Below are 57,034 nucleotides of genomic sequence, written 5' to 3' on the forward strand. Positions count from 1 at the left end.
CAGCAGCAAGCAAGCCTCCAGATGGCACATCCTGTGGCCAGTCCTCAGGGTCCAAAGGCCTTCAACAAATCACAATGTCAAGTCACCTGCTGCACTGTTTGTAAGTCAAGTCAAGTTAAGTTTATTATCATTTAACTACAAACCCCATTTCCAGAAAAGTTGGGATATTTTTCAAAATGCAATAGAAACAAAAATCTGTGATATGTTAATTCACGTGAACCTTTATTTAACTGACAAAAGTACAAAGAAAAGATTTTCAATAGTTTTACTGACCAACTTAATTGTATTTTGTAAACATACACAAATTTAGAATTTGATGGCTGCAACACACTCAACAAAAGTTGGGACAGAGGCATGTTTTAATAACACTTTTTAATTCTTTTGGAACTGAGGATACTAATTGTAGTAGATTTGCAATTGGAAATTTTGTTCATTCTTGCTTGATATAAGACTTCAGCTGCTCAACAGTCCGTGGTCTCCGTTGTCTGATTCTCCTCTTCAGGATGCGCCAGACACTTTCAATAGGAGATAGATCTGGACCGACAGCAGGCCAGTAAAGCACACGCACTCTGTGTCTACAAAGCCACGCTGTTGTAGCCCATGCAGAATGTGGTCTAGCATTGTCCTGCTGAAATAAGCATGGACGTCCCGGGAAGAGGCGTCACCTCGATGGCAACATATGTCTCTCTAAAATCCTAATATATGCCTCAGAGTCAATGGTACCTTCACATACATGCAACTCACCCACGCCATGGGCACTGATGCACCCCCATACCATCTCAGATGCTGGCTTTTGCACCTTTCGCTGATAACGATCTGGATGGTCATTTTCATCTTTGGCACGGAGAACTTGACGCCCATTTTTTCCGAAAACTAGCTGAAATGTGGACTCATCTGACCACAGCACACAGTTCCACAGTCTTTCGGTCCATCTGAGATGAGCTTGGGCCCAGAGAACTCACCGGCATTTCTGCATAGAGTTCACGTATGGCTTCCTCCTTGCGTAATACAGTTTCAAGTTGCATTTCTGGATACAGCGATGGACTGTGTTGAGTGACAATGGTTTTCCGAAGTACTCCTGAGCCCAGGTGGCTATAGTTGTCACAGTAGCATGACGGTTTCTTAGGCAGTGCCGCCTGAGGGCTCCAAGATCACGCACGTTCAACAGTGGTTTCTGACCTTGCCCTTTACGCACTGAGATGTCTCTGAATTCTCTGAATCTTTTCACAATATTATGTACTGTAGGTGTTGAAACACCTAAATTCTCTGCAATCTTGCATTGAGAAATGTTCCTTTTGAACTGACTAACAATTCTCTCTCGAATTTTGGCACAAAGGGGTGAGCCACGACCCATCCTTGCTTGCAAAGACTGAGCCTTTGATGGACACTACTTTTATACCCAGTCATGATACCTCACTTTCTACCAATTAGCCTGCTTAATGTAGAGTCTTCCAAACCGGTGTTACTTGAATATTCTGTGCACTTTTCAATCTTATTGTAACTCTGTCCCAACTTTTGTTGAGTGTGTTGCAGCCATCAAATTCTAAATTTGTGTATGTTTACAAAATACAATTAAGTTCGTCAATAAAACTATTGAAAATCTTTTCTTTGTACTTTTGTCAGTTAAATAAAGGTTCACGTGAATTAACATATCACAGATTTTTGTTTCTATTGCATTTTGAAAAATATCCCAACTTTTCTGGAAATGGGGTTTGTATACATGTATACCGTCAAATCAGACAATGTTTCTCCGAACCAGGGTGTAAAGCACAGTAGTACACATATCACACAATAACTTACAAAAGCAAGGATAAAACCTACAGATGAATCACACATAAATAACAAACCAAAAGGGAATAGGTTAAATACTGTAGGGTACAAAACAAATTAACCAGTGACACTTTGAATGCGATGCGGCAGGGAGTTCAGAAGCCTAACAGCCTTTGGGAAGAAACTGTTCCCCATCCTGACCGTTCTTGTCTTTATGCATCGGAGTCTCTTGCCTGATGGTAGAAAGTCAAAGAGGATGCTGGATGGATGGGTGGGATCCCTAATAATACTAAAGGCCCTGAACATGCAGCACTCCTGATAAATGTCCCTGATGGATGATAGGGAGACAGACCCCTACCTGGTTTTCAAAACTGATATTCAAAGGCTTTAAAAAACAGTTGAAATTTACTTAAAGAATCAATTAATGCATTTAAAAATAACATAAACTTAATTAATTTAAATCATTAATAAAGAAATAGAATGAAAAATAAATATTCTTTAAAAGTTGAATTTATCTTTCGAATTATAGTTGGCAATCCCACTCAAATGAATGGATCTGTATTCAAGGTTGGTTATAAAGCTGTGTAAACACGAGGAAATCTGCAGATGCTGGAAATTCAAGCAACACCCAAAATGCTGGTGGAACGCAGCATGCCAGGTAGCATCTATGGGAAGAGGTATGGTCAACATTTCGGGCCGAGACCCTTCATCAGCACTAACTGAAAGAAGAGATAGTAAGAGACTTGAAAGTGGGAGGGGGAGATCCAAAATGATAGGAGAAGACAGGAGGGGGAGGGATAGCGCTAAGGGCTAGACAGTTGATTGGCAAAAGGGATATGAGAGGACCATGGGACGGGAGGGCTAGGGAGAAAGAAAGGGGGAGGGGAGCATCAGAGGAAGATATAGTGAGAGGGACAGAGAAAAAAGAGAGAGAAAGAAAGAGGGAAAAATAATAAATAAATAAATAACCGATGGGGTACGAGGGGGAGATGGAGCATTAACTGAAGTTAGAGAAGTCAATGTTCATGCCATCAGGTTGGAGGCTACCCAGACGGAATATAAGATATTGTTCCTCCAACCTGAGTGTGGCTTCATCTTGACAGTAGGGGAGGCCATGGATGGACATATCAGAATGGGAATGGGATGTGGAATTAAAATGTGTGGCCGCTGGGAGATCCTGCTTTCTCTGGTGGATTTCTCTGGCAGAAGCTGTGGGCCAGATACAGCCAGGTGGCTGAGGAAGTCAGTGAAGATCCCTGCACTCCTGAGTGAACGTAGTAGATGTGGAGTGGGAGTTTAGCTGACCTCCAGCATGTTCAGTACTGTGACATATAGCCATTGCTGTCTAGAATGTGCTGATGTACGCAGCACTTCTCACTGGTGTTCTCTATGAACGCTGCTTGGCTATCGGTGTAACCTGGTTCAACAGATAATTGTGCTCCTGATAACATCTACTACATGCAAAATGAGCAACCATAGTTGGAAGAACAGAATTGAAAATGCTCATTTATTATCTGCATTTAGGTCCACTGTACAAGGTAGCTGTCTTTTGTCGTTGTCAGTTCTTGGAAAAAAATTTCCAATAAACTCTTGTGAAAAAAATTTCTGTAAGTATAAACTAGTGGCCATTTTTAAAGCAGAATCATAATATAATAGAAAGTGTGATAAGGTAAAACAATGAAATCACATATTAATTAACAATGACGGTGTTACACATTGAAGAATAAAATCCGTGCTTCAAGGTTTCCAGTTTCAGTCAGGAAACGATCTTTCCATTTTCATCGACTGTGTCAAATAGTTTCTTCATAAACTGAAATATTTAAACATAAATGAATTAACTGTGACTATTTTGTAGCACAAACTACAACAGTTAAATCAAAATGTCAAATCTGATAGACAATATATTTTATTCAAATCTGGCTGTCCCCTTGTCTGATCCCTTGTGGTGTTCAGATGAAGACAAACACCATTAATTATATATTACCTTCACTCAGAAAGTTACAAGATCTTGGCAATGATGCATTATCTTCCAAATGCCACCTAGTGCAACTGAAGATTGTCTTATTTTACTTAAAAAATAACCACTTATGTTGACGTGTCCATACTGAAGTATAATATTTAATATTTAAGGCCCAACTTGAACTGTGATTTCAAACTGTTAAACCTGGCTGTTGGCCTAGTTCTGGGATAGTTAGGCTGTGGCATGCACAAAACTTTTGTTGGAACGTGGTTTTCAATACTGATCCTCGATTCTTTAAATCACACCCGTAATAAAAAGATGCGTAAGTACATGTTCGGCACAGCATTGTGGGCTGAAGGGCCTGTATTGTGCTGTAGGTTTTTTATGTCTTTTTTCTGTGTCCTATAATGATTATCTACACTGCCAAAGAAACAGCAAATGATTCTTTACAACCCAAGAACAATGAAATGTTTCATAGGAAACATTTCACACCAGCTAGGTGCCAGCTAGACAATTCCAGGAACACGTGACATTGGATGATATGTACTGAAATCCTCACAGACCTGGTTATTTTTTCTTGTGCTACATTAGATTTGGAGTAGCAATTATTTTGTTCTCCTTTACACTTGTGTTCTGAAAATAACATAAGACAATCTTGTCTATGAAGGTTCTCAGTCGTCCAGGTCTTTGCATATCGGGCAGTAGTGAATAAAGGCAACTGGACTTGCTGTGTTGTCCAGAAGATGTTTCGCCACTCATCCGAGAGGCTTCTTCAGTTCTAATCCATGGTGGGTAGTTTTCCAGCTTATAAACTCTGTGAGTTGATAAACCATTAACCCATTAGAACATGGGGATTATTCAAACACTACATCACCATGCCAAGAATGTGCCCACCAACATTAGAGCTAAGGTCAAAGAGTGCAAGTATTTGAGAGGATCCTTGAACGCTTGCGGCTACTGTGACTGGGCCTTCATCAGGACAGCAGCAAAAACCAGCAGGGACATCAGCCCAACAGACAGCGGTAAGGAGCAAAGCAGACGGAAAAACATAGTCATCCCATATGTAGCTGGAGTTTCAGGGAAACTCAGAAGGATTTTAAACAAACACCAAACCCCTGTGTTTTTCAAACCTACAAACACACTCAGACAGAAACTGGTCCAACCCAAGGATCCTACACCCAAACACAAACAGAGCAAGACTGGATATGCTATCCAATGCAATGAGAACCGGCCACACAGTATATCGGCAAGACAAACCAACTATTTCATAAATGGATGGCGCAACATCGGAGGGCTAACACCTCAGGTCAAGACTCAGCTGTATATCTACACCTGAAGGACAAGGGACACTCCTTTGATGATAACAATGTGCACATTTTGGACAGGGAGGACAGGTGGTTTGAAAGAGAGGTTAAAGAAGTCATTTTTGTCAAACTGGAAAACCCATCCCTGAACAGAGGGGGTGGGCTATAATGCCATCTATCAGCAACTTACAATGTAGTCCTCATATCTCAACCGATATGCCTCCACAATTCACACCTCCATTCATGAAAAGATAACACTAATGACCCTCTCATTACCTCTATAACTCTTAACAACCCTCATGTAATTGCTATACTTTTAAACAACTCAGAGAGTTTATAAGCCGGAAAACAACCCACCATGGATCAGAACTGAAGAAGCCTCTCGGATGAGTGGTGAAATGTCTTCTAGACAACACAGCAAGTCCAGTTGCCTTAATTTGTAAATGAATCTTGAATCAGAAAGGATTTGGCAAGTGTGGATTGGGACAGATTGTTTTCTGTGCTTGATAAGTAGGAGGCCTTCAAAGTGAAATTTTGAGAGTACAGAGCTTATATGTTCATGTCACAATAAAAGGCAAAGGTAACAGGTTTAGAGGGTTTAGAGTTTTTTTTGAAAGATATTGAGGCTGTGGTTAAAAGGAAGTGCATAGATGTAGGCAGCAAGGAACAAATATACTTGAAGAATATAAGAAATGCAAGAGAACACTTCAGAGGGAAATCAGAAGGGCTAAAAGAAGGCATGAGGTTGCTTTAACAGACAAGGAGAAGGAGAATCCATGGGCTTCTACAGATACATTAGGAGCAAAAAGATAGCAAGGGACAAATAGGTTCTCTTGAAGATAAACGTGGTCATCATTGCATGGAGCTGAAAGAGATGGGGAGATCTTAAATGGATATTTTTTTCATCTGCATTTACTTAAAAGATGGACACAGTCAATTGAACTGAGGCACAATAACAGCGAGATCACTGGCTGTATACAGATTACAGAGGAGGAGATGTTTGCTGTCCTGAGGCAAATTAGGGTGGATAAATTCCTATGATCTGATAAGGTGTTCCCTCAGACCTTGTGGGAGACATGTGCAGAAACTGCAGAGGCCCTGACAGGGGTATTTAAAATGTCTTTAGCCACAGGTGAGATGCCAGAGGATTGGAAGATAATGTTGTTCTATTGTTTAAGAAAGGCCCTAAGAATAAGCCAGGAAATTTTAGGCTGGCTAGTCTGACGTCAGTAGTGGGTAAGTTATTGGAAGGTATTCTAAGGGAGTGGATATATAAGTATTTGGATAGTCAATTAATGATCAGGAATAGTCAACATGGTTTTGTGTATGGTAGGTCATGTCTAACCAAACTTATAGAGTTTTACAATGAAGTTACCAGGAAGGTTGATGAAGGAAGTAAAGTGGAGGTTGTGCAAGGCCTTTGACAATGGTTGCGCATGGGAAGTTGGTCAAGAATGTTCAGTCACTTGGCATTCAGGATGAAGTCGTAAATGAGATCTGGCATTGACTTCACAGGAGAAGCCAGAGAGTAGTAGTAGATGGTTGCCTCTCCTACTGGAGGCCTGTGACTAAGGGTGTGCCGCAGGGATCAGTGCTGGGTCATTGTTATTTGTCATCTATATCAACAATCTGGGTGACGATATGGTAAATTCGATCAGCAAATTTGCGAATGGCATCCAGATTAGAGTGTAGTGGACAGTGAGGAAGGCTATCAAAGCTTGCAGCAGGATCTGGACCAGCTGGGAGAAGGGGCTGGAAAGTGGCAGATGGAACTTAATGCAGACAAGTGTGAGGTTTTGCACTTTGGGAGGACAAACCAAGGTAGGAATTACACAGTGAACGGTAGGGCACTGAGGAGCGTGGTAGAACAGAGGGGTCTTGAAATACAGCCCCATAATTTCTTGAAAGCGGTGTCACAGGCAGATAGATTATTAAAAAATTTTTGCCTCTTTGGCCTTCATAAATCAAAGTATTGAGTACAGGAGTTGGGATGTTATGTTGAAGTTGTAGAAGACATTGTTGAAGCTTAATTTGGAGTATCGTGTGCAATTCTGGTCATAGACCCACAGGACAGATATGAATAAGATTGCAGAGAAAATTTAAAAGGATGCTGTCTGGACTTGAGGACTTAAGTTATAAGGAAAGGTTGAAAAGGTTAGGACTTAATTCCGTTAAGCGTAGGAAAATTAGGGGAGATCTAAAGGCATGGAAAATTTAAAGTAGTGGAGAATAAAGAGATTTGATAGAGGCATACAAAATTGAGGGGTATAGAAAGGGCAAGATTTGGCGAGACTAGAACTAGAAGTCATGGGTTAAGGGTCAAAGGTGAAATATTTAGGCAATCTGAGGGGAAACTTCTTCACCCAGAGGGTGGTGAGCATGTGGAACAAGTGGCCAGCAGAAGTGGTGGATGTGGGTTAGATTCCAACAGTTAAGAGAAATTTGGATAAGTACTTAGGTGGGAAGGGTATTGAGGGCTATGGTCCAGGACTAGGCAGAATAATAGTTTGGCACAGACTAGATGGGCCACAAGGCCTTTTTCTGTGCTACAGTGTTCTATGACATTGTGACTCTAAAATAATAATTTATGAACAGGTTTTTAAAAATATTCTATTTAATTCAATCTGTCCTTTTCTTTTATTAATAAAAAAAACAATAAATACGCGTACATAGTTAAGCAAAATTTTTCCTTAAAGTCCATAATTATTATTAGTAATTCATTAATTAATGATAATCTCAGCTCAAAATTACCATGCCATTTGAAATTTTTTTTAGATTATTGCCAATTTGGGCACACTGTCTCAAAAATGTTGGCCAACCCTGGTTGGTGCTCAGTGTTGGCCTATTCCTGACCTTGTATATCTACCTTCTGCATGAAACGGGGCTGTGATCTAGCACTAGATCAACTTTTATTTTATCCTTCTGTCTCTTTCAGAAACATGCTGTAATTCAGTAATGTTGCTGACCAAGGCTACAATGACAATCAGTGTCAAAGAGAAAATAAATACTGTAGAGTTATGGTCTATGTTGACATATTTGGAGTTGCTTCAGCCTGGGAGTTAATAATAGTGACAAGGGATACTTTCCCCAGCCGTGAAATGCTAACCAAACTTTACCAGAATAGAAATGCAACATGTCTCTTTGGCTCATTGATATTTATAACAATAATAATGTGAGGTGGCACTAAATTATGAGAGTCAATCAGAGACTCACTGAGGACATAACACAATATATTCAAACTAATATGTAACATCAGGCAGTGCTGCAGTAGCAACAGTTTTTAGCATGAGGACAAGAAAATACCTAAAACTTGACATAATTATCTCTGAAATCAATGGAAATATTGAGGAAGACCTTGGCAAGCAGATAGCAATCAGTCTTTGTTCCAAGCCTACACTGGTGTTACTCCCCAACTTTTCCTACATTACATCGATGACTGTATTGGTGCTCTGTCTGCACCCATGCTGAGTTCGTTGACTTCATTAACTTTGCCTCCAACATCCACCCTGTCCTCAAATTTAGCTGGTCCATTTCCGAAACCTCCCTCCCCTTTCTCGATCTCTCTGTCTCTATCTCTGGAAACAGCTCATCTACTGATGCCTATTATAAACCCACTGACTTTCACAGCTACCTGGACTATACCTTTTCTCACCCTTTTACTTGTCAAAATGCCAGCCCCTTCCCTCAACTCCTCCGTCTCCGCCGCATCTGCTCTTAGGATGAGGCTTTTCATTCCAGAACAAAGGAGATATCCTCCTTCAAAGAAAAGGGCTTCCCTTCTTCCACCATCAACGCTGCCCTCAACCACATCGCTTCCAGTATGCACATATCTGCTGTCACCCTATCCTCCTGTCACCTCACCAGGGACAGGGTTTCTTTTGTCCTCACCTACCACCCCACCAGTCTCCGTGTCCAACACATAATTCTCCATAACTTCCGCCATCTCCAGTAGGATCCCACCACCAAGCACACCTTCCAGACCCCATCCAACTTGCTGCTTTTAGCAGGGATTCCTGCCTATGTGACTCTCTTGTCCATTCGTCCCTTCCCTCTGATCTCCCTCCTGGCACTTATCTTTACAAGTGCAACGAGTGCTACACCTGCCCCTATACCTCCTCCCTCACTACCATACAGGGGCCCAAACAGTCCTTCCAGGTGAGATGACACTTCACCTGTGAGTCTGTTGGGGTCATATACTGTGATCGGTGCACCTGGAGTGGCCTCCTGTATATCGGTGAGACCCGAAATAGATTGGGAGACTGCTTTTCCGAGCACCTTCACTCCATCCGCCAAAAAAAGCGGGATCTCCCAATGGCCACCCATGTTAATTCCATTTTCCATTCCCATTCCGACATGTCAGTCCATGGCCTCATCGACTGTCACGATGAGGCCACACTGAGGTTGGAGAAGCAACACCTTGTATTCCGTCTGGGTAGCCTCCAACCTGGCGGCATAAACATCGATTTCTTGAGTTTCTGGTAATGATTTCCCTCCCCCCTGCCCCTTTCCCTCTTTCACCTTGTCTCCTTACCTGCCCATCACCTCCCTCTGATGTTCCTTCCCCTTTTCTTTCTTCGATGGCCTCCATCCTCTCTTATCAAATTTCCCCTTCTCCAGTCCTGTATCTCTTTCACCAATCAACTTCCCAGCTCTTTACTTCACTCTCCACCCCCCAGTTTCACAATCACCTTGTGTTTCTTCCTCCCCTCCACCCACCTTCTTCCTCTAACTCCTCATTTTCTTTTCTCCAGTCTTGATGAAGGGTCCCAGCCCGAAACGTCAACTACACTCTTTTTTCCATAGATGCTGCCTGGCCTGCTGAGTTCCTCCAGTATTTTGTGTGCGTTGTGATTTTAATACTAGCTAAATGTTTCTGAATTTACAACTTTATTCCTTTGGTTAGGTTCTTAAAAAATCTGGTACTTTGCTAGATTTCTCCTCACCTCTGGTTTTCTAAGTCCTTTAGCTTCAATGAATTTCTTGAAAGATAACATTGCATGGAGTCTTCTCATCTTTCTTTCCTTAAGTTGGGAGTGGAGGTAAAAACAAAGTTACAAAGGAGAATAGCTCATAAATTCCCTTTTCCATTCCCAAGTAATCCAAACCCAAGTAATTCCCACAACACCAAGGTTAACTCTGAAGTTTGTCTAACTTGGCCACATGGAGTACTGTTAACATATGTTGTCCCAGCATTTGAAAGCTTCCTTACTAAAGTCACAAGGACTGATCATCTAACTAGATATAGGAATTAATGCTAACACTTGCAATGATAAACAGCTTTATTTCCACTTCATCTCCCATTCCATACACTAAACTATGCCAACTGAACCATTTTTTTCATAGTTTTAAGATGAATGCAGTACAATGGAATGTTATGAAACATTGTTAAAATGATTATTTGACATCCAATAATAAATGAGTGGGTTTCTTGCAAACAAAATATTTGAAATGACATGGATCTTTATCATAAACCATCTCCTAGAGTCCATTGACTTCAGAAAAATATGAAACTAAACCAAACTTAGCATCATATTTGCAGCAGAGAACATATCCACATCATCACCATCACCCCCTATCATCTCCTATTTCCACCCCTGAAATATTGCCTGATTCTATCCAACCTCAGCAATACCACTACAAGTAGCAGAATTGTAAAATCAATGACTTTGATACTTCAGATCGGGCTAGCCTGACACAGTCTTGGCTGGCCTCCGGCATACTCTGTGTAAATATGAGGCTATCCATAACTGTGATATTTTTATAGTCTCACTTGCCCATCACCTTTATGGTCCCTGATTTGTATTGGCTCTTTTTAAGCAATGAAGCAGTTTTTAAATTTTTTTATCATTATTTATAAATCACTCAATAGACAATAGACAATAGGTGCAGGAGTAGGCCATTTGGCCCTTCGAGCCAGCACCGCCATTCACTGTGATCATGGCATGTCATCCACTATCAGTATCCAGTTCCTGCCTTATCCCCATAACCTTTGATTCCACTATCTTTAAGAGCTCTATCCATCTCTTTTTTGAAAGCATCCAGAGACTTGGCCTCCACAGCTTTCTGGGGCAGAGCATTCCATATATCCACCTCAACTCCGTGCTAAATGGCCTACCCCTTATTCTTAAACTGTGCCCTCTGGTTCTGGACTCACCCATCGGCGGGAACATGCTTCCTGCCTGCAGCGTGTCCAATCTCTTGATAATCTTATATGTTTCAATAAGATTCCCTCTCAGCCTTCTAAATTCCAGAGTATACAAGCCCAGTCGCTCCAATCTTTCGACATAGGACAGTCCCGCCATCCCAGGAATTAACCTTGTGAACCTGTGCTGCACTCCCTCAACAGCAAGAATGTTCTTTCTCAAACTTGGAGACCAAAACTGCACATAGTACTCCAGGTGTGGTCTCACCAGGGCCCTGTACAGCTGCAGAAGGACCTCTTTGCTCTTATACTCTATTCCTCTTGTTATGAAGGCCAGCATGCCATTAGCTATTTTCACTGCCTGCTGTACTTGCATGCTTGGCTTTCAGTGACTGATGTACAAGAACACCTAGATCTCGTTGTGTTTCCCCTTTTCCTAACTTGACTCCATTTAGATAATAATCTGCCTTCCCGTTCTTACCACCAAAGTGGATAACCTCATATTTATCCATATTAAACTGCATCTGCCATACATCTGCCCACTCACCCAGCCTGTCCAAGTCATCCTACATTCTCATAACATCCTCCTCACATTTCACACTGCCTCCCAGCTTTGTGTCATCGGCAAATTTGCTAATGTTACTTTTAATTCCCTCATCTAAATCATTAATATATATTGTAAACAGCTGCGGTCCTAGCACTGAACCCTGCAGTACCCCACTGGTCACTGCCTGCCATTCCAAAAGGGACCCGTTAATCGCTACTCTTTGTTTTCTGTCCGTCAGCCAATTTTCAATCCATATCAGTACTCTGCCCCCAATACCATGTGCTCTAATTTTGCCCACTAATCTCCTATGTGGGAATTTATCAAAGGCTTTCTGAAAGTCCAGGTACACTACATCCACTGGCTCTCCCTTGTCCATTTTCATAGTTACATCCTCAATGCATACTCCTCTCACAAGAACAAGATAGGATTATCGTTTGAGAGTATCAGCACCCTATGGGATGTGGAAGAAGATTCAGGCATAAGCAGCAGTCCAAGACACAGCCAGGCACATCATAAAGTGGAGGACATGCAAGGACGTAAGCCGTTGGTGAAATGGCCAAAGTCTAACAGCAAGGGGTGGGAAACCATCAATGCAGATGTGAGCCTGATCTTAAGTGGCATCGAGGGATTAGCAGAAAAGAAGGTGGAGAGGATGGGTGACCTGATCTGCAGCTATGGAAAGGAGAAATTTGGAGTGAAAGAACAAGTCAGCAGGAAAGATATGCCACCTCCCCCCAAATCCCGTCGTCTGCAGGAAATCCAACGACTTGTTAAAGAGAGAAGAGGCCTGAGGAAGTCGTGGAAAAAAGCAACAGCAGAAGAAAGGGACGGCATCAACCTCCTTCAATTGGACCTAAAACAGAGGTTTTGGAAACTGCGCAGAGCAGAGAATTTAAGGAAACGACACAAAAAGAAGGAAAAAGCAAGAACAGACTTCTACAAAGATCCCCTTAAATATGTGAAAGGCATTTTCACAAAAGAGAAAAGCGTATACTTGAAAGTATCAAAAGAGGAGGTTGAAAGACATCTCAGAATCATCCACACTGATGAGCGAAAAGATGAACCAATACTTGTCCCAGCTGACATCCCACCAATCTCACCCCCACAACGTCAGTTTAACATCAGCCCTCCCAAGCTGAGCGAGGTGAAAGAGGCAGTGCAGAAGGCAAGACCGACATCAATGCCAGGCCCTAACGGTGTTCCGTATTGTGAACACCCCGGATGTTCTGAAATTCCTTTGGAAAAACATGAGGGGTTGCGTGGAAAAAGCAAATTATCCCCAAAGCCTGGAGAAGAGCGGGGTGAGTTCTGATCCCAAAAGAAAAGAATTCGTCCACCATCGAGCAGTTTCGCCAAATAAACCTTCTGAGCATAGAGGGCAAGATCTTTTTCAACGTGTTGGCGCAAAGACTTACAAAGTATCTGAAACAAAACCATTTCATTAATACGTCAATCCAAAAGGCTTCTCGGGATGCCTTGAACATACCAGCGTCATATGGCATCAAATCCAGATGGCTAAGAAGGAAAGAAAGGATCTGCATGTCTTGTTCCTCGACCTGGCCAACGCCTATGGATCAGTTCCTCATTCCCTACTGTGGACTGCTTTTGAATTCTTTCAGGTGTCTGCAACAATAACAAATCTGGTAGAACACTACTTCCAGGATCTGCAAGTTTGTCCTACAACATCAGACTTCACCACAGCGTGGCAACCACTGGAAGTAGGCATCATGGCGGGGTGCACCATCTCCCCATTAGCCTTCACTATGGCAATGGAGCTCATTATCAGAGCCTCAAAATGAGATGCAGGAGGAAAAGGGCTACAGTTTGGTCAACTGTTACCACCGATACGAGCCTATATGGACGATATAACGATACTGATGACAACTGTCCCCAGCACTAAGAGACTTCTGGAAAAGCTTCATCAAAACATCACATGGGCGAGGATGAAGATCAAGCCCAGCAAGTGCAGAAGCATCTCCATTGTCAAAGGTCAAGTCACCGATAAAAGATTTCAGATTGACGGGACACCTGTCCCAACTCTTTCAGAAATGCCAGTGAAGAGCTTGGGCTGATGATATGATGCCAAGCTCAAGGACACTAGCAGTTTGAACAACTCAAAAAGGATACCATCACGTACATAGCTCGCATCAACAAGACCTTGCTGCCAGGAAAACTCAAGCTGTGGTGCTTCCAGTTCGGCATACTCCCAAGACTCATGTGGCCTTTAACAGTGTATGAAATCCCCATCAGCAAGGTTGAAAAGCTCGAAAGAATGATCAGCACACATGTAAAACAGTGGCTTGGACTTCCACAATGCTCAGGTCCTGTTGGACTGTACAGGAACGGCAAATTGGAATTACCAATTGCAATTCTTGTGGAAGAATTCAAATGCACCAAAGCAAGGTTGGTCATGACCCTCACCGAAACTGAAGATACTGTTATTCGAACAGCAGTCCCCCCGCCCCCCCCATGTGGCAACGGGGAGGAAGTGGAACCCATCTGAAGCTGTTCAGAGTGCTAAGTCTGCTCTTTGCTTCAGGGATGTGGTTGGCCAAGTCCAACATGGGAGAGCCGGGCTCAGGCTCGTCCCAAAAGCTCCTCAATGGCATCAGTGCAGAAGAGAAGACTCATGGTGGAGGAGTTGAGAAGACAGGAGGAGGCAGAGCGACATGCCAGGGCCGTCTCAATGATCAAGCAGGGTCACTGGACTAATTGGGAGAGCCTGGAAAAGAGGAAACTTAGCTGGTGTGACATCTGGGAGATGGAGGGATCTCGGCTAAGTTTTGTCATCAGAGCCACTTATGACCTCCTACCCACACCCCAGAACCTGAACCAGTGGTGGGGAGAAGACCCTGCTTGCTCTCTTTGTCAAGCACCTGCATCACTAAGGCACATTTTAGCAGGATACACCATGAGCCTCACCCAGGGGCGGTATACTTGGCGGCATAACCAAGTTCTCAGACAGCTGGCATCAATCTTGGAACAGAGGTGAATCACTACAAATGCTCTCCCACAAACATCGGCAGGAAATGTCCACATTACACGATTTGTACCAGCAGGCCAACCTCCAGAGCACCATATAACATCAAAAGATGTAAGCATTCTGCAGGTTGCTCGGGATTGGAAAATGGACGTGGACTTGGAAAAAACAGCTTGTGTTTCCCCCAGACATTGCGGCTACAACACTCCGGCCAGACGTGGTCCTGTGGTCCACAACAGCCAAGCTGGCATGTGTTGTGGAATTGACAGTACCATGGGAAGATGGTGTCGAAGAAGCTTATGAGAGGAAAAAGACAAAGTACTCTGAACTGGCAACTGAAGCTGCCCAGAATGGCTGGAAGACCAAGATTTTCCCTGTAGAAGTGGGATGCAGGGGATTCGTTGCTACATCTACGACCAGCCTATTGAAGAAGATGGGCGTGAGGGGTCACTCCCTCCAACAAGCAATCAAGTCCTTGTCAAATGCAGCAGAAGAAAGCAGCAATTGGATTTAGATTAAAAGGAAAGACAACAACTGGGCTGCAAGATGAAGACAGGAGGGTATGGAACTGAGGGGGTGTATCTGGGACGCCAGGTAGCACTGTTGAGCCCTCTGGAGACGTCGTGGGCTTATCAACAAAACGTCAAAGAAGGAGGGTGCCCACCTGATGACCCCGATGACATACTTACCCTCCCCCCTTGACTCCACTCCAAACCCACTGCCAACATTGAGAGTGTCAACTTACCATAGGGATTGAAACATCAAGTCCTCGTAGCTCTACTGTTATCACTACACATGCAGAATTCAGGACATATTTCCAGAAGAGTACAATCTATTTTCAAAAGACCGAATAATATTTACATCAAATTCATACATGGAACACTCAACACACGACACAAGAAATTCCTAGCCCTCAGCTATTGATTTCTAAACCAATGCCATCTGGAGGGAAACATGCTATTAGAGATTCCAGGCTAAAAACAGAAAGAAAGAAAAAACTAATGCAATAAATCAGGTACATATTAAAGTAGATGACCTGGTTATTCAATTGCATAAATAAATAAGGAAAAGTGCTACCTTCTCAATATCTCCTTCAGATAAATATGATTCCTCTGTCTCGGGCACAAAATTGGGATCAACCAGAGGTTCATCAACTCTTCTTTTCATCCATGTCTTTGGGTCCAAATACCAGGCTCCATATTTAAATTTGTACTCCCTTTGTTGGGTAGATTCCTGCAAAAATGTGATCACAAGGATAATGGCAAGTCTTTATAAAAAGATAAAAATGTGATCACAAGGATAATGGCAAGTCTTTATAAAAAGATAGCTGATTTGTTGCAAATTACTTTATAGTTTTACACAATTTGCTTCCCAGAGCTACGCCCAAACACACTACAAAATAGAACACTCGATTTTAACCTCATACAAGATGCTGTTAGTCTCATTTGGAATTCTGAATCTATTTCTGGTTTCGTCGCACTGGGAATGTTAAGCCTTCAGTAAAGGTACAGAGAAGGGCAACGGTTCATTCTCAGTTCAGAACATTTTTTTTTACCCAGGTAGGGATAAAGGGTATAGTCTGTAAATTTTAGAAAAATGTAGATCTGTTGGTCATTTTATTAACATTAATAAATAACAGAACTATAAGTTGAAGTGCAACTAAACTGGACAGTATTTTTTAACAGGTCAATAAACAGACTGTTTGTTAGAAAGTGTATCAAGAGCAATGTTTACCTTGCAATGTTACATCATGCTCTCTTCATATTACTAACATCAAAGAGGAGGTACAGAAGCCTGAAGACACACACTCAGTTCTTCCCCTCCACTATCCGGTTTCTGAACAGACAATGAACCAACTCATGAACACTATTATTACTCTCCTTTTGCACTACTTATTTAATTCAATTTTAAAAATTTATTTCTGATTGTATTATTCTTTATGTAATGCAATGTACTGCTGCTGCGAAACAAATTTCCAGACACTTGTCAGTGCTGTTATACCTGATACTGATTCTAAAGATCTGGTTTGGGACTGCTATAATTTACTAGATTGCAAACTGCTAAAACAGATTAAGTTCCCATTACTCTGCGACCTGAAACATAATCACTCTGGAAAGGTAGACCCATTTGTGGACTGAACTCTTCTCCCAAACCTTTGGTAAGTATCGTTGACTTACTGACTGACTTGAGTTTGTTGCAACTCCTTTCATCTACTACATTGGACAGTCTTCTGCTTCTAAAGAGTACTTGGTTGGTATCCATCTGCCTCGAAGGACAACGGGTGACGATAATCATAACCACAAGCCTGGGGGAAAGTACGGAGATCCTGAGATGTCCAGTCGTCAGGATCCCCCTCGGGGCCACACCAGTGTAGTCCAAAGGAAAGTTTATGAAGCAATACGTTTGGCACCAGCTTGGCTGCAGGAGTTGCTGGAAGGGGCTCCACTCCGGATTTGTTGTCTGGGTTTACTCCCGTAGCCTTTGTCTCCCCCGAGGCTGCCCACAAGGCAGTGGGACTATTTACCCATAGCTGCAGATCTGGTTCATGAGCACCAGGGCGTGTCCACACACCAGTGGGTCTGGAAGCTACGTGTGCAGGGGCCAGACCTCCTCCCCGACCTCTGTAGTTCAGCCTGAGTCCGAAAGGAGTTTAGTTTCCGTGTGTCGCCAGTGAGGAGGCACTACATGAGGACTGCTGTTGGAGAGGCTATGTACTGGCAGGGAGAGACTTATACATTCATTTCTCCTTTTCGCTAGACTGCTACTCAGCAGGGGAAGCTGAAAGTGAGAACCACAAGCACTACCCACTACACTACCACACTAGAAGCATGACAACAACCATTTTGCCAAAGAGTACTTAATTACCGAGTTATTGCCATTCAAGGAAATTTGCCCTTGTGGAATTCACAAATCACTACCCAAAAAATTTGAAGGCTGACAAATTCTCTTACAGAATTTATATGAAAAAGAAAAACAAAAACACATTTATTTTCAGCTCACATTTCTCAACACATGGGCAAATGATGTGATTTCACATTATGCAAATCATGATATGAACTGTAACAAAGAATGGATTCCTCCATCCCCCTCCCCCCATTTCAGGAGTCACCTGTACTAACTATCTTATTTGAATTTTAAGTAGACAGACTCTCTGAATATGTCTTCAAATATTAAATCTGTTCTTCAGATATACCCTCAGTGGTGTCTTTATTAGGTGCAGGAGTGTACCTAATGAAGTGGCCACAAGCGTGGAGCCCAGCGTGATCTTCTGCTGCTGTAACCCATCCACTTCGAGCTTCGACATGTCCATTCAGAGATGCTCTTCTGCACACCACTGTTGTAATGCATGATTATTTGAGTTACTGTTGCCTTCCTGTTGGCTTGCAACAGTCTGGCCATTCTCCTCTGACCTCTCATTAACGAGACATTTTTGTTCACAGAATTGCCACTCACTGGATTTTTTTTTTGTTTCTCATATCATTCTCTGTAAACTCTAGAGACTGTAGCACTTGAAAATCCCAGCAGATCAGAAGTTTCTGAGATACTCAAACCACCCCATCTGGCACCAACAACCATCCTATCGACAAAGTCACTTAGATCACATTTCATTCCTATTCTGAAGTTTGGTCTGAACGACAACTGAAACTTCTGACCGTGCCTGCATGCTTTCATGCATTGAGTTTCTGCCACATGACTGGCTGATTAGACATTTGCAGTAATGAGGTGTGCAGGTGTACCTAATAAAGAGGCCACAGGGTAGATATGAATCACTGCTGGCCGAACTAAAAAGCTGAGTCGTTATTAGATACTCAGCACCAACCAGGACAGAAAAGACACTTGACTGGCAGCCTAAACATTCATTACCAACTGTACACAGCAGCTATGTTGTACATAATCTACAAAGGTCAGTTACTTGTCTGGAGTATTCTGGTAGCATATACCAAAGCTGACATCTCTTACCAAAGCGAGGACAGTATATGCATGGAAGCACTGCCACCCACAGGCTGCTCCCTGAACTGCACCCCGTCAGAACTTACAAACATTTGCTGTTCTCAGCAGGCCAGGCAGCTTCTACGGAGAAGGGTGAACAGTCAACGTTTCGGGCTGAGGCCCTGCATCACCCTACTGATCTCCTCCAGCATTTTGTGTGTGTTGCTTCAGATCTCCAGCATCTGCAGACTTCCTCACATTTGCTGTTCCGTTATTGTGAAATTATTCCTACCAGACAGACTACAGTAGTTCAGGATGGCAGATCGCCACTAACTTTGTGGGTGAATTGGGCTGGCCAATAAATGCCAGCAAAGCCCATTCCTTACAAAGCAAATAAAAATAAAGTCTGTGTTCTCAGTCTGATTCACATTTAAATATGTTAACCTAAATGAACTTGTCTAAATCTAACACAGTAGCAGGTAATGCCACCTAAAATGCAAGTCCAAGCACTAAACAAATGGGATAAAGTTTCTGCTGCTATCATTCTATCATCAATTGGGAGAATAAATAGGTTAACTTTAAATTATTACATTTACTACTGATTTAAATTTAAGATCTCTGGTTATCAATCTCCCTGTATGTATTGCGAGACAAGTCCTTTTACAGGTGACTCCCACCTTACAGCAGGTAGGGTAATCAAAATTCACCTTTATGGAATTCACAAATCACTATCAAGAAATTAGGATATGGAATAAAAATTCACTCTCATGAACTTTGCGTGCAAGACAGTAAATAAGTAAACATAACACGTTTTTCCCAACTCTACATTCAATGTTCTACCTTCTATAACTCATATTTCTTGATGAATGTGCAGATGATTGGTAATGATGTTGAATTATTTTTCCCATGTATTCCAAGATACAATGAAAGGCTTTTGTGAAATGATTCTCCTATATTCAAAAGAAAGTAACCAAGCTAGCCAATTTTTCCATCTTGTGAAAAATTTCCTGAACTGACATCATTCATAAATCACTCATAAATTTCTTCTGCATCCAGTGTAACATTATCACATATTTTCCATAAATGAGATTCATAATTATATCTGGTATTCAGTCTGTCACCTAACAAGTTGGTTAAGTTTAACATAACTGTGGAATGTTAACATTTATTCCCTGCACAAAAGGCTTTTACTAATCACATTTACCTAAGCTCTTCTTTTCCTACAACACTAGTTCCTTCTTGAATCTTTTGTCTTAATCATTAAACTTGGAAGAGAATTCCACAGCTTCATGAGTCCCTTTGTAAAGAAGTTTCTCTGGTTATTCTTTCTAAATCTTCTAAACTCAGTACTGTCACTATAGTTTCTTGCTTTGACCCAACATATCAATACAGCTACAAAGAAGGCAAGACAGAGGTTATATTTCATTCAGAGTTTGAGGAGATTTGGTTTGCCACCAAAGACACTCATAAATTTCTACAGATGTACCATGGAGGGCATTCTAACTAGTTGTATCACCTTCAGGTGCAGGGAGGTGGAGGCTACTACACAGGATTGAAATAAACTGCAGAGAGTTGTAAACTTAGTCAGCTCTATCATGGGCACTAGCCTCAGTTGTACCCAGGATATCTTCCAGGAGCAAAGCCTCAAAAAGGTGGCATCCATCATTATGGACACCTATCACCCAGGACATGCCCTTTTTTCACTGTTACCATCAGGAGGGAGGTACGGAAGCCTGAAGGCACACACTCAGCGATTCAAGAACAGCTTCTTCCCCTCTGCCATCCGGTTTCTGAATGGACATTGAACCCATGAACACTACCTCACTTCTTCTTTATTTCTATTTTTGCATTTTTGCACTGCTGATTCTGATCCTTTGCCTACAGGGAACAGTTAACCTCGTACAATCCTTTCACACCCTAATACAGTCTGGTCCTCCAAAAATATGTGATAGCACAGGTCCTTCAGCCAACAGATCCATGCTGACCAGTGCTCACTTAGAGTGGCATGGTTAGCGTAACGCTTTACAGCGCCATCAATCGGAAGATTCTGGCTCCTTTCTGCTGCGTCTCTAAGGAAGTTATATGTTCTCCTTGTGAACACATGGGTTTCCTCGGGATGCTCCAGTTTCCTCCTGTATGTACGGGTCAGGGTTACTAAGAGGTGGACATGTTAAGTTGGCGCCAGAAGCATGGTGACACTTACAGGCTGCCCCAAGCATATCCTCAGACTGTGTTGGTTGTTGATGCAAATGATGCATTTCACTGTTTGTTTTGATGTTTATTTGACAAATAAACTTAACCTTTAGACTTACCTTAGCTAGTTCCAATTCCCTGTGGTCAGCCTGTCCATATACATAGCTATTCAAGTACGTCTCAAATTATACCACTGTACCTGCCTCAAACACTTCCCCTTGCAACTCAATACATACAGTATACCCACTGCCCTCTGCATGAAAAAGTTGCCCCCTGGGTCCCTTTTAAAGTTTTTCGCTTGTCAGCCTAAATCTTGGCCCTCGAGTTGTAGACTCCCTTACCCTGGGAAAAAGACAGTTACCATCTATCGACCTTAATTAAGCGTCTCATAATGATAAACCTTTCCGCAAGATTGCCTGTCATTCTCCTACATTCCAAGGAATGAAGATCTCTAGCCAGGCCAATCTCTCCCCATAATTCAGGCCCTCTAGTCCCGGCACTATCTTTATAAATCTTTCCCACACTCTTTCCAGTTTAACCAAATCTGTCTTCTCCAAAATATTCATCATACTCCTCGCCATGGATTTATACAACTGCAACAGAATATCCCATCTCTCGTACTCAGCGCCATGAGTGATGAAGATGAGTATGCTCAGTGCCTTTTTCACCACCCTATCTACCTGTGACATTGCATGTTTACTTACCGTGCCAATAGCTTTGCTGGTTTGAGCTGAAGGTGGTGGTGGAGGGGTTCCTACAGTTTTCCTCAATTCTGGTGGCACATCAATCAGCTCTACTACTTGGATAGGTATTGCAAGTGCAGCCTGCGACTCGTAGTTGCTGGCAAACAGGCTCATGATAGTTGCTTCTTCGATATTGTTGTTCTCGCTACCCTTTATAGTACAAAGGATTGAACACAAGTTTTAATAATTGCATACAGTCTGATACTTGGACTAACTGCTAACTAATTTATTACCAACAAAAACAATCCTGGAGGTGGGAAGGAAAGAGCATCTGACTGGTTAAGTAAATACACTGCCTGGTGTTACGAAGATCCCCACCAAGCGGAAAGATTCTAGAATTAAAAACTTGTCTTTTTCAAGTTCCATTGACATAAGGTGGACGGCTTTGGGATATTACACTATTGTTGTTCGTCCATCGTTGACGTCGATGAGGACCTCGACACCATAATGATGGTGTCGGGACTAGCGCGTGATTTGGATTTAAGTGAGGGAGAGTTGTGCGGCGTCAGCCTCACTCTCTCTTCCCAATTCCCATCTGGATCCAGTGGCAAGACAGAGTCTAGACGGCTGGAGATGGGACTAGGTGCGGTGGATGACCAGGACGTCTTCTGTGTCTTGTCCTGCTCTACACGTTCCACGACGCTTGCAGAGACCGCCTTCTTGACCTTTGGACCTTCCATTGGTCTTGTCCGCTCAATCTGCCGGAGTCTGTCTTCACATGCTGGGATAGACAACTCCCTATCTCACTGAGGGTTTGAGACCCGTCGGCTACCCTCACCTGGTTTAGCCGGCTTGTCGAAGCCGTTGCCCGGGGTGTGGCCGCTGTCGCATGCAAACAGCTACGGGGAGCCACAGGTGAGAGGTGAGTGCCAGGTGGGGACCAAAGGTGGACTAACCGCCCTGAAAAGGACGCGACATGTTCCCCCACCAGAGGTGCTACCCCTCCTTGACACCCCATATACCCTAGAGACCATATAGGTGGTGAATGAGAAGTCTTTCAGAGCTTACATTCAGGATGGATGCTCCCCCTGGTACGGACGCACATCCTGTACCTGTTGTTATCGAGGGATATGATTGTGATCAACAACTCAACATCCTGAGGAAAATGCAATCTGCGTTCCATGTTGCTCCAATACTTCTATACCAACCACATAGCTTGAATTTTGTTAATTTTTTGTCATACTGCTCTTAAAAAAGAGATGAAACATGTGGTCAATCACAGTAAACCATAGAAACTCCAAAATTCTAAATGTAAGCTTTACTTATTGGGCATGCTGTACGACCACTATTGTCTCAGCTTGGACCGATTCAAGCTGCCAAGCCTGAGACAAGAAAAACATTACTATGGCATTTCTCCAACTGCAGGATGCCCGCAATGTGTCTTTGAACGGCAACCACTGTAGTAAGAGCAGCTGCAGAGCCTTTATTATTTTGGAATCACTTCGAAGCTCTAGTGGGAAATTAAGAGGGTGAATTTCTCTGATGGTTCTCATACTCTGGACAATGAAGCTAGTGGTTGCATAACAGGAACTCCTGTTACAAAACATGTGAAAACATGGTTTCCAGCAACGTCACACTGGTGAAGTCCAAGGGAAATTAGCTCCCAAGTGTGTTATTATTGTTCTTATTATGTTAATGATTTCATTTTGCTTTATTTCTATTTCCCATTAAAATTAAAGTTCTGGTTTTTAATCTGAAATATATGGGCTTTCAGTCTATTATTTTTCACCAGTTTTGGAGTGGTCAGCTGCTGGAGTTAGTTGTTATGGAACCACCATGGTTATTTCATACACAGACAACAACACACACACAGACACACCCCAATCTGAATGAAGAATGTGAGTCGGCTGGGGTGATATACTGCGTCCGGTGCTCCCGATGTGGCCTTCTATATATTGGCGAGACCCAACGCAGACTGGGAGACCGCTTTGCTGAACACCTACGCTCTGTCCGCCAGAGAAAGCAGGATCTCCCAGTGGCCACACATTTTAATTCCACATCCCATTCCCATTCTGACATATCTATCCACGGCCTCCTCTACTGTAAAGATGAAGCCACACTCAGCACATCCTCTGGGCTCCCCCCTCCCCCTCCCCCTCTTCTTTCTCCCCGGACCTCCTGTCCCATGATCCTCTCATATCCCCTTTGCCAATCACCTGTCCAGCTCTTGGCTCCATCCCTCCCCCTCCTGTCTTCTCCTATCATTTTGGATCTCCCCCTCCCCCTCCAGCTTTCAAATCTCTTACTAACTCTTCCTTCAGTTAGTCCTGACGAAGGATCTCGGCCTGAAACGTCGACTGTACCTCTTCCTAGAGATGCTGCCTGGCCTGCTGCGTTCACCAGCAACTTTGATGTGTGTTGGTTGAAGAATGTTCATTATTCATTCTCGGTGAGTGGGTCCATGAAATTCCAAAGTGCACTAATGGCCTGCAATCTACTTTACATATAATGAGACTCAGAAGACCTACCCTTTTGAATAACCTTGAAGTGTTCTACGCACAGCTATTGAAACAAACAACAAGTTTACAGGGAGTCCTACAAAATTATATTTTCAGTGATCTAATTCTTTATTTTAAAAGCCATAGCTTCTAGCTTCTCAAATGTTGGTGTGAAGAATGCAATATTGAATAACAATAATGATAAATACGTGGCATATGTGACTTACTCTGAACTACCACCTCAGTTTAGGAGGAATTCAAAGTGGACAATAAAATGCCAGTATTGCTGTCAACATCCAGACCCCAAATGTTGGGGTCGTTTTGTTTCTTGTTACTTTTTTACAGCTTTTTAGCAAACTGGCCTCTCACTTGCCTTTAAATAATTAATCCGCTATCCTAGTATTACAAAACCCTCAAATTTCAAGAGAAGCATCAACCAACAGAGGAATATATTTCAGCATTCTGCACTTCATTAAAATGACTCTTAAAGCTGTTGGCTGTTAGAAGAGTTCAGCAAATCCATGAGTAATATCATTATCAACATTCCCCTTGTAAACTCCATTTGCTGTCTTGCTCAAACTACATACCAGCGAAGCAACCCAGTCACAAAATGCCTTTGTAACCTCTTCTATTTCTTTCTCTTGCTGTGACGGTGTGTCCCCTTTCAGTTTTGCACTCTTGTCTTCTTTTTGTGTCCCTCTGGTTAGAATCCATTTGTATGGGTTTCTTTGTTTCGTCTCTTCACTGCTGCATAATCCAAGCACAAGTAATTTGACCAAATGAAACAAAAATAAAAAATGCTGGAAACACTCAGCAGATCAGGCAGCACCTGTGGAAAGAGAAGCAAAGGTAACATTAACTCTCTTTCCATGGATGCTGCCTGATCTGATGACTATTTCCAACATTTTCTAGTTTTTGTTTTAGATTTCCAACAATGCCATTTATTGTATTTTCACTAATCAGCAACTTTGTGCCTTAACAAATCATCTTAAAGATGAACAATTTTAATATAAGATGAATAAATATGAATGACCAATCAGCAAGAGGGATTCAGTAGAAGGGGCCAGTAAAAATAGCACAGGTGCAAATGGAATGGCCATTCATTTAAATGTGCTCGTATTCAGAGTGGCTTTGGCTCATCGGCTAGGGTGAGGTACAGTATCTGGTAAGTTACTCTCTTCTGTTCTTATTAGTTCATTCTTACCTGTTAGAGCATAGTAGTTTAGTGAGAATTGCTCCAGGCGCAATGATTTGTACTCTGTGTGATGTGGGAAGTCTAGCAGACCTCCAGTCTCCCGGACAAACACATCTGCACCGGGAGCACCGAGCTGCGGCTCCTGAGAGAACGTATTAATGAACTGGAGAGATAATCACCCCTAGGTTGCAGGAGACAGGTAACTGGGTGACTGTCAGGAGAAGGAGGGGAAATGCACAGCCAGTGCAGAGTATCCCTGAGCTGTTCCCAATAATACAACTTCTGATACTACCATATTGAGGGGGAACGACCTACCGGGAGAAGCTACAGTGACCAGGTCTCAGGCACTAAGCCGGGTGCTGTGGCTTAGAAGAGCAGAGAGGTGAAGGGGACTGCAGTGTTAATAGGAGATTCCACAGTCAAAGGAACAGAGACGGGGTTTTGTGGCACAATAGAGACACCCGGATGGTATGTTCCCTCCCTGGTTCCAGGATCAGGAATGTCTTGGATCGGGTCCATGGCATTCTAAAAGGGGAGGGTGAGCAGCCAGAAGTCTTGGTACATATTGGCACCAATGACATAGGTAGAATAGATGAGCAAATCCTGAAATGAGATTTTAGAGAACTCAGTAGAAAGTTGAAAAACAGGACCTTCAAGGTAATAATCTCTGGATTGCTGCCTGTGCCATGTGCTAGTGAGGTTAAGAATAGGATGAATTTGCTGGTGAATGTGTGGCTGAGGAATTAGTGCAGGGAGCAGGGGTTCAGATTTATGGATCATTGGGATCACTTCTGGGGAAAGGTATGACCTGTACAAAGGGGACGGATTACATTTGAACCAGAGGGGGACCAATATCCTTGCAGGCACATTGGCTAGCGTTGTTCAGAAGGATTTAAAGTAATTTGGTAGGGGGATGGGAATTGGAGTGATTGTGCAGGGAATGAGGTAGTTGGTTTACAAACAGAGGCAATGTGTAGTGAGGAGAGGCTGTTGATAGGGCAAAATTGAAGTCAACAGGATGAGTTTCAATGTAAAAGGTGGACAAAATCAAAGAGGGTGAATACTGGACTGAAGGTGTTAAATGTGAATGTTCACACTATATGGAATAAGGTAGATGAACTTGTAGCAGAGTTACAGATTTGGCATGTATGATGTTGTAGACATTACTGAACCATGGCTGAAAGAAGATAATAGATGGGAGCTTAATATCCAAGATACACATTGTATCGAAAGGACAGGCTGGAGGGAAGAGGGAGCAGCATTGCTCTGTTGGTAAAAAAATGAAATAAAATCATTAGAAAGAGGTGGCATATGGTCAGAAGTTATTGAATCATTGTGGATGAAGGAACTGCAAGGGTAAAAGGACCCTGATGGGGATTGAATGCAGACCCTGCCCCCCTAAACAATAGTAAAGATGTGGTCTACAAATTACAATGGGAGATAGAAAATGCATGTCAAAAAGGCAATGTTACAAAGGTCATGGGGGGTTTCAATATGCAGATAGAGGGTGAATTTCTAAAATGACTACAAGATGGCTTTTTAGAGCAGCTCCTGCTTGAGCCCACTAGGGGATCAGCTATTCTGGATTGGGTTTGTGCAAGGAATCAGAATTGATTACAGAGCTTAAAGTAATAAAACCCTTAGGGACAAGTGATCATAACATAAACAAATTCACCCTGAATTTTGAGACCATGAAGCTAAAGTCAGATGTACCATTATCACAGTGGAGTAAAGGGAATTACAGAGGCATGAGAGAGAAGTTTGTCAGAATTAATTGGAAAAGAACACTGGTAGGGATGATAGCAGAGCAGCAATGGCTGGAATATCTGGAAGCAATTGGAAGGTGCAGGATAGATACATCCCTGAGAGGAAGTAGTGTTCTAAAGGTGAAATGACACAACCATGGCTAACAAGAGAAGTCAAAGCTAATATAAAAGCCAATAAGAGGACATATAATAGAGAAAAATTAGTTAGAAGGTAGAGGATTGGTAAGCTTTTAAAAACCAACAGAAGGCAACTAGAAAAATCATTCAGAAGGTAAAGATGGAATATGAAAGTAAGCTAGCCAATAATATTAAAGAGGGCACCAAAAGTTTCTTCAGATACATAAAGTGTAAAAGAGAGATGACAGTGGAGATCGGACTGCTGGAAAACAATGGTGCAGAGGCAGTAATGGGGGACAACGAAACAGTGGACAAACTGAATAAGTATTTTGCATCAGTCTTCACAGTGGAAGATACTAGCAGTATGGTGGAATTATCCACCTTCAGACCTTTCAGCTTTCCAAGCACCCTCTCCTTCGTGATAGCAACTACACTTACTGCTGCCTCTTGACACTCTCAAATTTCTGGCATACTGTTGGTGTCTTCCACAGCAAGAATGGTGCAAAAAATTTAAGTTCGTCTTTGTCTCCCATTACTAACTCTCCAGTGTCATTTTCCAGCAATCTGATATCCACTCTCAGTTCTCCTTTACTCTTTATATATCGGACCAGTGAGGAGGTTCAGGTAACTCCCATGGAACCTACTGAAGTGAACAAGAAACTCTTTTATATTATTAGCTAACTTATCTTAGTTTACATACTTCATCTTTTCTCTCCTTATTACTTTTTTAATTCCTTCTATTAGCTTTTAATATCTTCCCAATAATTTTTCCTATATGATGTACCCTCTCTTTTGCTTTATGCTGGCTTTAATTTCTCTTGTCAGCCATGGATGACTCATCCTTCTTTTAGAATACTTCTCCTCTAGGATGTATCTATCCTGCATCTTCCAAATTTCTCCCAGAAACTCCAGCCATTGCTGTTCTTCTGTCATCCCTGCTAGTGTTCCTTTCCAATCCGGCTCCTCTTTCATGCCACTGTAACTCCCTTTACTCCTCTGTAATACTGATTCTAATTTTAATTTCTCCCTCTCAAAATGTAGGGTGAATTCTATCTTATTACATTCACTCTCTCTCCTAAGTGTTCCTTTACCTTAAGCTCCCTAATCAAATCTGGTTCATTACACAACACCTAATCTAGAATTTACTTTTCCCTAGTGGGCTTAACCACTAGCTGCTCTAAAAAAAAATCTCATAGGCATTTTATAAATTCCCTTTCTTGGGATCCAGCACCAGCTTCATTTTCCCAATCTAGAAGCAGATTGAAATCCCCCACGACTGTTGTAACATTGCGCTTTTTACATACCTTTTCTGTCTCCCATTGTAATTTGTAGCCTATATCTTGGCTACTGATCAGTGGCCTGTATATAACTCACATCAGGAGTTTCTTTACTTTATCCACATGGATTCTACATCTTACAATGCTATCTCACCTCTCTTTAAGGATTTGATTTCACTTTTTATCAATAGGGTCACCCACACCCTCCGCCTACCTGCCAGGTCTTTTTGATACAATGTGTATCCTTTCACATCTTCTTTCAGCCACGACTCAGTGATGCCCACAATGCATACCTGCCAATCACTAACTGCACTACAAGATTATCTATCTTATTCTGTATACTGCGTGCATTCAAATGTACACCTTCAGTCTTTTACTCATCAGCCTTTTCGATTTTGCCCCACGTTACAATTAAACTCATCCTATTGACTGCAATTTTTCCCTATCATCTACCTGTCCTTCCTCTCACTCACTACACACTGCTTCTACTTGTATACCAACTGCCCCATTCTCAGCCCTATCACTCCTGTTCCTGGCCTTCTGCCAAATTAGTTTAAACACTCCCCAACAGCTCTACCAAACCTGCCTGCAAGGATATACAGCAGGTCCCCCTCGAGTTCAAGTGTAAGCCATTGGCTTTGTACAGATTATACCTTCCCCAAAAGAGATCTCAATGATCCAGAAACCTGAAACCCTGTCCCCTGTACCAATTCATCAGCCAGGCATTCATCTGCCAAATCATCCTATTCTTCCTCTCACTGACACATGGCACTGGCAGCAATCCAAAGATTACTACCCTTGAGGCCCTGCTTGTCAGCTTTCTATCTAACTCCCTATGTTCTCTCTTCAGGACCTCCTCCCTTTTCCTACCAATGTCATTGGTACTAATATGTACCACAACTTCTGGCTGTTCACCCTTCCCTATTAGAATCCAAGACATCTTTGTCCTTGGCACCTGGTAGGCAACATGCCATCTGGGTGTCTCATTCACGTCCACAGAATCTCCTGTCTGCTTTCTATCACTACTACACTCTTCTTCTCCCACCTTCCCTTTCAGTAAGTTCTCAGCAGAGGACAGGCATGATCTGTATCCAAGGATAGGATTGGCAGGTTTTCACGGAGTATTCATCCTTAAATACACTTATTTTCAGAATATATTAATGAAAAAAAACAAGGTTCAAAACTCTTGAGCCCTTACGCTGCTGCCAGTAGTGTGACAGAACTGGATATGATTCATTTACCAGCCGACGGTGATCCTAACCCTGCTTTTAAATGTCAGGTCAAGATCCATTTCAACATGCAGCCATATGTTTCTGCACTATTTTCGTAAGTACTTGGGTATTAAGTGATTTTAACGTAAGTACTCTTATTACACCAGCATGTCAAAATCTTACAATGTTAGGCCAAATTAGGGGTACGTGGAGCAAAGTTTGCAAAGATTTTGACACATAATATCTTTCTGATGAAGGTTACTCAGAGGGCAGTGGAGAGTCACTTCAAGTGGCCGTTATCAATGCAAGATAGAGGGGAAATGTCCCAGCAGCGGGTTCAGGTTGAAATTCTGGGGAACTCACTTTAGGCACAGGAACTCCTGTGGCCATGGTATTTAAACCTTAGTGTGGGTGGTACCCAAATGAAACACGGTGAAAGAAAATTAAAGGAGGTCATTTATAGGATAGGATCTTTATTTCCTCAAAACCAAGAAAATAGATGAATTGGGAGGAGGAGATAAACATTGAGTGTGATCAAAGTTCTCAATTTGAGATAAATAACATGACAAAAGGGCTTTGACAACATGGCAAAAAATGATGCTGGAATAGCAAGATTAGTCAGTTCAATAGAGGAATGTGATACATTACGGTATTGTGAGCATTTTCTGCTTCCTGTCAGTTGCTTTTTAAAAATGCATGCTTCATTAAGAATCACTTTAATAATTACCTTTTTGAACATTTTTGTCCAAGCATTTCCTTCCTCTTCTGTGCCTTTTGAAGTTTCTCATTTCCTTCAGTAGGTTCCATGGGACCTGCCTGAACCTCCTCACTGGTCAGCAGCATCTCAGGATCCAGGATCTCTACAATGTTCTCAAAGAGCTTGAAATATGGTTGAAACACTTCTGTTATTGCTTCTGACCGTGTGTTACCCATAACTAATCTACTAACGAGATACTCTTTTTTGATCAGTATTCAAACCTCACACAAGGATATATCCTCAGTCTATGTCTAATATAAAACATTTACAGTATCTTTTATAAACCTATTGACCCTCACAGATATCTTGACAATACTTCATCCCACCCAGCCACTTATAAAAATGTCATTCCCTTCTCTCAATTCCTCCATCTCCACCTATCCATTCCCAGGATGAGGTTTTCCTTCAGAGATGTGCTCCTTCTTCAACGGACAGTGATGTTGCCCTCACTCTCATTTCCTCCATTTCCTGGCCATCTACCCTCATCCCATCATCCGGCCACCATAACAGGGATAGAGATCCTCCTGTCCTTACCTACTACCCTGTGAGTTTTGGCATTTAACACATCATTCTCCACAACTTCTGCCATCCTCAATGAAATTCTACCACCAAATACATCTTTACCTCCCTCCCACTGTCGACCTTCAGCAGGGATCGCTCTCTCCATGATTTCTTGCCCATTCATCCCTCTCCATTGATGTCCCTCCTGACAACTTATCCCTGCAAATGGAAGAAGTACAACAACTACCTATTCACCTCCTCCCTCACTACCATACTGAGCTCCATACAATCCTTCCAGATGAACCAACACATCACCTGTGAGTGTGCCTGGGTCATCTGCTCTACCTGGTGCTCCCAGCGTGGCCTCCTCTATATCAGTGAGACCCGACATAGATTGGGGTGAACCACTTGGTTGGGTATCTTCTCCCCATCCTCAACAAGCAGTATTTTCATGTTAATTCCACTGTCCATTCCCATTCCAACATGTTGGTTCATGATGTCTTCTACTGCCACAATGAGGCCACTCTCAGGCTGAAGGAGCAACATCTCATATTTCATCTGGGTAGCCCCCAACCTGACAGTATGAATACTGATTTCTCTAACATCCAGTAATTTCTCCACTTTACCCTGTTCTCTTTTTCCATTCCCTATTCTGTCTCCCCATTATCTATTCTCTTCTCTTCACCTTACTATCGCTTCCCTCAGGTGTCCCTCTTCCTCTCCTTTCTCCCATGATCCACTCTCCTCACCAATCAGAATCCTTCTTCTTCAGCCCTTTACCTTTCCACCTGAGACTTTGCAGCTTCTCACTTCACCCCCCTCCCCCACCCACCTACCTTCCCCTTCACCTGCTTTCACCTATCAACTTCTAGCTTGTACTCCTTCCCCTCCCCCACCTCTTTATTTTGGCTTTTTGCTCTTTCCTTTCCAGTCCTGATGAAGGGTCTTGGCCCAAAATGCTGGCTGTTTATTCCTCTCCATAGATGTTGCCTGACCTGCTGAGTTACTTTAGCATTTTGTGTGATTTCCAGCATCAGCAGAATCTCCTGTGTCATAATGTACTGAAATGGCAGCTTTTCAATTTTTTGAGGGGGATCCTGTCTACCTGTTTCAGTAGTTTGAGGGTATAGTTAAAGCTCTCAATAAACCTCAATCTCTCTCTCTCTCTCTCTCACACACACACACACACACACACACACACAGTTACAGATGAACATGCAGGAATTAGAGACTATGTTTACCTAATTGGCTTAAAAAGATTCCATATTTGGGATTCAATAAAGTGAAAAACAAGGTTTTGTTGAAAGGACTTTTGCAGAGATGACCAACATTACATTGATTTGATGAATGTATTTAATTATTTTATCACAAATTGTTCAATCTTGCATGTGGTTATGTTCTGTGTGACAGTAATGATTTTCATATAAGGTGGAGTGAATAATTATAATTAACTTCTTCTAACCTTAAACATGGAGTTTCTCAGAATGACTCCCTAAATTTAGTTAGATTTTTCAGTTGAACCAATATGAAATTCATGACATTTCTATAACTTTTTCTGCTTCAAAGGTGTAATTCGCTCTCAACATGTCACTTTACATTATGGGTCTGTTTCAATCCTACATGCCCTGGGGAAACTACGCAATTAAGCAGTTTGCATTACCCGAGTGACTTATCCTCCAAGGTCCTACCCTCTTCTGAAGGATCCGGTCTCAGTTTGCTCTTCTGAAATTGTCAGAATGCTACTTCAAGAAAGCAGATTGAATATTGACGATAAACAACAGGAATTCTGCAGATGCTGGAAATTCAAGCAACACACATCAAAGTTGCTGGTGAACGCAGCAGGCCAGGCAGCATCTATAGGAAGAGGCGCAGTCGACGTTTCAGGCCGAGACCCTTCGTCAGGACTAACTGAAGGAAGAGTGAGTAAGGGATTTGAAAGCTGGAGGGGGAGGGGGAGATGCAAAATGATAGGAGAAGACAAGAGGGGGAGGGATGGAGCCGAGAGCTGGACAGGTGATAGGCAGAAGATAGGCAGATAACCTGACACACTCAGGTTGGAGGAACAACACCTTATATTCCGTATGGGTAGCCTCCAACCTGATGGCATGAACATTGACTTCTCTAACTTCCGCTAGGCCCCACCTCCCCCTCGTACCCCATCTGTTACTCTTTTTTATGCACACATTCTTTCTCTCACTCTCCTTTTTCTCCCTCTGTCCCTCTGAATATACCTCTTGCCCATCCTCTGGGTCACCCCCCCCCCGTCTTTCTTCCCGGACCTCCTGTCCCATGATCCTCTCGTATCCCCTTTTGCCAATCACCTGTCCAGCTCTCGGCTCCATCCCTCCCCCTCTTGTCTTCTCCTATCATTTTGCATCTCCCCCTCCCCCTCCAGCTTTCAAATCCCTTACTCACTCTTCCTTCAGTTAGTCCTGACGAAGGGTCTCGGCCTGAAACGTCGACTGCGCCTCTTCCTATAGATGCTGCCTGGCCTGCTGCGTTCACCAGCAACTTTGATGTGTGTTGCTTGAATATTGACGATTATTATTGCAGCCCAAGTACTGTTTTTACCAGAAGCCTGTGAAAGGTAGTCAGCCCAACAGTGTAGGAAGAGGAATAGGGTCATAAGAAATCTTAGCAACTCAGATATTTTAAAATGTATATGATTAGAAGAAGGATTAATCTCTGGGCCAGAAGTATGGGCTTCTCTTTCTTTATCATCTTAATGCTATAACTGGTTCTCCCAGATTCCATTCCTGTTCATCACTAGATGCCTAGGGTCTATTCATCTCCACCCTCAACCCCACTATCCCAGCAAACCCAACTAGTGTGCTTTTCCTCCCCAACGAGATACCACTTCCCAATCATTTCAGATAGAATAAAACCACCATGGTTGTGCAAATGAGTCCCAGAAAGTAAAACTTGTCAAGATGCACATAGCCAAGGCCTGGGAGTGCTCACACTCCATTTTAACTTCAGACAGCTTGACCCACACCCAGAGCTGAAATTAAAAGTTATATCATCACCTCACTAGCTAATAGAACAATTGAGATCAAAGCAACGAATTATTTTCAATTTGTTATAACAAAAATAAATTTAAACTATAACAGCCCAAGTGATAAATGATTTGACTTTGCCTGTTTCTTATATTCTTGCACTGTAATTCCTGAATGGGGTCCAGGGCCATGGCTTTAGCTCTGGTGCTGGTGCAAAGTAAAAACACCATGATACCAACACCATGAATCAGAAGCCACAGAATCAATGGTCTGATTGAAAGTCACTGGTTAAGAATTGTCAGAAATACTTGCTTTTAATTTAGAAAACATGAACAGAATAAAAGTAGAGCAATGCAAATTGAAACTACAAAATGACCCTTTGTACATTGCAGAATACAAAAATACTTTAAGCCGGTTCCCAGCTGTTTAAACTTAAGGATAAACTTTATTGTAACATTGGAGTAATACCATTGTATGCATTGCACACAGGACTGTAAAATTAAATCACACAAATTGCAGAGCAAAACTGACTTTTTGAGGGAAATTACCCGAGAGGTTAGCGGTCTATCCGCTGTATGGAGAGAAATTCAATTATTTTTCAGTTAAGATTAAAATGAGACCATGCAGAATTTTATTCAAATTATTTCCTACCTCTGGAGGCACTCCTTCTTCCAAGTGTGGATAAAGAGCTAACGGATGCTGACTCAAGCCATATTCAATCTCCTCAATCTGCTCTCTCTTAGCCTGTTGTAATGGTAGAGCCTTGGAATAACATATCTGTGATTTAGTGAGTCTTTTTGATACATGTTGAGCAGGCTTGAAAGTTTCAGTTGTGTTCACCAGCAAAGGACTAAGGCCAGCACCTTTCTGACTCTGTATAATGGCTAAGTCCTCTTGTGACTGAGGTGGATACCCATCACGAAAATCATCCAGTCCACTTTTTAGGAAGCGCCATCTATGTCCATTCAAAGCATCAGACTGCACTTTAGGATTCTTCTTTAAGTACTTAGTCTTTAATCTCTCCTTGTACCTACAAATTGGAATAACTTTTACATTTCAATTATTAACTAGAGCAATGCCTCAATATATCTTCTCTCTTCCGCAAAGCCACATTCTGAATTTATGAGTATAGGACATGTAATTTCAGCTGTGAACAATAAAAGTTCCCTTACAGACTGCCAAAATTATCAGTGTATAAAAAGTTCTAGAGGTAGTCTGTGAAATGCTTTTGCTTGAGCTCATTTCACATACCTCAGCCTGTACATTCATTACAGATTACCAACCACTGAATTCACAGATTTTGCACATTGATGAGAGGGTATGATGTACAATTTACTATGCACATGAGATCTAACTTTTGAACATACAAGCAAAGTAACTGTGTCTATAGAAAAGGTGCCTACAAATGTTAGGGAACTTTAAACAACACAGAACTACAGTATAGGACATAGAACATTACAGCACAGTACAGATCCTTTGGCCCATGATGTTATGCCAACATTTAACCTACTCCATGATCAATCTAACCTTTCTCTCCTGCATAGCCCATAACCCTCTATTTTCCTTTCATCCATGTGCCTATCTAAGAGACTCTTAAATGTTCCTAATGTATCTGCCTCTATCACTACACCTGGCAACATGTTCCAGGTACTTACCACGCTCTGTGAGAAAAAAATCTACCTCTGACATATCCTTTAAACTTTCATTCGATCACCTTTTTAAAGGTATCCTCTGATATTAGCCATTGCTGCTTTGGTAAATAGATGCAGGCTGTCCACTACATTTATGCCTCTTATAATATTATTCATCTCTATCAAGTTGCCTCTTACCCTCCTTCGCTCCGAAGAGGAAAGCCCAAGCTCACTCAAACTTTCCTCATAAGACATGTTCTCTAATCCAGGCAACATCCTGGTAAATTTCTTCTGCTCCTTCTCAAAAGGTTCCATAGTCTTTCAATAATGAGGTGACCAGAACTGAACACTATACTCCAAATGTGATCTAACCAGAGTTTTATAAAGCTGCAACAGTATCTATCAACTAATGAAGGCCAATATACAATATGCCTTCCTAATCATCATTTTAACTTGCACACAACTTTAAGGGATCTATGGATTTGGACCCCAAGGTACCTTTGTTCCTCCACATTGCCAATAATCTTGCCATTAACCCTGTACTATATTCTGCCTTCAAGTTCAACATTCCAAAGAGTATCACTTCACACTTGTCCCAATCCATCAGCCCAACTCTGCAATCTGTCAACGTCCCGTTGTAACCAATGAGAAGCTTCTACACTATTAACAATACCACCTCTTATAATCTTAACGACCAGCCTTTGTCTCATCTGTAAACTTACCAACCCATCCTTCCTTGTCCTCATCCAAGTCATTTATAAAAATCAGCAAATGCAGGGGTTCAAGAACAGATCCCCACAGTACACCACTGGTCACCAATCTCCAGGCAGAATACACTCCATCCACTACTATCCTCTGCCTTCTGTAAATTGGCCATTTCTGAATTCACGCTGCCGAGTTTCTATGGATCACATGTCTTGACTTTCTAGATAAGCCTTCCATGGAGAACCTTCTCAAATGTGTTACTAAAATCCATGTACACCACATCCATGCTCTAGCTTCATCAGAACCTTCAATGTTACCTTCAACGTCAGTCAGGCTCAAGAGGCATGACCTATCCTTTGCAAAGACATGTTGACCATCGCTAATAAGATGGTGCCCTCCAAATGTTCATAAATCATGTCCATAAGAATCCTCTCTATTTATTTGCTGTTGTAAGACTAACTAGGATTATCCCTATTATCCTTCTTGAACAAAGGTACAACATCTTCCATCCTCTGTCCTATGGTGCTACTCCTGTGGCTAGTGAGAACAGAAGGATCTTCATTGATGCCCTAGCAATCTCTTCTCTTGCTTCCCATACTAACCTGGGATACACAGTGGTGCTAGAAAGTTTGTGAACATCTGGTTAAGGGCTGTTTTGCTGCATCAGGGCCTGGACAGCTTGTAATCATTGAGGGAACAATGAATTCAAAATGGTATCAAGACATTTTACAGGAGAATGTCAGGGTAGCGGTCCAACACCTGAAGCTTAATAGAAGTTGGATGATGCAACAAGACAATGAGCCGAAACACAAGAGTAAATCAATAATAAGATGGTTTAAAAAGAAGAAAACTTCATTTTGGGATGGCCGAGTCAAAGTCCTGACCTTAATCTTATAGAAATGTTGTGGAAGGACCTGAAGCAAGCAGTTCATGCAAGGAAGCCCACCAACATCCCAGAGCTGAAGCAGTTTTGTAAGGAAGAATGGCCTAAAATTCCTCCCAAGCCAATGTGCAGGACTGACCAACAGTTACTGGCAACATTTGGTTGAAGTTATTACTGTATAAGGGGGTCACACCAGTTACTGAAAGCAAAGGTTCATGTACTTTTTCCAACAAATACATGTAATATTGGATTATTTTTCTCAATAAATAATGCTTTTGTGTTATTTAATTAATTGGGTTCTCTATCTAGTTTTAGAACTTTTGTGCAGATCTGATCACATTTTAGGTCATATTCATGCAGAAGTAGAGAAAATTCTCATGCCTCACAGAATTTCTAGCATCACTGAATGAATTAATTAACTTTATTTCTTACATTCTTCACATACACGAGGAGTAAAATTCTTTGCGTTACATCTCCATCTAAATATGCAATGAGCAATCACAGTAATTTATAAAAATTTGTAATAAATATTACAGTCAATGTAATATAGAATACACTCAAATCAGCGTGAGTTAATTAGTCTGATGGCCTGGTGGAAAAAGCTGTCCCAGAGCCTGTTGGTCCTGGCTTTTATGCTGCGGCATCATTTCCCAGATGGTAGCAGCTGGAATAGATTGTGGTGGGAGTGACTTGGGTCCCCAGTGATCCTACAGGCCCTTTTTACACACTTGTCTTTGTAAAATGTCTTGAATCATGGGAAGTCCACAACTACAGATGTGCTGGGCTGTCCGCACCACTCTCTGCAGAGTCCTGCAATTAAGGGAGGTACAGTTCCCATACCAGGCAGTGATGCAGCCAGTCAGGATGCTCTCAATTGTGTCCCTGTAGAAAGTTCTTAGGATTTGGGGGCCCATGCCAAACTTCCTCAACCGTCTGAGGTGAAAGAGGCATTGTTGTGCCTTTTTCACCACACAGCTGGTGTGTACACACCACGTGAAATCCTCGGTGATGTGGATGCCGAGGAACTTAAAGCTGTTTACCTTCTCCACCCCAGATCCATTGATGTCAACAGCGGTTAGCCATCTCCATTCCTCCTGTAATCCACAACCAACTCCTTTGTTTTTGCGACATTGAAGGAGAGGTTGTTTTCTTGACACCACTGTGTCAGAGAGATGACTTCTTCCCTGTAGACTGCCTCATTATTGTTTGAGATAAGGCCAATCAATGTAGTAGTGTTGGCAAATTCAATTAGCATATTGGAGCTGTGGATGGCGACACAGTCATGGGTATACAGAGAGTAAAGGAGAGGACTCAGTACACAGCCCGGAGGGGCTCCTGTATTGAGAGTCAGAGGGTTGGAGGTGAGGGAGCCCACTCTTACCACCTGCTGGCGTTCTAACAGGAAGTCCAGGATCGAGCTGCACAAGACAGGGTCAAGGCCAAGGTCTCTGAGTTTCTTGTCAAGCCTGGATGGAACTATGCTGTTGAATGCTGAACTGTAGTCCAAGAACAGCATTTTCACATAAGCATCTTTCTTCTCCAGATGTTTAAGGACGGTATGCAGAGCAGTGGGTATTGCATCATCTGTCGATCGGTTGTGCTGGTAGGCGAATAGTAGGGGGTCCAGTTTGGGTGGTAGGAAGCTGCAGATGTAGTTCCTGACCAGCCTCTCAAAGCATTTGCTTATTATTGAGGTGAGTGTGACAGGAGGCCAGTCGTTCGGGCGTGTCACCTTGGTCTTTTTTGGTACAGGGACAATGGTGGATAATTTGAAGCAGGAGGGCACTCTACATCTACACTGGGAGAAGGAGAGATTAAAAATGTCTAAACACACTTGCCAGTTGTGCTGCACACATCCTGAGAACTCGCCCTGGGATGCCGTCTGGTCCCGCAGCCTTGCGACTGTCCACTCATTGGAAACATCTGCGTATCTCAGCCTCAGAGATGACCAGGTTGTAGGTTGTAGCGGTGGCTTTCCTCGGAGGCTCAGAGTTAGTAACATTGAACTGAGCATAAGAGTGATTGAGCTCATCTGGGAGAGAGACCACGATGTTGGTAGCACCACAACGTTTAGCTTTGAAGTCTGCGATGGTATGCAGCCCTCACCATAAGGACAAGCCCACTGCATGCTGTCCGGCCTCTGGATCTATCTATGCTAACATTTTTCAAAAGTTCCGAGACTGACCCTTTCTTAACCTTAACATGCTCCAGCATGCTGACCTCACATTCATTAAGGGCCTTCTCCCCGGTGAACACTGAAGCAAAGTACAGTGTTTATTAAGAACAACCCTACCTTCTCTGACCCCAGGCACAAGTTTCCCCCTTTCTCCCTGAGCAGTTCTACCCTCACTCGAGTCATCCTGCTGTTCTTCATGTACTGTATGTGTAGAACAGCTTGGGGCTTTCCTTAATTCTATTTGCCAAGTCCTTCTCGTGTCTACTTCTAGCGCTCCTAAACCCCTTCTTAAAACCCTTCCTGGCTTCCTTATAACTTGAAAGAACCCTGTTTGACTTTTTACTTCCTCTAGTGTAAACAATATTAAACAGTACTGGGAGATCTGATATTGAATTTATGTCGTGCACACAAGTGGCATGAAAAATGCATTTGGCAGGGTGCTTTATTGCAAAAGGAATCATTCGGTACAAATTGAGAGCAGCCAAAATCGATAATTGTAGAAATCAAGGCCCATAGCATCTGCATTCACAGATAAATCAAGTGGTGGTAGTTAGTATCCCAATGGAAAGGAAACAATTACTGTGGGAACTGCAGAAAGGAGGCTACATTTCTGTAAAATTGAAGAGGATGAGCAATGCAAAGTGTGTGTTTTAAACAGTATATATGAATGGTGATAAAGACAGAATCACTTCAAAATCAGAGATTAAACATCGACATATCATTATGAATGTTGACACAGCTACTAACTGCTCCATCATGGGCTTATGTTTGCTCCAACGCTGATGAATGCACTTTCAATACACAATCAGGATCTTCATTCTTTGCTTAATGAAGTTTTTAAAAATATTTTTCACTAACCTGTCCATCACATACTTGAGGTCTCTTCTCAAGACCATCTGTGATGTGCAGAGACCTGTACCTTTGATTAGAAGTTTAGCAAGGTCCCATTAGAAGCACTTTGAAGTTGAGAACATGATGTGCAGAGACCCCAAGAACACCAGGAACAATGGAATGCTGGTTAAAAAGGCATCAAAAATTACAGGGAGAAGGCAAGAGAATGGGGTAGAGAAGGAAAATAAATCAGCCAGGATCAAATGGTGGAGTGGACTTGAAGGGACGAATGACCTCATCCTTTGCCTATATCTTATGGAATTGAAGGCTGTGTGACTTAAGAATAAATTGTGAAAATGAATACATCTGAAACATTTTTTAAGTAAGTTTCTAGAAGAATATTGAGGTATGTATGTGACTTAGTTAGGCATTACACACAGTCAAGCTTAAACTAACTTCAAAAGTGATTTATTGTCGGATAAATTAGATAACATATACATTGAAACCTCAAGCTGAAGTGTTAATAGGTGAAAGTGATTGGGTGACCTAAGGCAGACAACTGGATTTGGGGTGATTTAATGATGATCAGTTAACTAACAGGCACAAGGGATTATACCATATGTGATCAGATTATCGCTAAAAATATTCCAGGTGACTGTGGTTAATATGCTGCAGGAGATGTTTGTACATCTGGCTGATATTCTGGTAGCAACCAACAAGAAACAAAAAAGCCTTTAGATGGGTGAGGAAGCATTTTGTAGAATTCATCAACATAATATCAAACAAATGTATCTTTATGCAGAAGTAAGTGATTTATTTAAATATCTAAATAGACGTAAATGAGCTGCAGCTATTTCAATATACAGTAGAGTTTAATACATCAGAATCAATAAAGCTAAAATCATTACTGAGCTCCGCCGATCTAACCTTGGATCAGAAAATGATCAGTGCAAGAAAATTATCAGTCAAATGTGTGGATCTATGCAAGAAAATCCTCAACAGTGAGTCCTCAATGGATAATTACAACTTGTCAGATAGAGGAGACATTAATAATTATTATACGGTTACAAAACTTTACCAAATTTTGCTGGAAGAACCATTCACACTAGTAACTGAGAACAAGGCCTTGTTGATCATTCTGGAATCAACATCTGCTATTCCCTTGAGTTAGTACAAGAGTACAGAAACAAATCACTCTAATGGTCTCAATTAAACTATGGTACTAAATAGTGCATCCAAATGAAATACCATTGTGAAAGCATTTTAGAAAAGACCTTATGAATAAACCACAATCAGCGCAATTTAGGTGGTAGAAGATGATTTTGGTGGCAGGAGATGTTTTCGGTGGAAGATGATTTCGGTGGTAGAAGATGATTTCAATGGTAGGAGATTATTTCAATGGCAAATGATTTCAGTGGCAGGAGACTATTTCACTGTGCCAACAGTGAAAACAGTTAGACCTAAGCCAAAGGACATATCTCTGAATGAAGTGTATAAATACCCTTTAAGTGAATGGGCCAATTCCGTCTAAATGAAGACATGAATGGTAGCACAGCAGTCAGTGCGACACCATTGCACCTTGGGGTGCCGGAGTTTGGAGTTCAATTCCAGCGCCATCTACAGCATAAGGAGTTTGTACACCCTCCCTGTGAACACATGGGTTTCCTCCGGGTGCTCCTGTTTCCTCCCACATTCCAAAGACGTTCCAGTTAGGAGGCTGACTGGCCGTTGTAAATTGTGCAGTGATTAGGCTAAGTAAGTGAATTGCCGGGTGGTGTGGCTTGTTGGGCTGGAAGGGTCTGTTTCATGCTGCATCTCTAGATAAATAAAAATAAGCATGAACCCATTTTATTGCAAACAATCTGAATTGTCTACAAGCAAAGCATAAAATGGGAACATGAAGGATTTACAAAGCAAGATTAAGGAAGAACTCATGTGAAAAACTTGTATATTATGAATATAAATGCAGTGATGAGACGACATGTCCTGGCATGGACAAAGATACAGGAAATTAATTAGTTGATGTACAGTATGCCAGGAATACAGAACACAGTTTCCTGAAGTGTCGGAGTGGAATACAAAAGCATTTCAGCTAGTCCCTACAGATCTATTGTGAAATCTGGTAAGATAGCAGCGCGTTCGGATGCCGTGGCCTTCGAGGGCCAACCAAAGGTGTTCTTTTCTGTATTACATGTGTTTTTTACAATTGTAAGACCATACTGGATTGCAAGAACTATGGGCACAGCAGGGCTACCGTATCAGTGAGCTACTCATTGTTCAAAGTAGCCGCCCAGGGCGTCGTAGGAGCTGGCCAGCGGGTCGAAGGAGAAGAGGGAGCCGGCCGGGATGTCAGGAAAGGAGAAGGAGCCAGTCAGGAGTTGGAGAAGGAGATGAATCCGGTCAGGATGTTGGGAAAGGAGAAGGATCCGGCTGGGATGTCGGAGGAGTCAGTTTGGGTTCAGAGGAGCTGACTGGGATGTCGGAGAAGGAGATGGACCCGGCCGGGATGTCGGAGGGGTCAGTTTGGGTTCGGAGGAGCTGACCTGACCACAGAGCGTGTTACTGCCTCCTACTCAGAAGTATCAAGGTTGATGCAGTATAACTGTGGGAGACTGTCTCGGACATTTCACTTGCGATCACAAGGCTCTGTTGTACATGATAATGTGTTGCTGCAGGCCTGTTACCTTTGTCTGGTGGAGGGACAGACAACATGGGAGCTTCAATTGGAGTGAAGACTAGGCCTCAGTGCCTTGGGCTTGCCTGCTACTGCAGACCAGGTGAGAGAGACGCTGTTGCATTACTGTGTGGTGTCTGCACTCAGCTGGGGCCTGGCCTCTCCTGTCAGTGCTGCCCTCCTGTGTTCAAGCAGTGGAATGACAAGCTGGACTGCGTACATCTGCACACTGCTCGGAGACTGCACGACTGATCGCCGGACATTGTCGCTCAGGGTCTTGGACTATATACATTAAACCACCCCCCGTGGAAGTTCTCGTGTTTTATTGTTTTACAACATCAAATCACAGTGGATTTAATTTGGTTTTTTTTGACTCTGATCAACAGAAAAAATTCTTTCAAGTCAAAGTGAAAACAAATTTCTATAAATTGGTCTAAATTTATTACAATTATTAAACACAAAATAATTGCATAATTACTCACCTCCTTCAAATCAGTATTTAGTGAATGTACCTTTGGCAGCAATTAAAGCCTTGAGTCTGTGTGGATAGGCCTCTGTCAGGTTTGCACATTTGGATACTGCAATTTTTCCCCATTCTTATTTACAAACCTGTTCAAGCTCTGTCAGGTTCCATGAGGATCATGCATGAACAGCCCTTTTCAAGTCCAGCCACAAATTCAAAATTGGATTGAGGTCTGGACTCTGACTTGGCCACTCCAGGACATTAACTTTCTTGTTTTTAAGCCATTCCTGTGTAGTTTTGGATTTATGCTTGGAGTCATTGTCTTGCTGGTAAACAAATCTTCTCCCAAGTCGCAATTCTCTTGCAGACTGCATCAGGTTTTCCTCCAGGATTTCCCTGTATTTTGATGCATTTATTTTACCCTCTACCTTCACAAGCCTTCCAGGGCCTGCTGCAGTGAAGCATCCCCACAGTATGATGCAGCCACCACCATACTTCACAAACACGAGGAATTCTGCAGATGCTGGAAATTCAAGCAACACCCATCAAAGTTGCTGGTGAACGCAGCAGCCCAGGCAGCATCTCTAGGAAGAGGTACAGTCAACATTTCGGGCCGGGACCCTTTGTCAGGACTAACTTAAGGAAGAGCTAGTAAGAGATTTGAAAGTGGGAGGGGGAGGGGGAAATCCAAAATGATAGGAGAAAGGAAGGGGAGGGATGGAGCCAAGACCGGGACAGGTGATTGGCAAAAGGGATATGAGAGGATCATGGGACAGGAGGCCCAGGGAGAAAGAAAAGGGGGAGGGGGGAAACCCAGAGGATGGGCAAGGGGTATAGTGAGAGGGACAGAGGGAGAAAAAGGAGACAGAGAGAAAGAATGTGTGTATATAAATAAATAACGGATAGGGTACAAGCGGGAGGTGGAGCATTAGCAGAAGTTTGAGAAGTCAATGTTCATGCCATCAGGTTGGAGGCTACCCAGACGGAATATTCTGTTATGTCTATCCACGGCCTCCTCTACTGTAAAAATCCATGTCCCATTCCCATTCTGATATGTCTATCCACGGCCTCCTCTACTGTAAAAAAGGACGAGGGAGATGTCCTCCTTTTTTAAAGATTTAAAGAAAGGGGCTTCCCTTCCTCCACCATCAACTCTGCTCTCAAATGCATCTCCCCCATTTCACGCACATCTGCTCTCACTCCATCCTCCCACCACCCCACCAGAAATAGGGCTCCCCTTGTCCTCACCTACCACCCCACCAGCCTCCGGGTCCAACATATTATTCTCCATAACTTCCGCCACCTCCAACGGGATCCCACCACTAAGCACATCTTTCCCTTCCCCCCTCTCTCTGCTTTCCGGAGGGATCACTCCCTACACGACTCCCTTGTCCATTCGTCCCCCCCATCCCTCCTCACCGATCTCCCTCCTGGCACTTATCCTTGTAAGTGGAACAAGTGCTACACATACCCTTACACTTCCTCCCTTACCACCATTCAGTGCCCCAGACAGTCCTTCCAGGTGAGGCAACACTTCACCTGTGCGTCAGCTGGGGTGATATACTGCATCCGGTGCTCCCAATGTGGCCTATACATTGGCAAGACCCGATGCAGACTGGGACATCGTTTCCCTGAACACCTATGCTCTGTCCACCAGAGAAAGCAGGATCTCCCAGTGGCCACACATTTTAATTCCACATCCCATTCCCATTCTGATATGTCTATCCACGGCCTCCTCTACTGTAAAGATGAAGCCACACTCAGGTTGGAGGAACAACACCTTATATTCCGTCAGGGTAGCCTTCAACCTGATGACATAAACATTGACTTCTCTAACTTCCACTAATGCCCAACCTCCCCCTCGTACCCTATCCGTTATTTATATACACACATTCTTTCTCTTTCTCTCCTTTTTCTCCCTCTGTTCTTCTCACTATTCCCCTTGCCCATCCTCTGGGTTTTTCCCCCCCTCCCCCTTTTCCTTCTCCCTGGGCCTCATGTCCCATGATCCTCTCATATCCCCTTTTGCCAATCATCTGTCCAACTCTTGGCTCCATCCCTCCCCCTCCTGTCTTCTCCTATCATTTTGGATCTCCCCCTCCCCCTCCCACTTTCAAATCTCTTACTAGTTCTTCCTTCAGTTAGTCCTGACGAAGGGTCTCGGCCCAAAACGTCGACTGCACCTCTTCCTAGAGATGCTGCCTGGCCTGCTGCGTTCACCAGCAACTTTGATGTGTGTTACCATGCTTCACAGGAGGGACAGTGTGTTTTTGATGATATGCAGTGTTTGGCTTACACCAAACATTGTGTTTAGTCTGATGGTCAAAAAGCTCAATTTTGGTTTCATTAGATCATAGAACCTTCTTCCAGCTGTCTTCGGAGTCTCCCACATGCCTTCTGGCAAACTCTAGCCAAGATTTCATGTGAGCTTTTTTCAACAGTGGCTTTCTCTTTGCCACTCTCCCATAAAGCTGTGACTGATGAAGCATCCGGGCAACAGTTGTTGTATGTGCAGTCTCTCCCATCTCAGCCACTGAAGCTTGTAACTCCTCCAGAGTTGTCATGGGTCTCTTGATGGCCTCCCTCCCTCCCCTTCTTGCATGGTCACTCAGTTTTTGAGGACGGCCTGCTCTTGACAGATTTACAGCTATGTCATATTCTTTCCATTTCTTGGTGATTGACTTAACTGTATTCCAAGGAATATTCAGTGACTTGGAAATTTTTTTGTATCTACCTACTGACTTGTGCTTTTCAATAACCATTTTGTGGAGTTGCTTGGAACATTCTTCTGTCTTCATGGTGTAGTTTTTGTCAGGATACCGACTCGCCAGCAGTTGGACCTTCTAGCTACAGGTATATTTTTACTATAATCAATTGAAACACCTTGACTCTCCATTTGGAGGTGTGGAGATGATCTCCATTTAACTAATCATGTGACTTCTTTTCTTTTTAAATCTTTTTATTAAATAAGTATACAAAAGGTAAACCATATAAGCACTAATACACTGTTAGAAATTACAGGAGATATTAATACAGAAAAAAATTGATACAAACAGTGCAGTTTAACCATAAAATAATAAGGTAAATTAATAGTATACTAATTATATATATATATATATATATATATCAATAGAGAAAAGGAAAAAAAAACCCAAAAAAAACTCACCATGCAACTAAACTAAAAGCAAAGCAAAGCAGTGGGCTAACTTGGAAACAGGTAGAGTTAAAAAACTTAAAATCACGTCCTCAAACCTGATCTCCATTAAAGACAGTTAAAAAAAGCAAGAAGGGAATATAAATATGAAACAAAAGAGAAAAAAAAATTATGTTAAATGAAAATATTGAATAAAAGATCTCCAGGTCTGTTCAAATTTAAATGAGGAATCATAAAGATTACTTCTAATTTTCTCCAAATTTAAGCATAATATCGTCTGGGAGAACCAAAAAAAGGTAGTTGGAGCATTAGGCTCTTTCCAATGTTGTAAGATACATCTTTTCGCCATTAAAGTAAGAAATGCAATCATTCTACGGGCTGAAGGGGAAAGATTACTGGAAATTTTAGGTAATCCAAAGATAGCAGTAGTAGGATGAGGAGAGATATCTATATTCAATACCTTTGAGATAATATTAAAAATGTCTCTCCAAAAAGTTTCCAGAGCAGGACAAGACCAAAACATATGAGTTAAGGAAGCTATCTGCCCCAGACATCTATCACAAAATGGATTAATATGAGAATAAAAATGAGCTAATTTATCTTTGGACATATGTGCTCTATGAACAACTTTAAATTGAATTAGGGAATGTTTAGCACAGATAGAGGAAGTATTGACTAATTGTAAAATCTGCCCCCAGTCATCCACAGAAATAATAGAACCCAATTCTTGTTCCCAATCTGACCTAATCTTATCAAATGGAGCTTTCCTAAGTTTCATAATAATATTATAAATAATAGTTGTTGCACCTTTCTGACATGGATTAAGGTTAATTATAGTATCTAAAATATATGTAGGAGGAAGCATTGGAAAGGAAGAAAGTATAGTACTTAGGAAATTTCTAACTTGAAGATATCTAAAAAAATGTATTCTTGGTAAATTATATTTACTAGATAATTGTTCAAAAGACATAATGGAACCATCTAAAAATAAATCCAAAAACCGTGAAATACCCTTAGTCTTCCAAATTTGAAACGCACGATCCGTGAAAGAGGGAGGAAAAAATATGTTACCTAAAATAGGGATTGCTAGCCCAAATTGGTTAAGATCGAAAAATTTTCTGAATTGAAACCAAATACGTAAGGTATATTTAACTATCGGGTTAGAAACCAGTTTGAGGCGTTTCAAATCGAAAGGAAGAGAGGAACCTAAAATAGAGCCAAGTGCGTAGCCCTGAGCAGATTGTAATTCCAAAACTACCCATTTAGGGATGGATAGTGTATCTTGGTCAAGTAACCAAAATTCCATATGTCGAATATTAATTGCCCAGTAATAGAATCTAAAGTTAGGTAATGCTAAACCTCCATCTCTCTTAGCTTTCTGTAAATGTATTTTACCCAGTCTTGGGTTTTTATTTTGCCAAATAAATGAAGAAATTTTAGAGTCAACTTTATCAAAAAAAGATTTTGGAACAAAAATCGGTAATGCCTGAAATATATATAAAAATTTTGGCAGAATAAACATCTTAACTGCATTAATACGACCAAAGTTAAATATAATGGAAACCAGTTAGATGAAAGTTGAGTAATATGATCAATTAAGGGTAGAAAATTAGTCTTAAATAAATCTTTGTGTTTATAAGTAATTTTAATCCCAAGATATGAGAAATAATTATTAATCAATTTAAACGGAAAGTTATGATACAAGGAAAGTTGTTTATTAATCGGAAAAAGTTCACTCTTACTAAGATTTAATTTATAACCTGAAAAAAGACTGAATTGTGCTAATAAATCTAAAGCAGCAGGGATAGATTTTTGAGGATTAGAAATATATAAAAGTAAGTCATCAGCATAGAGTGATATTTTATGGGAAAATCATGTGACTTCTAAAACCAATTGGCTGCACCAGTGACGGTTTGGTGTGTCATATTAAAGATGATGAATACTTACACAATCAATTATTTTATGTTTTACATTTGTAATTAATTTAGATCACTTTGTAGCGATCCACTTTCATAAGACCATAAGATATAGGAGCAGAAGTAGGCCATTCAGCCCATCGAGGCTGCTCTGCCATTCAATCATGGGCTGACCAATTCTTCCAGTCATCCCCACTCCCCTGCCTTCTCCCCATGCCCTTTGATGCCCTGGCTAATCAAGAATCTGTCTACCTCTCCCTTAAATGCACCCAGTGACTTGGCCTCCACAGCTGATCGTGGCAACAAATTCCACAGATAACTTTGACATGAAAGAGTCTTTTTCTGTTGATCTGTGTTAAATCCACTGTGATTCAATGGTGTAGAACAATAAAACGTGAAAAGTTCTGGGGGGGGCAGGGTGGTGATTACTTATATGTTTTTTTCAAGTGAACATGCTTCTTTGCTCACTGTTGTTGAATTATGTACTCACTTTTTAAATGTTACTCACTATTTTCAAGTTTGCTTGCTATTTTTGAATGTTTTGCACCCTGGCCCTAGAGGAACACTGTCTCGTTCAGCTGTACCTATGTGTAGTTTGAATGATAATTAAACCTGATTTGTGATGAAAGGTGTGAATGACTTTTCAGTATCAATCAACAACCATGCAAAGTGATTGGAGCATGTGAAATACTGTATATGGGATTATAAATTGGAAGAAGTTGAATCACAGAATGGTTCACAACTCAGAGTGATTCAGGTTGAACAATTTCTGATAGGCAATGGAATGAATCACTATTGTACTTCTCACCGTCACCCTGCTTCAAATGGGGAAGTGGAAAAGTTAGTTTACAAGAAAAGAAGCATTGAGGAAATTGGTCATGTAAGGTTCATAAAATATCAATGCAGCATTCTTCTAAAGAATAGAAAAAAACCACACTTCACAAGGTGCACCCATGCAGAAATGCTGATACATAGGAGATTTAAGATGTGCAACACACATAAAAGTTGCTGGTGAACGCAGCAGGCCAGGCAGCATCTCTAGGAAGATATACAGTCGACGTTTCGGGCCGAGACCCTTCGTCAGGACTAACTGAAAGAAGAGCTAGTAAGAGATTTAATCTCACTAGATCAGATCACCGTCCCCACAGGCTTCAAGGCCACATTCCCTTTGACCTCCTGCCATCAGGCCAAAGGTATCACAGCGTAAGAACCAGAGCTGTCAGGCATGGTAACAGCTTCTTCCTTCAGGCTGTTAAACTTCTTAACACCCTCCAGCCACCCAGCACACACACACATCCTGTCTGAATGTTTTGCTGCCTCGCCCAGCTCCCCATCTCACAGACACACTCTCCGTTGAGATCAGCAGAGTATCTGTCTATCTATCATCCTCCACCGGTCACTTTTCACTCTTTATTGCAGCTGTTACACATTTTTATACAACTGTTTGCTTTACTATAATAGTGCCAGTAACTCACTGGATTCACTGGAAAATGTATCATTTTATTATGTAAACTATAAAGAAGTGAAATAAAGAAATGTTTGGGTACTCACAGGAGTAACATCTGTCTTACATAAACATGCACCTCACACGATGTCAACCTGTCAGTCTTCAGGCCGCTGTCACTCAGGGATTTGTGCTAATATGATTTTGTTGACTGTATGTGCTGGATCCTAACCATATGTGCTGAGTGTGACTGTATGTTCTGTGTTTTGCATCCTGGTCCAAGAGGAATGCTGTTTCGTTCAGCTGTATACATGTGCATGGCTGAATGACAATAAACTTGAACTTGAGAGGGTAGATCAAACATCATTACACTAGCTGTTAGGGAAAAGACTAATGGATTTGGAGGAACTGGTAGAGATATAATTTTCTACTTAATTTCTCACCAATATTCACAAGATAATTTTTAAAATGTAGACTACTTGATCCTGGCAAATGATATTTATAAGAATAATGAAGACTGTGAGACTGAATATATTTCTAGTGACTCTGACAGCATTTCAAGAAATAACATATGTACTATTTCTAGCCAGTCAAGTTGACACCACGTCCTCAAATATGGGGAAAGCTGTAACTCCAAGAACATGTGCAAGTGAAACTGCAATAACAAAAGTACCACTGCTAAGAGTGCAAAAACAGGTGATTATGTTTAATTTGTAAAATGTGCAACCCTTTAAAAAAAGGAAAGCATGACTGAATATGTAATGCAGTTTTTATAAAAAATGTTATATTTTAATATAGTCATAGACTGACAGCGCTCTGATCTGCAATAATGTGCACAGAAATTTGTAATGGCAGTCTGTGAAAAGCCCTTGAATAATCTACAAGCTTCTTGTGTTTACTCCTCATTCTTACCACCAGTCGAAACAGTATAATAGATTAGTATAAAGACTGAACACTATAAATGTTCAGAACCAATTCAGCTCACGTATTTTACAATATGAAATACTGTATTTATAAATGCCTCATCAATGTCAAACATGGCAATCTGATCAATAAAAATAAGGATTATGAGTGGCATGTTGGATCCAAAATTGACAACATGACCAGAAGCAAAGGTTAATTGTTAAGAAAATTGAAGGCTTATGGAAGTGGATGTGATCAGATGGTCAAAGTAGTGAACATAGACAGGGGTTCAGAACGAAGGAGGGGTCTGCATCAGAGACGGTTGTGTGGAGTACAGCCGGATTTGGTGTCTGGACTATGAGAATGTAACTGGAGCTAGGATTGGGGTCCTGAGCACCAGACGTCAGGAACATGGGTAAGTTTGTAGAAATGTACAGTGAAATGATGAATTCCCTATAAACTCACTGGAAATTTTATCATATTATTGTGTAAACTATAAAAAAGTGAAATAAAGAAATGTTTGGGTACTCACAGGAGTAACATCTGATAGACCAAAAATCTCTGCTAGTCCAGCACCAGAGAGGTTCCAAGGGTGTCAGATAAAAGTGTGATTGTATTGGAGAGGATAAAACACACTCCAAGAATAATGTGGTAGCTTATGAGAAGCTAGAGTGATTTACAAGGATGTTGTCAAGACTGGAACAGTTTATTTAAGAGAGATTGGCTAATTGTTTTCTTTTAAACAAATTGAAAGAGAATTTATCAATAAAGAGGATATTGTTTGGTGGAAATATGGATGAAAAGTAATGAGTATCAGGGTTAGAGTGGTTGAGGCAAATACTGTTTACCCAGAGAATGGTGGAGCCTTGGGACTCACTATTAAATATTGAGAGGGTTCAGAAAGTTTGACTTTAAAAGGTATCTTATGAACTCCCAAAATACTACAGTTATGGAATCAGGGTCAGCCTAACAATTTTTTTGACAATTTAATCAGATGGGTTTTTACAACAATCCAGTCGTTTCTGGGTTACAATTAATAGTTTCGAAAAATGTTTAATAATTTAATTAGCTACCATGGGATTTGAATCACTTCTCATTCATTTCAGTGGTGCAGTTAACTCTGGTACTTAACGAATACATTTACGGACTCATCAACCAATGATCCGAAATAAATAACCACTCCACGTCTGAGAGAAATAACGGCAAGACACTGAATATCGGCTGTGGGGAAAAAAAATCTTACCACGGCTGAGGAAGCGGATTCTTATCAGTGAGTATTTTGCTTAATGCAGATTTCTCGGCGAGCAGCGTGTCGTACTTATGGGCCATATTCAGCATTTGTGCTTACTTTCGAAATGCAGAGAGAGTTTGCGGGGCTGGGTTTGAGTGCGCGCTCCCGGGGCTCGCCGCGCCGCGCCGCGCCGACCGTAAACAATGCGGTTGCTCGGATACGGCTCGCACACCGAGTCCTGGATATCCGCCCGCGGTGCCTCCCACGTTCCCAGTAGTGGGAAGCACTTTGTTTTGGCAAGTAAGGGAATAATTAGCAAGTGGGGCGGGAATGATTGAAAACGCGAAATCTAAAATTAAAAAATATCAAATCTAACATCAAAATTGACATCTGAAAATCTACACAGAAAGAGGTCTGCTTGACCTTTTTTTTGAACCAAGAAATGGTCATATCGGAAAGGTCAAGCTTTTGTTATTGGTATTAGGTCATAGGCCAATACGTGTCACGTGACTGTTCCTACCAGTCACAACAGGACATGATGCACAAGCCCCTTGAGAGTGGGGGGCCAAAAGTACCGAATGTTGCCCTCATCCTGATGACCACCATTGAAGGCAGTCCTGGTCAGATCTACTGATGTTGTACTGGGGTTCTTCTCTACCCCCTGCCTTCTTTATCATCCTCAAGAGGACAAGAAGGCAGCTGGGTGGATGTGGAAGATGATTATCAAGCTGCTGACCCCAGAAAACATCCATGAACTAAAGAGAGACTATGCAGATTGGAGAATTATGAAACTCCTATTTTGACTCTCTGATTCACCGGTGAGAAGCAAACAAAGGATTCTTCATCCTCAAACATGTTCAGGAAGCAATACAGAATTGGAGCCAACTCCAGGCAAACTTGTAGCAACTTCTTTTCCTGCAGTCACATGGTTGGGAGTGAAAGAGGAACTCCAAGTGGCAAAGAGCCAGCAATCTGAGCTCTCCTATCTTTATGGAACAGGATAAGATGTATTCTCACTTCTACTTCCAAAAGGGCTCTTGGGGGAGCTCTGTGATTCACAGCTTAAAGAAGAGGGTGCCTCAGTAACATCCTCGCAGACAGACGAGAGGATCTGCAGATCCTCAGTATGCCAGTTTGCATGAGAGTAAGACCACAGATGGCACAGCCTCCCAAATATTTCCTATGCTCTATCACAGAGTGGAAGAGTCTGGTGCAGCCACTGTCCCTGGAGAAACGAACAGGCTTCATCCATTCACTTGACACAAACAAAACTCCTAGAAGTGATGACTTGCCAGCAGAGTTGTACTTGGCTCTGTAGGACTGAATGGGCCCAGACACGCTGGAAAGGTGGAACTATGCTTCTGGCTGGCAGCATATCTGACTGAGGGAGGGAGAGCATCATCGCCTTTAGCAACAAGTAGAAGAGGGAGGACATCAAGAATTGGAAACCCATTTCACTGTTGAATGTGAATTGTAAGATGATTTTGCTGGATTCTGATGCTTTTGACCTGAGGACATAAAACTAGTTGCTTCATGATCATTTTACTAAGCGCTTAAGAGAAGAAAGAGACTGGAAAGGGTGACCCTGGTAGGGTTGGCAGGAGAGAACAAAGAGGAAGGAAGAAAGAAAGCATGGGAAACCAATGTGCCCTGCTCTTATACCCTGGGCAACAGACATTCCATTCAGATTTGTAGATAATAGATGACCTCTATTCAAATAATGCAATACCCGACAAGTTCCAGAATAATACAAAGAACTGTAACTAGTAGGGGACACACTGAACACTAGTGTATACAATACATATGTAATTATATGAAAATACAAGCAGGTGAGTAAGTTAAATTGCAAAGAAATAGCAATTATACAGTCTAATCAAACACTGTCCAATACCATTGCCCACCAGATTAAGTCTGCTCTGGGATGGATGATCCACCAACACAAAGCCAGGCAGGAACATCTCTGACAGGTTTGTGCTACACAAGGGAGTATTTGCCCTTGTGTAGGATGGAGGGGTGGATGCCTACCCAGTCGGCTTGGACTAGGAGAAGGCTGACAGGATATATTGGATGTGCCATCGAAAATGGGTATTGGGGAGGCCATCTGAAATCGGATCCAACTGCTCTACACAAATATCTGTAGTAAAGTTCAGAGACGGTACTTATTCCATCAAGTCTGGAGTCAGGCAGGGTTTGTCCTCTCTTACCCTGTCTTGTTCACTTGCTGCATAGAACCTTTTGCCGAATGCATCAGAAGTCCAAAAGCATAAGGGGTGATGTTGTTAAAAAGTTGTGGCGCTGAAGTCAAAACCTTCGTAGATGCGTGGATGATGTCAGCGCCTTCTGCTTGGATCCATGGTCAGTCTGCATACTGAACAGCAGTTGTGACCAGTTCAAATTGGTGGTTGGAACCAGAGTCAACCCAGGGAAGTGCCAGGCGACGTTCCTTGGTAACTAATCTGGCTGATCCAATGTCCTCTTTACTGTTGGGCCTAACTTCCCGGAAGGTGCTGGAAAGTTGGCTCAGTGAAGCTGAGGAATGAATCAAAAACTGTCTGGAGTGGATCATGAATATGTAACAAAAATTGGCTGTGTAAGTGGTGTTCTCTGTCAGTAACTTGGAGGAACTTGGACAACAGGTGAGATATACCCTCAGGGTTGCTGAATCTGGAATGGATGAAGCCTGTTCCTCACTCTTTAGTCTCAGTAATCATCTGGGAAGCCGTTCAGTTTATTTGGGGGTCCAAAATATGCAGTCCAATAGGTCACAATGCACAATGTCCCCCAAGAATGGGGACTGAAGTGTACCCATTGTTGCCCTTATCCTGATGACCACCTTCATGTGTGCCTGTATCAGCACTGACTCAAAGTATATGGACACCAAGTTCTATCTGTCCCTAGTGTTGAAGAAGATAGACCTGGCCCCTCAACTTTCCAGCACTTTCAGGGAAGTTAGGCCCAACAATAAAGAGGACATTGGATCAGCCAGATTAGTTACCAAGGAACATCTGGCCCCCCTGTCCCTAGTGTTGAAGAAGATAGACCTGGCCCCTCAACTTTCCAGCACCTTCAGGGAAGTTAGGAAGGAACGTCTGGCCCCCCTGTCCCTGGTGTTGAAGAAGATAGACCTGGCCCCTCTACTGTACTGCCTCCGAGTCAGCTGGACATGCTGCAATACTTGCCCTTTGTGGGGGGAAAAGTTATTCCACATAAACACCTTTGACCACAAGTCCGTCAGGCAGTGTCAGCACAGAATGTACTGAAGTTTGTTCCCTGAAAGAATGGTCCGAGCCATATAACAGAATGTCTCATTGCCAGATCTGACCAACAAGCACCAAGACTTTGCTTGGTTGGTGGTGAGAAGAGCCCTCCCAGACAGAGCACCCCCAATATGTACTTCCCTCGGGATGGCTAAGGTGGGGAAGAGACAGTCACCCACCTTTTTGAAAACTATGGATTTGCTAAAGAGGGTGTGCAGAAGAATGCAAGAGTCCATGTTACAGTTTATCCCCAGCATCTGCATAATAGATGACTCTGATCTATGGGCGTTTCCCGGTGATACACACTGAGGTAGACATCAAGTGCTTCTGGGTGGTCTTCAACTCGGTGAAAGTTGCCCTTTGGTCTGCCTGAGACTTGGTCTTCCAGTACAGTGAGGTATCTGTAAGGGAATACTACAGACTGGCACAGTCAGTACATGCTGTGCGACTCACTGAAGCTCTGTGCAGCCAGTGCTAAGGCTCTGTGGGGAAGGAACCACAGTCTAGCCCCTTCTGCGACCACACATGGTAGTGCAGATACAGGTGGGAGAAGTCCCGCAATGAAAAGGCATCACCTCAGGTAGCTATGTGAGTTTGTTTTTCTTTAAAATTTACACCACTGAATTATCGACCACAAGTGTAAAAGTTTTTTGCAGTTTCTTCCTTAGTATATACTCAAAATCACAAGTAACATGCATTTGTGATTTAAAAATGTCAGTCTCACTGCAAAACACATTCTATTTGGTTGGAGTTGATCTTCAGATCCAATGGGGAACTGTTTAACCTGTGGCAACTACTCTCCAAAGTCAAGATCACCTCACCTAAAACTCAGTGGCCGGGCTGTAGAGGATGAAGAGAAGTGCAGATGCTAAAATCTAAAATAAAAACAGAAAATGCTGGGAAAACAATAAACAAACATTCACATGGATTGACTCTTACTGAAATTGTTCATTCCTGACTTAAGAAAAAAGTCAGCTTACTGACAATTCTCAGGAAGGAAACTTTACATATCTCAGGATATACTTGTACTCCTAGTCTGCCAGGCAGAATCAGATTTAATATCACCAGCGTATGTTGTGAAATTTGTTATGTGGCAGCAGTACAATACAAAATAATAGAAAAGTCATGAAGAAAAGTAAGTATAAAAGTTAAGTAGTTAAAAAATAAAAAAAAAATGAGGTAGTGTTTGTGGGTTCAATGTCCATTCAGAATGGCAGAGGGGAAGAAGCTGTTCCTGAATTGCTGAGTGTGTGCCTTCAGGCTCCTGCACCTCCTTCCTGATGGTACAGTCAGAACAAGGCATATTTATATTTTGGGTGAAGGGGGTCTTTAATGATGGACGCCAGCTTTTTAAAGCATCACTTCTTGAAGATGTCCTGGATACTATGGAGGCTAGTGCCCATGATAGAACTGACTAAGTTTACAACTTTCCACAGCTTATTTCAATCCTGTGCAGTAGCCTCCCCATACCAGACAACAGACCAGGCAATAGAGATTTCTACACTCCTGTTTGCTTCAGAGTTCCAGACTGCCTGCAGCAATGAACTGAACATCACGTTCTCAAATATATTGGAAGAATGAGCGAATTGATGCCAGAATTCTTATCAGACTAACAGCTCCTGAAGTGAGGCACCAGTTACTCATTAAGCTGGCCAGGTCATTTGAATACTGCACCCGACACCAGATCCCAAAAAAGAGATCTTCTGTGGGAGAAAGTTATCAGGTAGAGGAGGCTTCAACTAATTGCTGGTAAATGGGATTAGTATGAATAGGTATTAGATGGCCGACATAAACATGGTGAAGCAAAAGGGCTTACTTCTAAGCTGCATGAGTGGCACGGTAGCTTAGTGGTTAGCATAATGATTTACAGTACCAGTGACCTGGGTTCAATTCCCACCGCCGTCTGTAACGAGTTTGTTCATTCTCCTCGTGACCATGT

General features: G+C 42.1%; 1 protein-coding gene across 1 annotated transcript; it reads right to left on the reverse strand.

The window, feature by feature from the left end:
- Positions 1 to 3,164: 3,164 nt before the first annotated feature.
- Positions 3,165 to 51,936, reverse strand: zgc:158260 (uncharacterized protein LOC571389 homolog). The gene is made up of 8 exons (XM_063042468.1): positions 51,851 to 51,936; positions 34,479 to 34,857; positions 30,301 to 30,452; positions 24,595 to 24,754; positions 21,531 to 21,719; positions 15,781 to 15,936; positions 9,978 to 10,055; positions 3,165 to 3,580 (listed from the first exon to the last, which is right to left on the reverse strand). The coding sequence occupies exons 1-8, from the start codon at positions 51,934 to 51,936 to the stop codon at positions 3,527 to 3,529; spliced, it is 1,254 nt and encodes a 417-aa protein (XP_062898538.1). The 3' UTR covers positions 3,165 to 3,526.
- Between the last annotated feature and the right edge of the window lie 5,098 nt (positions 51,937 to 57,034).

Source organism: Mobula hypostoma, chromosome 3, assembly GCF_963921235.1.
Source record: "Mobula hypostoma chromosome 3, sMobHyp1.1, whole genome shotgun sequence".
Lineage (NCBI taxonomy): Eukaryota > Metazoa > Chordata > Chondrichthyes > Myliobatiformes > Myliobatidae > Mobula > Mobula hypostoma.

What these genes read in the sequence shown, in the direction of transcription:
- zgc:158260 (XM_063042468.1), bottom strand. Translation starts at nt 51,936, where the DNA reads ATGGCCCATAAGTACGACACGCTGCTCGCCGAGAAATCTGCATTAAGC. An exon ending in AATCCGCTTCCTCAGCCGTG is followed by an intron (nt 34,858 to 51,850) that starts GTAAGATTTTTT and finishes TCCAATTTGTAG; the next exon opens with GTACAAGGAGAGATTAAAGA. An exon ending in AAGGACTTAGAAAACCAGAG is followed by an intron (nt 3,581 to 9,977) that starts GTGAGGAGAAAT and finishes TAAATATTTCAG; the next exon opens with TTTATGAAGAAACTATTTGA.